This window comes from Panicum virgatum, chromosome 4K, assembly GCF_016808335.1.
Source record: "Panicum virgatum strain AP13 chromosome 4K, P.virgatum_v5, whole genome shotgun sequence".
Classification (NCBI taxonomy): Eukaryota; Viridiplantae; Streptophyta; class Magnoliopsida; order Poales; family Poaceae; genus Panicum; species Panicum virgatum.
Genome location: NC_053139.1, coordinates 45,312,887 through 45,383,902, shown reverse-complemented (window position 1 = coordinate 45,383,902; position 71,016 = coordinate 45,312,887). Strand labels below are relative to the sequence as shown.

The 71,016-nt window shown below is 48.3% G+C and overlaps 4 protein-coding genes, 1 long non-coding RNA gene and 1 pseudogene across 8 annotated transcripts in view; 2 read left to right on the top strand and 4 right to left on the bottom strand.

Moving 5' to 3' along the window:
• Positions 1-6,062: 6,062 nt before the first annotated feature.
• LOC120704346 lies at positions 6,063-7,599 on the bottom strand. The gene is made up of 3 exons (XR_005687533.1): positions 7,037-7,599; positions 6,891-6,953; positions 6,063-6,343 (listed from the first exon to the last, which is right to left on the bottom strand). It is a non-coding gene; the product is annotated as an uncharacterized LOC120704346 (long non-coding RNA).
• A 5,390-nt stretch (positions 7,600-12,989) lies between these two features.
• On the bottom strand, positions 12,990-15,010 carry LOC120704344 (RING-H2 finger protein ATL43-like). The gene has a single exon (XM_039988702.1). It carries the CDS (start codon positions 14,806-14,808, stop codon positions 13,612-13,614), a length of 1,197 nt encoding a protein of 398 aa, XP_039844636.1. The 5' UTR covers positions 14,809-15,010; the 3' UTR covers positions 12,990-13,611.
• Positions 15,011-26,849: 11,839 nt separating this feature from the next.
• Positions 26,850-29,368, top strand: LOC120704343 (protein STAR1-like). The gene is made up of 3 exons (XM_039988701.1): positions 26,850-27,431; positions 28,541-28,728; positions 28,815-29,368. Exons 1-3 carry the CDS (start codon positions 27,083-27,085, stop codon positions 29,067-29,069), a joined length of 792 nt encoding a protein of 263 aa, XP_039844635.1. The 5' UTR covers positions 26,850-27,082; the 3' UTR covers positions 29,070-29,368.
• An 8,069-nt stretch (positions 29,369-37,437) lies between these two features.
• LOC120705249 lies at positions 37,438-39,427 on the bottom strand (annotated as a pseudogene).
• An 18,196-nt stretch (positions 39,428-57,623) lies between these two features.
• On the bottom strand, positions 57,624-60,822 carry LOC120704342 (uncharacterized protein DDB_G0271670-like). Its single transcript, XM_039988700.1, has 2 exons — positions 60,471-60,822; positions 57,624-59,610 (listed from the first exon to the last, which is right to left on the bottom strand). The coding sequence occupies exon 2, from the start codon at positions 59,593-59,595 to the stop codon at positions 57,895-57,897; it is 1,701 nt and encodes a 566-aa protein (XP_039844634.1). The 5' UTR covers positions 59,596-59,610; positions 60,471-60,822; the 3' UTR covers positions 57,624-57,894.
• Positions 60,823-68,787: 7,965 nt separating this feature from the next.
• The window catches only part of LOC120704341 (E3 ubiquitin-protein ligase MBR1-like), a 4,597-nt gene continuing 2,368 nt past the window's right edge, over positions 68,788-71,016 (top strand). The window contains exons 1-3 of one of the 4 annotated variants that reach the window (XM_039988699.1): positions 68,930-68,998; positions 70,232-70,277; positions 70,417-71,016. The exon at positions 70,417-71,016 is cut by the window's right edge and continues 753 nt beyond it. In XM_039988699.1, the coding sequence (XP_039844633.1) occupies positions 70,477-71,016 (540 nt within the window). In that variant the 5' untranslated portion in view covers positions 68,930-68,998; positions 70,232-70,277; positions 70,417-70,476. Of the gene's footprint in view, positions 68,999-69,234; positions 70,157-70,231; positions 70,340-70,416 lie in introns of those variants that run through there. The other 3 variants (XM_039988697.1, XM_039988698.1, XM_039988696.1) reach the window with 3 other exon arrangements.

Sequence of the window (71,016 nt, the reverse complement as noted above, 5' to 3'; positions counted from 1 at the left end):
TCCCCTGCAATCAACCAAATTTTGTAATTAGTAGTCAATACTCATAGTCAGAAATATGTGCCTATTTATATGTCCAATGTATACCTATGAAACGAACACCACGAGCACCACTACCAGCAGCAGCAGCATGAGCACCACTACCACCACCACCAGCATCAGGATCAGCACCGTCACCATCATCACCATCATCGGCCGAGCTGCTATCCTCGGACTCCTGATACGGAGGGCTCACCTTCGCCATCATCAGTCTCGGTGTCGCTGCTTACTGGTTTTGCTGTTCCTTTGCCTTTTCGACGCTTCGGGTCACCCTTCTTAGGCCCCTTCTGCAACTTTCTCTTCCCTAGGTGAGTGTCACCTATATTTTGACGTGCCCAATCACTGATGGAATCATTCCCCGTAGCCTCACGTAGATCTGACACGTTTATTTGATCTCTGACAATATGGAACGGGAGAGGGATGTCGCCGTCGTCATCATCCTCGTCCAGAACTGGAGCCCGGTTAGATCTACCATATTACATCCATTCCCGCACCGGATTTTTCTCATCATAGAAAGAAAGATGGGCTAGCTGGTCAATGAAATCACCTTCTTCACGCATTAGTGGGCCGGAGACCTCCTCAAGTCGGAGACGAAGGTTGTAGTTGACATAAACAAGCTTATTAAGTTTCTTGTGCGACAACTGATTGCGAACCTTTGTATGCAGCAAGGCAAAAGTACTCCAGTTCCGCTCGCATCCACTGGACGAACAACATTGTGAAACAAGCCTCATGGCAAGGTACTGCAGTTTTGGAGTACTTGATCCGAACATCATCCACCAGGACGCTGCATGTGCAACCGAGTATGTAAGCAATATTTTCGAATAGAGAAAACATCAATTTCATACGAAATAACTCTTACATGAGGATGTCTTTGGGTCCATCGCCATCCGCATTGCCATATCACTGCTATACTCGCCAATTTTCTGCCGAAACACGTCAAACTCCTGCAATGCCTGGATGGCGCTCTGGAGATCCGTCATGCGCTGAAATGTATCCTTAAGTCCACGAAACATTTGTTGAGTTCGATCCATCGTATATGCGTACCTCGGATTTAGGACAGCAGCTGCAAAATATAAATCACTTCAAATAAGCATTATTTCAATAGAGTTTAAAAATAGACGACTGATGTGTGCTTACCTGGACCCACATACGTGCCTATGAACACGTCACCCAACCTCTCGTCCACCACCTCAACATACTCTTTCAGTGTGGAAACATTTGTTCCAAAGAAAGACTGCCGCTCCTGTTTCATAGTCTGGTAGGCCATCACGACTTCGCACATGTTCGGCTTCTTGTCCTGATCAGCGAAGCGGAGGAACTTGTATATTGGTTGAACCGTGTCGATGATATATTTCAATGCATCCCACCACTCCATACTTGCAAAACTTGCATGAGTAAATCTACCATCTTCGGTATTCGCCCATTTGCTGTGTTGGAACTCAGTAGATGCCATCCACTGCATGAAACGATCACGTTTCCGATAGATGCTCTCTAGGAACATGTAGTTGGTTCCAAATCGAGTGGCATTCCACTTGACCAACTCACCACCCATTGTGTTCCTCATCATTGTATTCAACTGACCATGATTGTGTAACCAATTTGAAATTCGCTTGCACTGCTTGATGATAACACCATGTTCAGGCCTTCGAGCTATATCCTTCAACATCAAATTGACGGTGCGTGCTAGACAAGGTGTCCAAGCTATGTGGTCATACACGTCACTTAGTAGTTCCTTGCATGCTTTTTTGTAATTCGAGCCGTTGTCGGTGACTACGTGCACGACATTCTCCGGTCCAATCTCTTCCACCACCTTTCGAATCTCCTGCAATGGAAGATGGATTGTTTAGTAACATGACAAAACATACACAATGTGAATGGAACATGTTCAAGGACTACCTTGAACAAATATGCAGCATCTTGAGTTCTTCCAGTCGCATCAATAGACTTATGGAACCACATGACCCCATTGCAATATATCAAAAAGTTGATGACACTCATCCTCGTCGGACCAGTCCATGAATCACACATCAACGTGATGCCAAATAAGGGCCAGTCTTTCTGAAACTTTACGTACCTCGTCTTCAAGTCTTGCTCATTCTGATCAAGGTACTTGCCATCAATATCCCGTCCAGTGGGTGATGCGATACCTTCACCTGCAACCATATGAAAATCATAAGATACAAAAATGTAAGCTTATAGGTATCATTGCAATGAAAGAAAACTTATCCCACTTCTGTGTCTCCCTGACCGCGCTGATAAAGTATGGACTGTCAGCCTGTCTTCCAAGTACTCCTGCAATATGGAAAAACTTTGACCAAGCTTTACCAATAGCTTCCTTTGCGTTCTTACCCTTCTGCGTCCAGGAGCCTGTATCAATCCTTGGTTGCGTCATTCCTCTTCTCCCACCAGTTGCCAAATTATAGTCCTCCACCACAGGACTCTCCCTCTGCGAAGTGGACTTTCGAAATATCCTATGCATAACATTCCCCCTCGTCGAACCACTACCCCCTCCACGTTCATATGCACCTCCTCTCTGTTCCACCCCCCGTCGTAACTCTGCTTCCGCTCTCGATAGATTCATGGCACGCTGCACCTGAGCCTCCTCATCTTCTTCATCACCGGGATAGTTTCCCTCTGCTGCAGCCTTCTCCCGTCTCAACCTCTCTCGGGCCCGGTCAGCAGTTGCCTTCTTTGCCCTATCCAACTCACGCTGAAAGAAGTCCCGCACATCAGGTGGCATATTCCTGCAATGGATCACCTCTGCCCCGCGCCCAACCAAATGTTGTTTCAATCTAGTCGCACCACCTCCTCCTTTCTGCGTACGACAATAGTTACATCGTCATCCGGGATAAAGATTTTCACCGTGTTCCCATACAACATCTCTGCTTGCCATTGTCTATCTGCATACATGCACAACAAAAATATATCATCTAATATTCTTACTCCTACCTAAGTTATAGTGTCAAAAATCATCTAATACACCTAAATTAAATCTAGCTAAAACCTACTACATAGTGCAAAAAATCATGTAATACAAATAAATCTTCCCTAAATTCTAAATATACCTAAGTCATACACCTAAATCCTAAAACAAAACATCTAAATACACCTAAATCCTAGGGGAAAAATACCTTACCTGACCGCGGCTTACCGCCGCTAATTGGCGGTTTACCGCCTCTCCAGGCCGGTAAACCGGCCTCCCCGGGCGGCTAACCGGACGGGACCGGTAGATCTGCTGCCGGTCCGGCTTACCGGTGGGGGAGACCGGTTAGCCGGGAGCTGAGGGCGGCTAGCCGGCGACGGGCGGCGGTCGGCGACTTCTGGCGGCGGACAGGACTCACTGAGGGGGGAGCGGATGAGGCAGACGCGAGTGAGCCTTCTGGTTCTCGGACGCCAGGTTAAATGAACGCTGCAACGCGATGGGCCCTTAATGGGCCGCGGCTTTTTTTCTTTTTCTTTTTTTTATTTAACTTATAAATTCCGCAAACCACACTAAATGAACGAATTTTGGAGAAAATTTGACACCATTGGATTCGTCGCACCTTAAAGTATTTTTAGAAATTTTTTGAAAAGTTTTCATTTTTTTAATTCAAATTTAAATTTTGAATTTGAATCGGTTTCATACCGGACCGAACCGGTTCCGGGCCGGACTGGTTTGACCGGTAACCGGTGGTTCTGTTAACCCTGGGCCTCGTCCTCGTCCAGGAGCAGCGCACGCACTGCACTGGTGCCAGCCCGAGCACAGCGCCAGGCCAAGGAAACCCCGGGCCCATACGGCGCGAAGCAGAACGCCCAGAACGGAACAGCAGGGGTCATGCATGCCGCGCCCGTGCGCGGTGACCACGGCGGAGCGGCCTCGTCCGCTGCCATGCCAGCCGCGCGCCGAGCCTCAGCCGAGCTGAGAGGCATTCATGCGCGGCCAGCTTCTTCCTGCTATCTGATGCCGCGCGCTTCACGCAGGCTGGCCTAGTTTCCTCGTACTCGTACAGGAAAGCTCACAGAGACGGCAGCACGGCTATGCCAGCGACGGCATGTACGGCTTGCTTTACGCGCCCCGTGGCCGCCGCCGGATCCAGAGGTACAATTTCCCCTCCCTCCCCTAGTCCGCGTGGCTGCCAGAGATGAGAAATCGATATACCGAGCGCGGGCAAACCACCGGGGACGGTGTGGAAAAACCTCCGTCAAGGCATAGGAGGCCCGGCTATTGGCGCCGTCGCTAGATGATGAGGGCTCGGTAGTGGAGCTCCCACATACGAGGAGGTCGCCTCATCTGTCACGTGCGGGATGAAAGACCCGTTGAAGGGAGCTTTGTTTTTGCATTGTAGCGGTAGGGGTCCAACAAAGAGTTTGATTGGAGTTGCTCTTAGTGATCGCTCGGGTTGTCACGTCACGGTATGTCACAAGACTCGAATGAAACAATATAATTAACCTACTCCAGAACATCATATTGACTCCCCCACAGTTTTCTATGGTTGGTTAACATTTTTTTACTGTTTTAATATTATTTTTCTCACTTTTTTCCTGTTGTACCAATTAGCATATTTCTCAACAATTTTATCAAATCATCAGTAGCGTAGCTTCCAACAAAAGAATCCAAAAGCGTGGTAAAAAGATCTATATTCAAATATACTAGAAACCATTGGCCACCTGTAAAAAAAAGAGTCAGAAAATGCTAGTAGCTAGTCTTCTAGAGTAGTGATTTATACCATATCGTGACAACTTGCAGTCACATAGCTGCACACGCGGTGCCCAGTTGCATCTCGAGTGTACGACTTGCGTGCGTGGCATGAACAAGAATAGTTCAGCTGTGACATTTGCTCGCTATTCTAGTTGACTCATGCATGGCAGCGTAGTGGCACACGGATATGGTCCTACTCCTACATGTGAGTAGATGGGGTTTGACGCTCCTGAGCACGAGGCTTTCGGGGAACCATATATGTGTGCTTCTTTATCCCATAAGATTTTTTATTTGGAAATAAAAAAGCGGATTTTTTTTTAAAAAAATTCCCAATTGACACCGGTTCCTACCTCTCCAAGGGGCGGCCGCGGCGGTCCAAGTACACCCAGAAGTGGCACGAGCAGCTTCTAGGCGGCCTCATATACATGGAATAGTATGCTGCTCTGCATGCAGGTATATTTTACAATAAGCAGACCACCACGGTGGTGGCAGTTTTCAACCTGCTTAGTTAACTCATAACTAAAAGAGATCATGTTCAGAAACAGGTGCTTGAGACATGCTATTGCTGCATTGTTTGACATTCGAAAAAATGCACAATGTGCCTGCAGGGCATCACACAAATGTGTTGGGAATCAATTTATTGGTGATCAACACTAGTAACCGCCGGTGACGGTTACTTGCTCAAAGGGCTTCACACCCTTTCACCATGCCCCTTTATCATGTATATATATGTACAAACAGATCAATGGAATACACAGAGATTTCACCCTTGTCATTTGTCTCTCATTTGTGTCTCTCTCATTTTCATTTGTCTACTCGCGAATCTAATTACTCTAAACACGTTATCAGCATTCAGGGAGTACTGGACAGCTTACTGATACTTTGCTAAGATCATTATTTTTTATTGATGGTATGAACAAATACAATGCAAGATAACTTAGGAACAAACTTTTGCAGACCGTGTCTTATTTATATGTTGAAATAAAGCAGTTTCCGTTTTTGAAGGTTTCATATCATCCATTCATCACTGTAGTTTGGATTAAGAAACATTCAACGTTTTATAAAACATACACACACATTTCCATAGACGAAACGGCGTGGGGCGAAGTGGGGCTTGGGTGGTGGACAACAGTCAAGGAACCGAACAAATACACCATCTTTACAGTCAGATGAATCGAGGCGGTTAACCAGCTAGGCACTAATCCTAATGACTATTCCTGAAACTGCTGTACTCAGATGAATTTGTCATAGCGGTTAATCGTTCAAAATATGGAAATTCAATTTGCCTACGTAACGTAAGCTACTGCCATAATGCCATCTAGCTTTACTAACATACTTGCTCCTCTAATTTCTTCAATTTTAATTATCGAGCTCATGCAGTCATGCTACTTTTTAAACAATAATAAAATCATTGATTCTTCTACCGTGTAAATGGTGCGCCATTAGACACTAGTATGAAAACTAACCTTTACAAAATTAGATTTACAGTGTCAACGAACACTAAAACTAGATGTGATTTACAATCGCCAGGAAGAATTTTCAGGGTATCTCTTTGCTGCTGCAGCAACTTCAGCCCCATGCTGCTGATAAAGCATAATTTACCACCAGTTTCCCATCAATTCCAAAGTTCTGCAGTGTCAAAAATAAGAAGTTAGCCACCCCTTTTTTCTGGTTTGTATGTCACATGGGCAAAAGAAATCTAAAAAATAGTAAGTACAATCAAGGCCAGGCACTTATATGGTGGACAGTGGTCATTGTTTGCAGAAGTAACCTATCCGAAATCATGAAATCATTCAGTAATTGTGATAGGCATCAATCTAGTAGGCACGAATGCATAATCTCTATGGTCATCAATGTTTCTAGATGAAACCTTATTTGATTAAGTAGTTCTGATAGACATCGACGGGCAGGAATGCATAATACCAGGACTCTATAGTCGCCAATGTTTCTAGATGAAAACTCATGTGATTAAGTTGTTCTGACTGATATAAATCAATGATTGAACATATATGGAAACAAACTACTAAAGGAAACTCAAGAACTATTTGATGTTGTAACAAAGTGATACAAAAACATATGGAGCCAGCCTCTCAAACAGAACATGTGCAGAGACATCAATTTTCGAGTAAAGATTCAAGAAAAATTGGTGTAAGTACATTTTAGGTAAGAATCTTACGTTATACAAGTCAACTACCAGTTCGTCTGGGTTTGGCGAAAATGCACTGTTGATATAGACAAACTGTTGGCAACACAGACAACAGTTAGTAAAATTCCAGCATGCCACAGACTAAATTCTCAAATAACTGACAATCTTGTTCCTACCAGTGTATCCTGATGAAGTTGTCGGCGACGAAACTCAATGACCTTCAAAAATTTATCTCATCCCGAAATCTGGTAGGGATACACAAAAAACAGCCTAATCAAGTTCATTGTAAGAAAAATAAGGAGAACCCCTGAAGCCAATTTCAGGGACAGTCTGCAGCACAGCAATAGCAAACGATGGCAGGACTTAATAAATCAACCACTTGAACTATCATTGTGCCAAAAGTTTCCTAAGCTACATGAGGAAAAAAATTGTCTATAGAACTACGACCCAGAAATACTGATTTAACTGTTTCAGAAAACAGAAAAAAATGATATCAATATGCAGCATGTAAGCAATTGTGTCGCAAGTACTTCACAAGCATCACAAGCATTGCACGAAATATATCGATCTAGTATTGTACCCTTCTCACAGTATGAAATGGGTTCGGATTTAGACAGAAAAGTCCCCAATTCTGAAGTCGCGATCTAGAGACTAAAGCACGAAACCCTAACTTCCCGCTATACTCGGAGCAGAACAGATCTTGAATTGCAAGTGGAAACAAGGAGAGGGGATGACGAGGAGACGGAAATCGCACTTGGATTGCTTCAGTATCGGGGCATCACCCGTCGACCGCACGTGCACCACCACTGCAATCCCGTAGCAGTAGAGAGGTCAGGAAAGACGCGAAGGGGACGAAGAAGATAGCAACTCGCAAGGCATAGAACGGTGGCCGCAGTTGCATGAACCTTTCCGATCCACCTCCGCGGCCATCGGGACTACGACGACAACAGGGTCCGGTGACGGCAACGGCGACATAGCTCGGAAGTCGGAAATCGCAAGCAACCACCCTCTGATTCCTCTCGAGTCTATCAGGACTCGGTTTGGAGTTTTGAGCCTAGGCTACCCGCAGTGTCTGGCCCGTCCGCAAGCGTAGCGCGGAAGAAACCGCCCCACCGCTTCCGCCGCAGCAGCTCCGCGCCACGCCGCTTCCGCCGCCGCAGATCCACGAGCTCGAGGCGCGCCGGCGAGGGAGGAGGACGGCCTCGCCGCGCGTCGCGAGCTCCCTTCCCCCATCCCGCACCTCCGCACCGGCCTTTCCCCACCGCCCCGGTTCGGTCCCCTCGCTCCGGTCCAGCTCCAGCCAAACAGAGAGATGGTTGAAAACGGACGGGACCGTCCAGTACCGCGTACCGTTTATGTGTTTTCGGATTTCCAGAAAAAATTCGGTAACGGGACGGGATTGTGCGGGATCACTGAAAACGTGTGAGACAACATAGAGGTAATCCTTGATGAGACTCGAAAGAAACAATTAGCCTAATCATATTCACTACAAAAAAATGTAACACTCCCCCACAGTTTTATTTGGTTGGTTAACATTTTTACTGTTTTCATATTATTTTCCTCTCTTTTTCTTGTTGTTATAATCAGCATATTTTTCTCAACAATTATTTCAAAATCATCAGTAGTGTAGCTCCCAGCAAAAGAATCCAGCAAGAAAAAAGCCAGCTACCTCGGAAAAAAGAGAGGAAATTCTCAGTCCGGCTTCTCGCAGCAGTTCAACTACGGGCCGGGCCTGGGCGATTCCCCGCGTGTGGGCTATACATACACATTGTCCACGTGGGCAAAAAAGGGGCCGATTTAACACATTCCTGCTTCGAGTTGGTCCGGCCTAGGGGACTTCAAGAACATTCCCAGCCCAGTGACCGGCCCACGTTCTAATTTGGACCGAAAACTTGAGTCCTAGCGCAATCCAGTTCCAAATTTCATAGACCTGGTACGGTAGGCCCGGCACCAATCAATGCGTCCTCCATGGACCATATTACTTCCTGCCTCCGTGTTTATCAACAGTTCAGCGCTCATGTTCCTGTTACTATTATTTAGCAGCTGCACATCAATGCAGTGTCCAATTCATATGTCGAATTCGTTTTTTTTTTTGTCTACTTTTACCGGATCATTATTTTCAAAAGCTTTTACGGATCCGATTAATGCAGTTCACCATTTTTCAGCTTCCAACGATGGGGTACTGACGTATCAGAAGCTTTGAGAAAGGAGAAATGAGAGACAGATAAGTATGTCCTGTTGTCGCGTCGGTGCTGCAGTCCACAGCTTATCTCGTCAATTCCATGTAGTCGTTGCCAACCAAGCAGAACGATGCATGACTTGATTGCAGATCATTCAATGAGAAGACGCACGGCGCCTAAACTACTCGTGCAAGTGCGTGACGCATCAAAGCTGGGACCCCGGAGTAGTGCGGCGGATCCATGTTGGTTCCGTCACCGGAATTGCATCAGAGGCATTGTTTAGTTGTAAAATTCAAAATTTTATATCTATCCTATTGAACGAGAATCTTACATGCATAAAGTATTAAATCTAGACGAAATAAAAAATTAACCATGCATTAATAATGGAATAATTATGCTCGTTAGATTCGTCTCGTAGTTTACAGACGGGTTCTGTAATTAGTTTGATGATTAGTTTATGTTTAATACTTCAAATGTCAAAAGATTTTATTTCAAAAAAATTATACGAGTTCTGTAATTAGTTTTGTGATTAGTTTATGTTTAATACTTCAAATGTGGAAATATATTCTATTTTAAAAAATTTACACCCTGCATCTAAATGAGGTCAGAGTCTGGAGCAGCTTTCACTTTCCAGCGCCGCGATGTTACTCCCATCTCTTTCACTGTGAGGTCTGAACTCTGAAGAAACGAGGAGATCAATTTCTGCACTCCGTTACTCCCCAGTGCTTTCGTGTCGGAAACTACGGGCCCTCCAGCACGGCCGAGAATTATTGGGCAGGCGCGGGCTCGAGCCACCTATTGGGCGGTCAATGCCGTAACGCCCTGCCGGGTTTAGCTGGCGTCATTCTAAGCACTGCAGGGGGTTTGCTATTACGCGAGCGCGCGCGAGGAGAATTTTCAACAATCGATTTCAGACATCACATTTGTTTTCTTTTCTGGAAACAAAGTCTGCGCCCGCTAGCCCCCCTATTTCCATTAAAGGGTCTTCTCGACAATCTGGCGCGATGCCGCGCATGCGTGATCGAAGGCATGCGCCCCGCCCCCGCGAGAGTCCGCATGAGTTCAAGTGGTGGTTCCTGCCTCCCCATTCCCGTTTGTGCTTTCCCTCAATCCCACCGTTATATATAATTATATACATAAATTGTATGCGTAAAATTATACACAAAAATTTAAAACAAATTTATTTTAAAAAGAATCAAAATATTTATACAACAAACTTATGTAGCAAAAAAATATGAAAACATGTTTATTATGCTAAATTTATACATATAACTTATATGGGAAAATTTATATAATAAACATTTCCACAAAACTTTGTCATAAACAAATTCGAAGGAGAAAAAAGATTTGCAAAATGATAATTCTGAGATTGAAGTAATATTTATATAACTTATGCAAAAGAAGCAAAAAAAATATAAAAGCTATGTATCTAACTTGTGCAAAAAAAGCCAAAACTTATATAGAAAAAAGTTTATGCATAACTTATCCAATAATAAAGTTATGTATGTTTTGTAGTAACTTTTTTGGAAGAAAAAAGAAAAAGAAAGGAAAGAAAATGAACACTCCACCTCCACGAGCTCGCCGGGCTCTTGCCTTCTCACCTGGTTCGCCACTCCGACGAGCTGCTGCGCGCAGGAGCTCCTGGCCGCAATGCACGGTCACCGTGGAGCTCGGCACCGCCCAAAACCTGCAGCTTGCAGGCCTTCGTGCCCCAGGTCATGTGTCGCGGCGGTGTGAATCCTTGACGTCGCCCAGCACCTATCACCACGCCACGCGGAGAAGGGGAATGAAACTGGTTCTTAGTAGGAACCACGCACGTGGGTGCTGCCAGCCTGATCGGGAAATCGAGCGCTAGAACGCTCGCTGCCGGTCGCGTGTAAAATTGGATTCGCCGCACTGCAGCTCGCAGCCCTGGCCCCGGTGGCACAACAGTGGAGCTAATCAGCTAATCAACTCGAGCGTCTCCCCCTGATCCTGCCTGCTCATCACGCGGCGCCACCCGTTGCTGGAGGAGGGAACAGTGGCGCTGCATGATTTCCATCACAAGTGAACAGGGAGTAGGTAGGCGATGGGCCAGGCAGAGCCTGGGAGAAATGGCGTTTACAGCAATACGGCGCACCCACCCCAGAACTGATGAACGTCGCCGTCGGTGGTCCTCGGCGTCACCATCCATCGGTCAGAGAGACCCTCCAGTCCTCAACCATCGTGTCACGTCGTCGCCAGATTGACGACGAAAACGACGCGCCAGTTAGACGCTGGTCGTTGCCAGGAACATGCATCCACGGGACGTGATCCATGCTACGAGCAGGCGTCCATGTCATTATCTTTTTTTTCTTCTTTTTCTTAAAAAAAAGAACATGCTACGGGTAGGTGAATCGTGGAAATCACCGTGCTGGGTGAAACTGTAAAGAGTGTGGCTTGTCCGGTGTGGCATGGGCGAACCTCAAAAAGGTCCGTTCTGCACTGTAACGCGGTACACGCTGCGAGCACAGGAAACCAAGTGGATTAATAATAATAATAATAATAATAATAATAATAATAATAATAATAATAATAATAATAAAGAAGAGGAGGGAATTTGGGTGCGCGCACGAACGGACACATCGTACGGTGATCCAGTAGTAAGCAATTGATTGCTTGTCACGAGGATCATGTCGGCAGCGCAATGCTGCGACGAGGCCCTGGGCCGCGGTCTCCCTGTCCCGGAAAAGCTACTACGAGGGCCGGCCGTGTGCGGCCGCATGCAGCCGTGCACACAGAAAGGGACACGCCGCGGTTGAAAAGCTCGCGGCGGCCTCTGGCTCCGCGAGGAGAGGAGAGGGATACCGTATCGGAGCAGCGATCATGAGGGCGTGTCACGAGGGGAGCAAGCACCCGTGTCGGAGCCATGTCCGAGCTCGTACAGTACTTGTAGTGCGTCGGAACGAAACTGCTGGGATTCCGTGACGCGTCGCTGCCTGTTCCGATCCGCCCGTCACGCTACGACGGCGATCGCAACAGTTCCCAGTCAGCCCCATGCTGGCTGTGCCGACGTGTTGCGAATCGCCACGGCATGGTGCTGACGCCATGGCCAGGGCGTGCCCGCCGCGTACGAGCGAGCTCGTGGTCCGCGAAGAGAGGCAGAGAGCTCCTCCGGCGAGTGAGGCCAAAAAGGGAAGGCGGCTGCCATGCGCTGCGGCAAGCTGTAAAAGCCACAGCTGGCTGTACTGTACGCTACGCAGATTTTAAAAATCGCCAGCGAGACATACGCGATCAGTGACAGTGCGTACGACGGGATCAGCGAGTCCCCCACCTGCAGAGGCAGAACCCCTCCCTGGTCACCGCCGTGTCAGCCGGGCCACACCCTCCACGACCACGACGCAGGCAGGGGCAGCCGAGCAGGCAGGCCCTGAAAAAGTGAAAAAATTTCTTCAATGCAGCATCAGCAGCTGGAGGCAGCAGCAGGGCAGCAGGAGCGCAATTTAACGCGAGAACGTGCGCGCGCCGAGCACCGGACGCACGACGGCAGCAATATCGGCCTCCGCCTGGGCCGGCAGCGGGCGGCGAGCGTAGCCGTTGGGGCTTCCCGGCTCCGGTTTTTCCACCGGCCGGGCACGGGAACAGCCAGCAGACACGCGGTGATGCGCCGCACGGGAGGGCTCGACGGGTGCCGCCGCCGCGATCGGTGGCGGCCGCGCGGGAGGCAGGCGTGCGGACGCCCAACGCCCCCGCCCATGCGGCGCAGGCCCGCTAGATGGCGAGAGGCGAGCTAACCTACCTACGCCAAACAACGCGGGAAGAAACAAAACAAAAACGAGATGCCTGCCTGCCTGCCTGCCACGGCGAGGGGTGCGTGCGCTCATGTGCTAGGGCCACGCACGCCGGCACGCAGCTCCTGAGCAGCGAGCTCCGTGAATCCAAGCCCCCCGGCCAGGTCAGCCACCTGCGGCTTTGCTTTGCCTCGCCTTACACCAAAAAAAGCCGCGGCACTTTGCTTTGCTCATTACAGACAAAAGAATTTTCAGCAGCGCTAGTACAACTACACACCAACGCACACGCCCAGCCTTGAGCTCTCGTATGGTTCCCAAACCCCCGACCCGGCCGACGCAAGCCGCCAAAACCTCACCTGCGCGCCGCTCCGGCCACCACCGGCCACAGGCATTCACCGCCGCACCGCCGTGCTTCCCCGGTCCGGCCGCCGCAGGGGATCCGCGGCCACCGCGCCACCCGGCCATGCATCCAGCCTCGATCTCCGCGGCGCCATCAGCGGAATCCGCGCCGCACGTACCGGCTGGAGTACCGGGCAGCACCCGCCTCGAGATGCCCGCGAAAGCAACATCCCCCGTCTCCTCCTCGCGCTCCGGGCGCGGCTCCCGAGGCCGCGGCCGGCGTGGCCCCGGAAAGACGGGGAGGGGCCGCCATTATTACCGCGCTGCCCATCACGTGACCCAGCAGGCGCGAAGGGAACGGGACCGGGGCGTCGGCAATTCCGGCCAATCCTCAGGGGTAAAGTATAGCAGCGTCGACGCCTCGACGGGGAGGCGCTTTCCTCCCGGCAGCAACGTGGGCCCCGCCCGAGCGCGAACAGTGGCCTAGCAGGCGCTAGGGCCGTTACGCCCGGGCGCGGGCGGGCCCCGCGGCGCCCACCAGCTCGACGCGGGCCGCCACCGCCGCGGCTCCCCCTCGCGCGCGCCGGCGCGGATGGGCGGGAGGCGGCAGACGCCCGCCAGCTCCGACAGGCTCCGCACGCCGATGGCGCTCCGGGCGCCGCCCGAGCTGGCGACGGCCGCGGAGCAGGAGTAGCGGCCGGCGGCGTCCGTGACCAGGAACTCGGAGCGCACGAACATGAGGTCCGACGGCCGCAGGTCGCTCCACCGCTGCTGCGCCGCGGGGGCCGTCTCGCCCTCGCACCCGCCCGCCGTGCTCACCAGGATGCGGTGCCCGAACCGCCGGTCGAACGCCTCCGGATCCGGCTCCGCCACCACGGCCGCGGGCTCCACCAGGAGCACGCGGTCCTTGCGCACCTTGGCGCCGTCGAAGCAGCCGACGGCCACGCCGCCGTCGGCCGACCGGCGCGAGCTGGGGCCGACCCGCCCGGGCGCGCGCACCGACCCCGTGGAGTGCCGGCCGGAGATCCTCCGCCCGCCCGGCGCGGGCGACGGGGCGGGAGCGGCGGGAGGCGCCCCCGGGGACGCCTCCTTTGCCGACGCCTTGGTGTCCGGCGGGTCGGGCGGCCCCGTGGTGGACGGCTTGGGCGGCTCCGGGAGCAGCAGCACGTCCTCCGGGTCGACGCGGGAGCGGCAGAGCGGGCAGGTGGAGTGCGCGTCGAGCCAGGTGTCCACGCACTCGACGTGGAACCCGTGGCGGCACTTGGGCAGCAGGCGGAGCGCCTCCGTGGGCTCGAAGCGGCCGAGGCAGACGGCGCACTCGAGCCCCTCCTTCTGCCCGCGCAGCGCGCCGTAGCGGAACACGGGCAGCGACTCCACGACGGCGCGGTCGACGCCCGAGTTCCTCCGGTCGCCCGCCGCGCCGGCGCCTGACGACCCGAACCCGCCGCCGGCGCCGGCGCCGCCGGAGCCGTAGGGCCCCGACGACTCCGCGGCGCTGCGCTTGCAGTGCTTGGCGTAGAGCAGGAGGAGGAACGTGATGGAGAAGACGCTGGTGAGGATGCCCACGACGACGGCCACCCCGGGCCGGAACGGCGTGGCCGAGGAGTGCGGCGGCGACGGCAGCGGCGACTCCGCCGCGCCGTCATAGTCCGACAGCAGGAGCCGCCGCGACGGCTCCATCCGCGGCGAAGCTTCCCTGTTCCCTCCCGGTCCCAGGCCGATCGATCCGGGTGCCTGGGGGTGGCCGTGGCGCTGCCGCTGCCGGTGCCACCACGAAGCGCTTGCGATTTGTAATCAAGCGGTAGGGGTAATAATAGCGGTGGCGACTAGAGTCTAGTACTAGAGCCTAGCGGCGTGCCGGCCGCCACCACAGGCCACAGCGGGAGCAGTAGGCGGCTAGCAGTGGGGGCGGTGAGCGGATCTCCTGGCGACGGGGCCTCGTGGGCTCGTGGCGATGGAGAGAGGCCGCGCGGTGGGGGCCCGGGCGTGTGGGTCCCTGGGTCGCTGCGCTGCTCCGCCGGTGAGGCCACCCCCGTGCGGCTTGTCGCGGAGTGATGGGATGCGAGCTGAGACTGTGCGCCAGGGCACTGACAGTTTCCTTGTGGCCCGGTGGGGCCGTGTGTCAGGAGGGTAGCAATTTTTTTTCCCCGTGAAAGGAGCATGGGCCGGGGAGCAGCGACCCCTGTTTGGAGCGAGTAATGTACTCAATGCGCATTTAAGAACGGCGGGAGGGAGATTACTGTTCTGGGCACGGTGCGGGAGCCCGTTAATCCTTGCAGCCAGGGGCAGTATGGGGAACCCGCCCGCTTTTTAAAATCGCCTCGCGAGCGGGCGGGCGATCAGGAGGAGGGAAGGGAACGGAATGAATGCCCGTGGACGGAACGGAACCCCAGCAGAAGAGATGAGAAAAAAAATAGAAAAGGATCGGAGCAGACGCTGTGGGGGGTCGAGTGCACGAGGCGATTAGCGCACGACATGCAGCGGTGGTCCCCACATGGCAGGCAGCCGTGACATGGCAGACGTGGATGGCGTGCGTTCGACTCCAGGGAGGGAGAGGCATCACGATGGAGAGGGGACTTGAGTAGTTGAGTAGGAGTGGGCTGCTGCTGCGTCCGCGTAATCCATGCTCGGGGGGCACGTGAGCAGCGCAGGCCCAGGACTGCTCTCGCTCTGCGAGACTTGAATGTTTGCTGCCGAGAGGAAAAAAAAAAGATTTATTTTCCGAAGCCGCCGGCCTCCGCCCCGTGCGGCGGCGGCGGCAGCCCAGCCCGGGATCGGGGCGGCAGGACCAGCAGCGCCGCACTTTCCGTTTCAGGGATCGCCGAGCCCGTTTCAAGGGGCCGGCTTTATTAATCCGGCTCCCCGAGAGCTCGCTCGGTACGGCTGGTACCACTGTACTGTACTGTACCAGCACCACTCCGTCGCGTCAGAGCTGTGCTAGGCTGCTTGTACTACTAGCAAGCATCAAGTGGATGATCAGTGTGGTGTGGTTACCGTGGGTTGGGATTGGGACACGACAACGATCTTCCATTAATTGTTAAGATTGCCGCATGCCTTGATTTGTTTACCTTTGATGAGGGGGTGATGGTGGGATGCTCTCCGTCTCCGACTCTCCCTCCCAGCCCAGCTCGACCTCCACTGCACACTCCAGTAGATCTGGATGCGCCGGCACTGTGCAAGTACACACGCCAATGATAGCCCACCGCCACGGCCACTTGCTCCGCCTTCCGGGGGGAGGAGGGACCGGGTCCGTGTCCGTGGCCCCCCTGCACGACTCGTGTCCGTGTCCGTGCCTGTAGTCGTCGTTCCTCCGTTCCACTCTTGCATCCGATCAGATGGTCGATCGGCGGCAGCTAGCGATTGCTGGAATGCTGGGGCTACAGATCGATCGAGGTGTTCCACAACAGTTGGGTTGCACCCCACTGTATGTATGTAGCGCAATGATTTTTGCTCACTCGCGCCCGCACACTGCCACGGCGCCGGCGCCGGCGCCGGCTCGGCTTCTAAGTTCTAACGGGGTACGTCGGGACTCGGGAGGGTTTGGTAGTTCACTGCCGGCGAGCGTGGACGGGCGGATGAACAAAAGCTCTGGCCTCTGGCTGCTAGCCTGCGCTGCTGCAACAACCGGACGGACACGCGCGTTTGCGGATCGAGCTGTGGTGGGGAGGGGGAAGACCATGCAGCTAGCGTGGTTCGGTGCATCGGCGGGCGAGGACGGCGGCGACGGCGGTGACGGCCGCGGCCGGAACGCGACAGCCGCGGGCGCGCGGCGTGTCGTCGTCTGGCGCAGCGATGGAACGCACGTTGTATGCATGGGGACGGGATTGGGGATAACGAAGGATACGTCGCGGTCCTACTAGCCGCGAGACTAGGGCACTGTTATCTCCGACGGGGCGGGGTTCGTTGGACGTCACTGGATTGGATTGGATTGGATTGGTAGAGGAGGCAGTAGAGGACACATGAAGGAAGCGGACGACGAATGAAAGGGCGCGCTAGTTTTTACTGCTGTCATTTCCTTTGCTGTGCGTGCTTCAGCGGTTGCAGCATGCTTCAGGCGGGGAAAGCTCCATGTACATCTGTCAGCTTTTGTTCATTTTTTTTTTGGAATTTTGTCCATGAGACACTGTGAAAGAGTGATTTTGTGTGAAACACACTCCCAAAGTTGATTTTGTATTCAACACACTGTGAATGCACCGCTTGGTATGTAACACACCGCACCAAGCAACATGATAACTTTATGCTTAGATGTGGTGTAAAAAGTCCATTTTACCCTCAAGCCCACGTGTCCCTCCCTCTCTCAGCATCCTTTCTTCTGCGCTGCTGTCCAGTCTCCATTCTCTCTCCATGGACGAGCTCTCGTATGTTTGGGTGTCCGTGTGTGTGCAGTGTGCTGTAGCCTTTTCTTTTGAAATAGAATGTGTGTTGCATTGTTGGTTCCATGACGAATTGACGAGAAGAAAAAATCAACCTTCATGTGGATAAGTTGCCTTTCTCCTGTGACCAAGGAATCCAATTCCTGTACGAATTCTTCAGATGCATGCGTTTCGTAGCAAAAAAAATCTTCTTAGTTGGATTGATGCAGCATCGCCGCCGGTGCTGACACCGGCTGCACCTGCAAGTCCGACTGATACTCGTAGGGTGCTCGTCATCGAGGAGGCGCTAGCTCATTGAGATCCCATCGAGTTGGAACCAAAGCCTAGGTCTGCGCAGCCTTAGAGCTCCTCGAGGTCGTCGTCTGTGAGGCTCCTACACCGCTCCACATCGTCGTCCACCCCAACGCCGCCGCAAACAGGATGGGCCTCAGGCTCAGGCTGGCAGTTGAGAGAAAAGGGAACGAAGGGAGGAAGAAGATGGGACTAAGGGCAAAATAGTCTATTTACACTTTCGTTTAGCTGAAAATAATGATTATAGTTGATGTGGTGTGTTGCAGATCAAGTTAGGCATTCACAGTGTGTTAGAGACAATATCTGATTTTGTGGTGTGTTGTACACAAAGCCGTACTTTCACAATGTCCTGCGTACAAATTTCCCTTTTTTTTAAGCATCCAGAATTACTTGGGAGTTATATAAGATTTTGGATGCCCACGCTGACCGGACTCAACGCAGACGAGCTGCCCGAGTAGTCTCGGAACGCACCATACTGCAGCACTCACCCCATCCCACACACGCACACCCCACACACGCACGCTACAATACCAGTGGAAATCGTGGGTTGAGCGATGCTCGAACCCACGATCGTCAGCCTCCATACCCGGAGCGCTAGCCGCCCGAGCTAACGCTCGGTTCCCTTTGTTCATCTTTTTGCTGAGCCGTGTTTGGTTGATACACTGAATTTTTTTTCAAAAAAGATGAATGCATGCGTGAAGTACTAAACGAAGTTTATTTGCGAAACTTTTTTACAGATGGGTGTAACTTTTCGAGACGAATCTAATAAGCCAAGTTCCATCATAATTGGCTACAGTGATGCTACAGTAACCATGCCTAATCATCCTCGGATCGTATGGTCAAAGACCTTGTCGTGGTGCTGCAAACCACAGCCGAGTGGCGGAAGGCATCCGCCCTAGCCCAGAGGGTGTATACCCAGGGGTAGCTAGTCTTAGATCGGTCTCACTCAAGAACACGAGGAACACAGCAGGATTTAGAGTGGTTCGGGCCGCCGGAGCGTAATACCCTACGTCCACTGTGTGTTGTATTGCCTTCCCACGAGAGTGAGAAGGTTGCGTGAGCTTGAGTCAGTCTGGCTTGTGGAGATTGTGTGGAGATTGTGTGGAGATTGTGTGGAGATTGTGTGTTCTAGCGGGCGTGCTCTCCCTTTTATATGTCCAAGGGGAGCACGTACACTGAGCGGGCCCCGACATGTGGACCCGGCGATGTATTATAAACTACATTTTGGCCTTCAATGCCTCAGATCCGGAGATTTTGTCGTCGGCTTCCGTGCGTAGCTTCTGACCAGGGATGGTCTTGAGCTGTCCTGTCAGAGTAGAGTCCAGCCTCTGCAGCCGCGCGTCGAGGTCATGATGAAGCGCCGAACTACTGACTCAGTCCACTGTAGCAGCGTGCACTTGGTAACTGACGAGCCGCCTCGGTAACTGGCGATCCACAGTGTGGACTGACAAAAGCTGCCCCGTGCCCAGCGGCAGCAGAGCCTGCCTCAACCACTCGCACTTAATGCGGGTGGGTGAGGGAGCTTCCAGCGGAAGGCTTGCGCCCGCGCCCGCGTCTGCGTGACACGTGGCGGCTCCGGACCCCTCCCGAGCAGCTGGCTAAGCCGAGAGCTCACGGGGGGTCCGGATAGGCACGTGGAGGACCCGGACCCACCTGCGGGGACACGTGGTGACACCGGACCCGTCCCCGAACGGGAAGCGGGTCCGGGACCGTTGGTCCGGTGAGATGGAGTCGGAACCCAGGAGTCCGGCTGCTCAGCTCCTTAGGGCGTAGTTACGGATAACTACGCGAGTCTTGGTACAGTAGGAGTGGGTACCCCAGTTGTAGGGTACCGACAGACCTCATTAGCTACAACAACCGCTACAGTCCCATAGTTGTAAAGGTAGTTTCGAAATTAAATTTTATTTAATATCTCTAATTAGTGGTTAAAGGGCCGAAAAGTTTTCATGAAAATTTTTTCAGGGCCATCCAAACATGGCCGGGAGGATGCGGATCCGCGAGCTTGGTCCCAAACTTGCGAGCAGATAATCATAAAAAAAATGAAAAAAACTTGCGAGCAGAGCAGTCAGCAGAGCTCTGGATATGTTGGTGTTAGGTTAGTACTTCCTCCGTCCCAAAAAAGAAATGTGAATCTCGTTTCTCAATAAGTCAAACAATTTCGAGTTTGACCAAATTTATATAAAACAATATTAATATTTGTGTTACAATATAAGTATCTTTAGGTTAATCGTGTAATATATTTATATACTACATCTATTCGGGAATACAAATGTTAGTAGTTTTTTTATAAATTTGATTAAAATTGGAGTTGTTTGACTACTCAGCAAACAAGATTTACAACGGAGGGACTAGGTCTGCCTCCTACACTGCGCACCCCCCCCGGCCCGTGTGGTCCGTCTGTGTGCTACAGATTTTTTTTCTTGGGCCGATGCCCGAACCGCCGCATGAAGCCTGCTACAAACAAGGCCCGCACACAGTTGACGGGCAGCAGCGTACGCGGAGTTGGTCCTTAACTGCTTTCTTCAACGGCCCAGAGAACTTGCTGAGGCTTTCGATGGATGGATAGACCGGAACAACTATATGTCGTGCGTGCTATATTTGCTGAAACCATCGCGTGAAGGATTTCTGCTGCTGCCTCAGACTATGACCCCATCCTCCTCCCCTGGGATAGGGAGGTGGAGCGGTGAGGAAGGAAACACAGGAAGAAGATGTTCATATATGAGGTGATGTGGGAATTTCACGATGAGTTTGAGGCCATGTTGGCTTGAACTTGGCAGGGCACTGGGATGGCGCATACTCTTAGAGAATTGCATGACAAGTTGACATCTTTAGTTGGGAGTCTCAGTTTGTGGGATACACAGACGTTTGGCCATATCCGCCAGGAGTTGAAGGCGCTAAATGAGGAACTCGACCGTATGAGATCAGTTCCTTCGCGCATGGGGCCGTCGCATGCAGAGATCAAGGTGGTGGAGAGAATTATGGAGCTGAACTACAGGGCGGAAATTATGTGGAAACAGCGATCCAGAATAATGTGGCTGTCAGCGGGCGACAAGAACACACAATTCTTCCATCTTAGGGCCAGCCAAAGGAGGAAAAATAAAATCTCAAAGCTCAAGAAATCAAATGGTCAGTTCACTGAGAATGAGGATGAGATGGGAGCTATGGCGATAGATTTCTATAAGACACTGTACCGATCAGAAGGCACGACTGATATGGACCGTGTTTTGAACACAGTCCCTGTTAAGGTGACAGCGGCTATGAATGAGGGACTGTTGGCGCCCTTCGAGAAGGAGGAAGTAAAAATAGCTCTTTTCCAAATGTTTCCGACCAAGACGCCTGGGCCAGATGGCATGCCAGCATATTTTTTCCAGCGGCGATGAGGTAACTGTGGTTGTCCTCAGAGTACTGAGGGGGGGGGATGATCCATCAATATTTAATAACACCTGTATTGTGCTCATTCCAAAAGTCGATAGTCCGGAGGAGCTAGGCCAGTTTCGGCCAATAAGTCTTTGCAACGTGGTGTATAAAATTGCCTCCAAGGTGATGGCCAATAGGCTGAAGAAGGTGCTCCCTGATCTTATTTCAGATGAGCAGTCAGCCTTTGTGCCAGGGCGCTCGATTACTGACAATATAATTACAGCTTATGAGTGTATGCATTTCATGAAGAAGAAGAGAGCCCACGACAGTAGGTTCGCTGCCCTCAAGCTGGATATGAGAAAAGCCTATGACCGGGTAGAGTGGAGCTATTTACAGGATATTATGTTACGGCTTGGCTTTCATCGTTTGTGGGTCGACACCATTATGAGATTGGTAACATCGGTTTCTTTCTCTGTTCTTTTTAATGGGGAGCGACAGGAGAGGTTTGTACCTTCTAGAGGGATCCGTCAGGGGGATCCAGTCTCATCCTATTTGTTCTTGCTAGCAGCAGATGGCCTTTCGTGCCTCTTGAAGTCCAGAATCCAGTCATCGAACCTCAGCGGAATCACAGTGGCAGCCTCGGCTCCGATGGTTAGTCACTTACTGTTCGCAGATGACAGCCTGCTATTTTTTAAGGCAAATAGGGAGAGTGCGGATCAGGTGAAGGATGTGCTACATATCTACTGCCAAGCCTCTGGGCAGCGGATTAATATGGATAAATCTTTGATACATTTTGCAAAAGGTGTCAGCGGGAGCATTCGTGAGGCTGTCATGGACTCCTTACAGGTCCATAATGTTGCATTGAGTGAGAAGTATCTGGGCATGCCCTCGAATGTTGGTGTCTCAACAAATGGGGCGTTCAAGTACCTAAAAGATAGGGTGTGGAAGCGAGTTCAAGGCTGGCTCGAACAGACTCTTTCATCTGGAGGAAAAGAAGTCCTGATCAAGTCTGTAGCGCAAGCGATCCCAACTTTTTCTATGTCATGCTTCAGACTACCACGGGGGCTATGCCAGCACATTGACAATCTACTCCGGAGTTTCTGGTAGGGAAGCAAGGAGGATAAAAGGAAGACATGCTAGGTCGCATGGGAGGAGATGGTCAAACCAAAATACATGGGAGGCATGGGTTTCCGAGACATAGAGATTTTCAACTTTGCACTGTTGGCACGACAGGCGTGGCGGATCCTGCAAGATCCTGACTCGCTTAGCGCAAGGGTTCTCAAAGCAGTGTACTTCCCGAGCAACTTATTTCTGGAGGCAGACCTGGGACCCTCTCCATCTAGAGTTTGGCGGGCTATTGTCGATGGCAAAGAAGTGCTCAAACAAGGCTTAATTCGTAGGATTGGAACCGGGGAAGATACGGAGGTGTGGCACTCAAATTGGCTTCCGAGGGATGGGCAGCTATGGCCAATATGCTGCATTAGTGACACACCACCGGGAAAGGTCGGTGAACTGATTAAACCACTGATGTTTACATGGGACTTACAGGCGGTGGACACACACTTCCTGCCGATGGATGGCGAGCTGATCAGAAGCATTCCGCTGCCTAGGCGGAGGCAGGAGGATTTCTTGGCCTGGCATTACGAGAAGTCCGTAGTTTTCTCTGTTAGATCGACTTACTGGATGCTGGTCACGACACGGGTACGGCGGTCGAACTGGATTGAACACAACCCGGGGAGATCAGATGTCGAGGCGGACCAGAAAGACTGGACGGATCTGTGGTCAGTCAAGGTCCCGTCGAAGCTCCGGGTGTTCCTATGGAGGCTCGCTAAGCACTCCATTCCGACAGGCGATGTGCGGCATCGCAGAAACATGGCACAGACAAGCAATTGCTCTATCTGTGGCGGTCAGGATTCGTGGAAGCACTCACTGCTGGAATGCAATATGGCCAGGTGCGTTTGGGCTTTACAATGTGATGAACTTGTTGATTTCATCAGTCAGGCACAAGATGACAATGCACGCGGGTGGATCCACGAAGCAATAGCAGGTCTCGCTCATGATAAGTTGGTGAGACTTGTTGTAACTTCGTGGGCAATTTGGCATGCGAGGAGCAAGGCAATTCATGAAAATATTTTTCAGAGCCCGTTGTCCACTCACAACTTCATAGAGAGGTTTATTGCAGACTTGGAGACGGCTATGCCGACAGTGGAGAGGAAGGGGGACACGGGTGCGGGCTGTGCACCTGCTGCACCTCCTAAATGGATTCCGCCCCCACAAGACCTGATGAAGGTAAATGTCGACGCCGCACTTTCGAAGAATTCTGATATTGTGGCGATGGCGGCGGTGGCGAGGGATTGGGCGGGCGCTTTCATGGGAGCGTCGGCCCTAGTGATGAAGGGCATATCCGACTCGGAGACGGTGGAAGTGCTGGCGTGCCGTGAAGGCCTAGCCCTTGCAGCGGACCTCATGATCAGGAGGGTGCGGATTGCCACAGACTACGCCTGTGCTGTTCGAAGCATGGCAGGGCTTGAAATGGGTCGATACGACCATGTAATCAGAGAGGTGAAGGTTGGTATGGCGAATTTCGAAAGAGCAGAAGTTGTCCATGAAGGGAGAGCGTCGAACACTGATGCCCATGCTTTAGCCAGAAGTTCGATTTATGAATCATTTGGAAGACATGTTTGGTTTTTTGATCCTCCTGATGGAGTTTGTACTAGCTACGCTATTTGAATAAAATTGGCACACCCCCTCAAAAAAAAAAGACATGTACGCGGCCTAATATCAAATCAGCCCAATAAATACTTTAGTTGCATCTTTGACGTGTCTTATATTGGGCTGGTGCACTATTCTATACACTAGGCAGTAGCTTTTTAATCTTAATTTGTTCTACGTGCAGATTTTTAATTTATTTTTCCTTGCCAGTAACAGAATTTTATTTTCTACGCATATGCATACAAATAAGTTGACCAGCCGCATGCAGCAAGCATATTCATGCAAGTGCCTTATCTTTTCTTTATTTTATTATTTATTTTCTTTCTATTTCCTTTTTCTTCTTATTTCTAATGATCAAGTAAATATTTCTTCCCTAGTATATAATATATTTTCTTTTCTTCTCATTTTTTATTATTTTATTCTCTATTTTCTTTCTGTTTGAGTGTTTTAAATGTATTAATAATTGATGTATTTTATAATCTTATTTTCCTCCTATTGCTTATCTAATGTTTTTCCTTTATTCTATAATTTCTTATTCCATTTCTATCTATTCTTTCTGTACCTATCCTCTTTTTCTATGTTTTCCATATTCTTCTCTTACTCATATAGTTCAATTTATCAATTATAGATAGTAATATTTTGTTCTGTATTTATAATATAATTATTCAAGGTGTATGATTTATTTGTTCGTTTTGTAGATTAAATTGTTCGGCCATATTGAATCATTTGTTCGCGACTTTTATTTTCTATTATTTAGCCTATACAATTAAATGTTCGCGATGTTTAACATTTTGTTCGTTGTGTTTAATCGTTTTGTTCGTACAAAACATTATTTGTTCATGTTGTTAAAATATTTGTTTCCAGTTGCTGAAATTTATTATTTAATGTGAAAAAACTATGTTTAAAAAATATCATGCAAACATAGCCAAATGTGGTCTTGTTTTGAAGATCTTCTCATAAGAAAAATAATGCTACAGTTCAAATTTAATTTGGATGCTCGGTTTAATAGTTATAACTTTTTTAGTTTTGAATTTGTATGTATGTGGATGATGTCATCATAATTGTCTTATTTCGCGTGCATGCACAAATACTCTCTTGACAACCGCCATGACACGCGAAAACAGTTGAGAGTGCTGAATTATTTCGGTAAAGCCTCGAAAAATTTGAGGCCCAGATTTAACATGCAGGTGATACTTAGGCCCCGTTTGGCACGGCTCTTCCCGCGGCTCTGCCAGCAGCTCCACTAGGAGCCGTGTCAAACGGACAAATGGGAACCGCCTTCACATGTGAAGCCCCTGTTGGAGCTACCGACGGCTTCCACAGGCGACGTGAAGCCAGTGAAACGAGGCTCCGCGCGGCTCCGGGAGCTGACATCGCCCTTCATTCCAGACTACCCCTCCCCCAACCCTCCAAGGCCCGACGGGAGAAAAAAAAGAGCGCTCCCTCCAAGGCCTGACGGCCGCCGCGGAGGCACGGTCCGCGGGGACCGGGGAGGAGGACGGTGGCGTCGCGGCTCGAGCAAGAGGAGGAGGGCGGAGCAGCCAGCGCCGCCATGGCCGAGCGGGACTGCGGGAGGAGGGGGCCGAGCTGCCGGCGCCGCCGTGGCCGAGCGGGAGGAGGGGGACGGAGCTGGTGCCGTCACGGCCGAGCGGGAGTAGGGGGCGGAGCTGTCGATGCCGCCGCGGCCGAGCCGAAGGAAGGAGGCGGAGCTGCCGGCGCCGCCATGGCCGAGCGAGAGGAGGGGGCCGAGCTCCCGGCGCCGCCGTGGCCGAGCGGGAGGAGGGGGACGGAGCGGGCGCCGCCGTGGCCGAGCAGGCTCGTGGGAAGAGGAGGCGCGAGGCCGCCGCCGCGGAGGATGAGGCGCGGGCGAACGCTGGTGGCGGCGGCGCAGGCGGAGCTCGCGGTCGGTGGGAGGCGCGGGCGGAGGCCGATGGGGCCGCGGGTGAGGTGGGGTGAATGGATAAGGAGGTGGACGGAAAAAAGGAGAGAAAAAGAAAATAAGAGGAGAAAAAGGAAAAAAGAAAAAAATTAAAGAAAAAATATAAGAAAGGGCAATTTAGATATTTTACAGTCTCAATCCACCGGGTGAAGCCGTTTTGCCAAACATTTTTCAAAACGGCTCCAACTCTATTAGAAAAGCCGCTCCACCAAAGAAGTCAGAGCCGGAGCTGTTTTTGGAGGAGCCGGAGCCCTGCCAAACAGGCCCCCGTGGACAGCTTCCCTTCCCAAGGCGGCTCTTTCCTAACCCACATAAAAGCCCAGATCCCATAAAAGCCAACGGGGCGGCTAGGCCTCTCCCAGGACAAGAGCCCAAAGCTAGTATTTGGGCCTTTCAGCCTCCGGGCCGAAACGCACTGGCATTCCCATCGGTGCCCCATCTGCGGCAGACGTGCTCTGCTCCTGCTGCCGCGGGACGACGCCGACGTGCCCGCCCGCTCTAGGCTCCAGCCTCGGCCGTCCGGAATCGTGCCGTACGGACGGGACGCCTGGCTGGCGTGGCCGCCTGGGCGAGAGAGAGAGAGAGAGAGAGAGAGAGAGAGAGAGAGAGAGAGAGAGAACCGCTCCCGGCTGTAGCCTGTAGCTTCTCCGTTTATCATATCAGCAAGTGGCCGCGCCTAGCTCTTATCTGGGCTTGGTGCCTTCTGGTGCGGGGGGGGGGGGGGGGGGGGGGGGGGGCGGCCGGTGCTGCGTGCAGGCGCCTTTGTCTTCTCCGTCCCCGACCAAGTCCGGCGCCACCGCCACGTCAGAGTAGCGGAGAAGATCCAATAATCCCATGGAGAAAGAGGAGGAAATGCAGCTAGCGATCGCGCACGGGTTCTAGAAAACGACGCGCCGATACGCTATGCGCTGCGCCGACGACTCGCCCACCAATTATTTGCCGCGCCACGACCCCACGACACGAGTCCTCCGCCGGACGTCGGCATCCCCGGCGCGGCGGCCACCGAATAAAAACCAACGCCACCCTTGTTCGTTCCGCGCCGAGTCATCACCCACCCACACCCACGCACCACAAGCCGCCCACCTCAGTTGGAGCCCTGCCCAGCAAGAAGGAAAAGCAAGCCACGGGAGGAGGAGCAGGCGCCATCTGACCCGACGTTCCACTGCAAAAGCGGAACCACCACCATCCCCACCGCCTCCTCTCCATCACTTTCCACTTCCCTCCACCCAGAGCAGAGCACACACTCGTAGCATCCACTCTCAGGCTGCCATCCGATCCAACAATGGGCTCCGCCTCAGGTGACGATGGTGCTCTCCGGGAGCACCTGCTGCTGGACGTGGACGGCGCGGCGGCGCCCAAGATACGGGTGCGCGGGCTGCGCCGCCTGGCGGACGGGGCGGCGGGCGACGAGATCCTGCGGGGCGTCGACCTGGACGTCCCGCGCGGCGTCGTCATGGGCGTCATCGGGCCCAGCGGCAGCGGCAAGTCCACGCTCCTCCGCGCGCTCAACCGCCTCTGGGAGCCCGCCCCCGGCGCCGTGCTCCTCGACGGCGCCGACATCCGCGGCGTCGACGTCCTCGCGCTCCGACGCAAGGTCGGCATGCTCTTCCAGCTCCCCGCCATGTTCGAAGGTACGCCGAAACCTCTCACGAGCTAACTCGAGTTGATTAATTTCGTCGGAGAATCAGTTTTATTTGCTTTTGCCCCGATTACTCATGCTCGATCTCTGATTGATGCCACCAATAAGAACGTATGATTCGATTAGCTTGCCCGAATAAATCTAGCATAAAGCAGGTTGGCGATTGCAGTTTGTCATTTGTGTACTGCATAGCTCGTTCATGTTGGCAGTGATGAGTAGGCAGCTGGTGGCCAACTTTGATAAGATATCCAGCTGACGTTTCTAGGTTGATGAATAGGTCAAGGCCTTAGTGATAAGCAGGTTTTCCCCTCGGATAATAGGGAAATTGCGGGCAATCTGACTCTGAGCACACCATGATTTTTTTTTTACTCTGACGCAGTAGTGGTGTAGTGCTCCACCTCAACGTCCTCACATGCACAGACCATGATCCTGAGCACATCACGCATGATGATAGCACCGCACAACATGTACAACTGTCAAGGAAGGAAGGCAACTGCTAAGCATAAAGAATGCTCGAGCCATTGGCAAATTTAAGTGGGATCTTGCGTCCAAGATGCCATTCAGATTTCTTTATTTTGAGACAGAACTAATTTATCTACCAGTTGGCAGATTTGACAGAGTAAAGACATTTCTAGGATCTGGCTTAGTGTATTACTTGTCGGTTTGTTTGTCTGCTTCAAATACACAATGCCAATTTTTAAGGAATTCAATAGCTGAATTAGCATTTTTGCTCTTGCGTAATGGCATCGCTTGCTAATTTAATCCTGGCACGGGGAGTACCTACAAGATGACAGCGTTTGATCTCTGTTTTACGAATTGTACTGCTTAATCCTGAATGAGATTTTAAATCTTCAATGGTTCCTTTACTGAACATCCCCCATTAATCTTGAGAAATGAAGCAAAGGAAAAGTTGCAGTATGATCACTAGTAGGAACTAGGAAGTAGGATGAAGACATATCACAAGCTACCCAAGATAGTAAACTAGTAGAAACTAGGAATTAGGATGAAGACAGATCACAAGCTACCCAAGATAGTAAATACGAAGCAAAGCCTCCAACGACTACTATGATCTGTCATCTGTGTTTGTGCCTTTGATTTCAGGAACCGTGGCCGACAACGTGCGCTACGGGCCGCAGCTGCGCGGGAAGAAGCTCACAGAAGCTGAAGTGAAGAGTCTGCTGAGCATGGCGGACCTGGACCCTGCTCTGTCCTCCAAGCCGGCCTCCGAGCTGTCCGTCGGCCAGGCGCAGCGCGTCGCCTTGGCACGCATCCTCGCCAACGACCCCGAGGCACGTGCACCCTCAGATGCTTCGTCTTCCTCCCGTTGTCCCTCCATTGCCTCACTGAAATCGTCGCGACCCTTCCGGTGCTGCAGGTGCTCCTGCTGGACGAGCCGACGAGCGCACTGGACCCCATCTCCACGCAGAACATCGAGGAGGCCATCGTGCGGCTGAAGAAGGCGAGGGGGCTCACCACGGTGATCGTCTCCCACAGCGTGAAGCAGATCCAGCGCATCGCGGACCTGGTGTGCCTCGTCGTCGCCGGCGAGATCGTGGAGGTGTTAGCGCCTTCCCAGCTGTCCGATGCCAAGCACCCCACGGCCAGGCGCTTCTTGGAGCTCAGCGGCTAAAGGCCCTCGAATCCATTTCCTCCTAGAAAAAAGAGGATCTGATTTTAAAGTAGGAGTATGTCTTAAGTCGGATTTGTAACTGTAGTCTTGATACGATGGATGCCTTTGCTAGGCGTTGGGGCGGGAAAGGATTGGAGCTGATGGTCGGTCATCTTTCTGATCTCATATGATGTTCTACCATGCTTTTTTGGACATGTACAAACCGTAAAGTATCTTCGAGTGCCAAGAGTGTGTAAGTCCTAGATATTCTCGGAGGATTATCTTCGTCTCTGAATCTCCCAACTCATGGGTGTTGGTCATCTTTTTTTTTTTACCTTCAATTTATCGTTGTTTTGTCTGGTACTCCCTCCTTATCGGAAAAAAACGACGTTCTGACCCCTCCCCTTGTTTGCGATAAAAACGTTCAGGAGTGCCCCGTGCTCATGTGGACGTTATTGTCCTTGCCTCTACGATCGCCGCACCCTGCAGTTACTCCACGCCACGCCCGCTCGCACCTCGATTCCCAACAGCGCCGCACCTCCTCTCGTCCGCGCTAGCTTTCTTATGCCGCTTGCCGCGCTGGCCGCTCACTCCTGGCGTCGTGCTCGCCGCTCCGCACTATAGATATCTATGCAGCCCGAAAGCCTGTGCAGAAGCCCGTTTTTTTTGCCCGGCACAAGTCCGGCCCGATACGATGGCCTCCATGCCCGTGCCGGCCCGGCCCGGTGGGGCATGCTGGGCGTGGGCCGCCACTCCTGCCCGCCGGGAAGCACGGCACGGCCCGATAAAAAATAATAGGCCCGTTAAAAGGCCCACTTAACTCTTCCCTCCTGACTTTTTTTACTGGCCCACTTAACTTTTAACCCTAGCCACATGCCCACCTCCGCCTCCGGCCTCCCTGGCTCCCTCACGGCCTCACAGTCAGCCCCGATGCCGCCTCCCTCCGACCTCCGACTCCTCTCTTGCAGCGCCTGCATCTGTCGCTCCCCCCGCTAGTCCCCGTGGACCGGTGCTCGCCCCTCCCCTCCCCGGTGCTAGCGCCGTCGCTCGCCCCGCGCCCTCGCCCCTCGTCGTCGGCCGGTGGCTCAGTTCTTTCCCGGCCTCTCCCCTGCGCCGGCGTTGGCGCTCACCCGGGCCCCCCACTGCCGGCCACGGCTCGCAGCTTGGAGGCGCGGGCGGCGGCCACCAGGCGCTGCCGCGGGAGGCGAGCGCGGCGGCCAGCGGCGCGGTGGCGGGGGCAGGTGCGGGCGAACAGGGGCCCGGGGCACGGCAGGCAAGCCGTGCCAGCCCGGCCCGCTCGGCACGAAAATGGGCCCGTGCCTGGGCCGTAGGTGCAGCCCGTGGGCTAACCCGGCACGGCACGCTGGGACATTGGGCCGGGCCAGGCACGGCACGGTGAAGGCCAGCCAGGGTGGGCCCGAGCTCGGGTTGGGCCGGGCGGCCCGAATGGACATCTATACTCAGCACTCGTGTCGCACTCCTCGGAGGAGATGACGACGGGCTCCATAGATGTGTCGCCGGCAGACTTTTTGGATGCGGCCACCAGCCTCCGCGTCGGATAGCACAGGGAGCACGTCCTGAATGCCGACGGCGCGGCGGACTCCATGGATGCGGCCACGGCTCCTACCAGCAAGCAAGCAAGCAACATGAAAGAGGAAAGCAAGCAAGTGGTGCCTAGATGCACAAGCAAGCAACGAAGCGTTTAAATAGACCCAAGCAGCGACACGAGCACGCACGCAAAAAAAACAACAAAAAAGAGGCAAAAAATTAGGAGTCTCCGCAGAAACGATCCAGCGCAGAAGAGCGGCACCACCCCATCGCAGAACGCTAACCAATCAATCCCCAATTTCTTTCTTGTACGAGACGTAGTCCCAGCAATATTTAATAGGAGTATACAAGGAAAATTCACCCCTAATTAACCACTCCTTCGTATGCTAAATGCCGTCCTAAACATCATTTTTTACCAGTATGGAGGGAATATGATACAACTTGTGACAGACCCGCCGAGTTAAAACGCTTAATTAAGCATAACTACCATCGTCTGGCGCATTAGCTTAATTAAATGTAACTTGACAGGCTGTTTCCAACCCACAGGCCGATCGAAACACACCAGAAGTCTCGCACGAAGGCGAGCGCAGAAGGTACCAGCGTGATAAAAGATTATAAAATAGAAAAATAACATTAAAGCTTTTACAAAATAGCCTTAGATTTAGAATTTGCAAAAAAGAAATGACAGCACGGAAGAGAATCTAAATTACAGAGCATTTTTACTAGAGAATAAATAAAACAAACTAAATAAATCGAGATGCAAGATGCTCAAGTCCATTCTCGCTCAAGTTGTTTATTATTTTTAAGTTGCATGATGCAAGATGCTATACAAGTTAGCGGACTTTATAAACTCCCATGTAAAACACCCCATTCGCATTTTTACTCCTCCAAGGGCCTACCCCCTTAAAGAACAAAGGTAGAGGAAAAACAATTCCAACATTGCACAAGGAAGTGTCGATGTAGTTTCATCCACACGCACTTAAGCACCAGCGCGCACCCAGTGGCACAATCACGTGGCGGCTGCACACGCGAGGCCCTACATCCCGTCGCGGCACTATAGGGCGTGGGACAAATCTCCACCATGTAAGAACCAATAATAAAAATCCGAATAACACGATTGGATACAAAGAGATTAGAGAGCAGCCAGAAAATACATTCAAATGCATATAATCCACATGGTCAGCCCAACTACCACTAATTTTTTTCCTAACCTTGCATGTCCCAACAATGAAATCTGATGTGATGCAATAGTGTACTTTCCTGACAACCAACGGGTGACCTGATTCATGCAGGATGACTATAATGTCTGTGATCAAGTTTCTAATTTATTTATATTTATTTGAGCAAGAATGCAAGCGGAACCATTTCAGGTACAGGAATCAAGGCGATTAGAAATAACGAATACTCATACTAGAAGAACAACAGGGTGGTTTTAGTTATCAAGAATAACTGGGACACTTCGAGCATTTGAACGAATGACCTAGGGACAAGGATGTACGATCTCAATTTAACATTGACCAATAATAGTGAAAAACATCAATGTTTGGATAAAAATAGAAGGATCATGGAACGACAGATAGGACATGATTAGCTGATTATGGTGGAGAAAGGTATATCAAGAAAAACGACCAATAGTTTTATTTAAGACTAACATCCTTATTTTGATTCTCAAGACAACAAGATTTAATAATCCATACATCCTAAATGGTGAACACAAAACCTCTCATATTTAGGGTGTGTATCGAAACGGCTCAAACTTTGGTATTCAAAGTTTAGTCAAACTCAACGGTTTATTTTGTTTAACTTTGTTTTACTTGAGTAACACCTATGTTCAAATTCCAAATTTCTCGATGGTTTTATAAGAGACATAGGTCAAGTCATATACTGTTAACAATTTTAAAATATCGTCTGTAAATAGATGGAGATGGTTCTATATACATATATATATATTTCATCAAGAACTAGATTCACTTTCCCTGAGTCAACTACCTTCAAGATGAAAATTTGCATAAATTAGAATACCATAAGTAATACACAAATTTGAGCCAACTTTCCTAAACTGCGATTCCAAGCTAACGTAGAAAAGCTTTAAGTTTTCTTAACAGCTGTACAAGAATAGAGTTCAACCATATTACCCATAAACCAAATTTCATTTCTAAACTTGACTGGCACAGCCTATGAACCGACTCCTCCTAGTATTGAGAATTTGATGAAAAGCGATGCAGTAATATGTGAGGAAATTTATATGGACATGACACACAAAACAAAAATAAATGTATGATATGATACATGCATGGCCTACACGTCCTCACAAAAGAAAAATATTTTTGCCAATCCAACTATGGCAATATACGAATATCCTTCGGTGGCACAATACGTACTCTCCCTATATACTATCCGTTTACTATTAATATTTCCTACGTTAACAGGGTTAGTGTACCTGCAGAAGAATCACAATATATATATTCACACCAACTTAACGCCTGGGAATTAGTTGATACTATATTTACAGCCACCTGACATAACCTACACTATATAGGGCTTACGATCTAATCTCTCCTAATCCCTTAAGTGCAAGAAAAGTAGATTTCGGAAATTTATTTTTAGTCTTGAAAACACCAAAATAATATTGCCGGTACCCCCTGGTGCATTTCAGCTCTGATACCAGCTGTGACAGACCCGCCGAGTTAAAACGCTTAATTAAGCATAACCACCATCGTCTGGCGCATTAGCTTAATTAAGTGTAACTTGACAGGCTGTTTCTAACCCACAGGCCGATCGAAACACACCAGAAGTCTCGCACGAAGGCGAGCGCAGAAGGTACCAGCGTGATAAAAGATTATAAAATAGAAAAATAACATTAAGACTTTTACAAAATAGCCTTAGATTTAGAATTTGCAAAAAAGAAATGACAGCACGGAAGAGAATCTAAATTATAGAGCATTTTTACTAGAGAATAAATAAAACAAACTAAATAAATCGAGAACCACCGAGACGTGAAGACAAGGCGCTACATTGAGCCCACCGATATGACACCTAGTTAGCTCCTATACCTGAAACAGGGTAAACAACAAACCCTGAGCAACTAGTACTCAGCAAGACTTACCCGACCAGTGGGTATAACTTAGCCCACATATCTAGACATGCAAAGCTTTCTGGCTGGTGGTTATTTTTGCATAAAAAGCTTCTAAAAGTGAGTCCTTATTTTCCCACTTTTAGCCCAAATTCTATATATAACAATCATTAACTAATATTTGCACCTGCTAAGCAATCATAACAACATGAGGTATTAATTCATGATAGATATCTCCAACATTACTTTAATTCCATATAACATTACTACGATGCGGTGTTGTGATCAAGGTGCTCATATCCGAGATGCGACTGACGGCGAATCGATTCGATTTAACCTTGCAAGGTGGACCTAACGAACACGTCACGTATTTGCCCCGTCGGACTATACATGCCAACCATTCCCCTCCCCGCCTCGAACTACAGGAACCAGCCCAACGACATATGGTCAGCCGAGCTCAACGTGAGACCACCAAAAGTAAACATGTGCAACCCAATTCTCTGCGACTACTCGACTCGCCCCAGGAGTTGGGTGCGGGTTCCTGTACTTTCGAAGCAAAGTAGTACTCGGCTTACCGGTTTCGACTACCTCCTACTCCCGGCATGCGGTTAGTACAATTCAAACTCGATCACAGGGCCAGACAACGAACGGTCCTTAACCGACACAGACGGGGCTAACTTTCCCCCGCCCGGGTCTCCAACTTTCCATATCAAAATTCAACAACTCATGTACTGGAATGTAAATATATCCTAATTCTCGCGAGTAACCGGAAATTACTCGACTTCTAAATGTCCTATATCTCGCGGGTGACAAAAGTCACTCGACTTCTATCGAGACTATTAAGCATAGCACTTCTATCGTCCTATACATACTAGTATAACTCAGGGGATCCTAGGGATCATGCAACTAGGGTTCCAGATAATTCCGACAGCTAATGCACAAGTAATCGAAACATATATATAGGTGTCATAATTTAAAAATAGAAGGATGTGCACCGGGGCTTGCCTGAGGGTAACACTAAATTAGTGTTAATACTATCAAGGCCTTGGGCCCTTCCGACCATTGGGCCGGGTCTTCACATGTTTCTTCCAAATCCTCCTTCCGATCCTGGGCTTCACGATCCATTCGTAGACGATGTTCTCACCACGGTTCTATATGAATGCATATGACGTGACAATTAAATGCACATGAAATAAGTAATGCAATTATAATTTGACAATCACAAAATAACTATCGACCGAGTATAAATACTACGATTTGCATACAACTACGCCTGCCAGCACTACTACTACCGGTCAGACCGGTCTACAAAACCGGTTAGACCGGCCGGCTGAAAATAAACCCTAGCTAAGTCATATAACACTGGCTTAGCTCTCTAATTTAATTTAACCCGATTCTTCTTAATTGTAAACTATTCTTAAATTTCCAAATATACCAACACATGAAGAATTCACTAACACCTCACTATGTTTTCTAGGCCGGAAACTTGTAGAGTGAACTACACATGCCAAAACTAAACCACTACCTCGGTTTCATAATTTTTGGACTAATAGATTTTGCTGAAACTAATTAAATGAGTCTAAACACCACTTAAACTCTACTATGGGCAAAAAGGACATTTCGCAAGAACAAACATTTTTCCCTTGTAGATACAAACGTAACCAATCTAACCAAACTAACTTTGTATTTTTACCATTTTTCCTTGATTTATTAGGCAACCTGCAAGTTTTCGCTGAAATAATAAAAATAAAAAATAAAACAACTACCGGAGACTCCGGGTTTTACCCCAGATTCTCCGGACACAATGTCCGGAATTTCCGGACGCTCATCCGGAGTTTCCGGAACCCCTAATCCGGAGATTCCGGATTTATATCCAGAGTTTCCGGGCAAACCTAGATAAAAGGCCAACGACTGTGCACGCCATGGTGGCCGGCGACGTGAGCGACACACGGCAGGGAAAAAGGGCCGGGGAAAGGGTGGGGAAGATGGAGGAACTCACCACGAACCCATTTGTGCGGTCGATTTGGGTGGAGGAGGATCGAGGAAGCGGATCGACGAAAAAGGGTGGAGCTCGGACGGTGCTCCCATGGAGGTCGGCGGTGGAGGGCCGATTCCAGCCGAGAAAAGCTCAGGCGAGGCTCATGGAGGTGTGGAGAAGGTGCGAGGAGTGGTTGGGAGGGCTCTCATTGAAGGGATCGATGAACGGCAGCCGGAGATGGCCGGGGCGCTGACGTGAGCGAGCTCGGCTCAGCTTGAGTCAAGGAGGAGGAGGAAACGAGAGGGAGAGAGTGAGAGAGAGTTTATAACGTTTGGAGACAATAAAATGACCAAAACAAGAGATATAAAGTTCCAAGTCCGGAGTATCCGGAAGAATATCCGGAGTATCCGGGTGCAAACCCGGAGTATCCGGTTTTTCCCAGGCTCTAGAAAATTGGACTGAACTTGAGTCGATTTTTGGTGACTCGATTTGCACCCAAAAGATTAGGTCTCTAATTAACTAGTTAAGGCCGTGATTAATCTTGATTATAGGTGATTAACACCTGAGGTGTTACACAACTTGCTACATATGTACTTTTCCATGATACAACTTCTTAAATATGTAGTTTTGCGATTGTTAGTTTTAAAGTAAGCCGTTGAATATGACCGACTAGTTTGAATCGAAGTGGATAGGGAAAAGATAGGCAGTCCATTTATACTTCAGCTCCAGTTAAGCATAAAGACTTCGTCTTTAAGTTGGAATGACTTTAAGTTGGAATGACTGGGTGAAGAAAGCTGGCCAAGAGCCGAGGTGTTGATGGTGGAGGCAGCCACGAGCATGTTCTTGAGAGTGATTTCTACTTGAATAGCCTCGAGCAGTGACACGCCTATCATGATGAGGCCCGTCATAGCGCCTGGAGAGATTAGCTCCCAGTCTTGGAGTTGTCGATGGCGGGTGATAACGCGATCCCTAGCGACCACTTTAACGGTTGGTGTGTAGCATGACGTGGTGTTGCACCTAGAGCTAGTGCAGTCCCTACCCTAAAAAAAGAAAATAAGTGTAAATATTTGCAACCATAAAATGTTACATTTATTTTTAGATGAAAAGATTATGATGGTCATAACTCAAGTTAACCCTACTAGGACCTTGATGTAATTTCTGTGTTTCTCAAGGACCTTTCTGCAAGAAAGGAATGTACTGTGCCTTTGCTTTAATATAAGTTGCAATCCTCCCCGAAAAAAAAAAAGAAGGGCCGCGACTTCAGCGAGCAGAACTGTGGCGCGATGGCCGTAGGGAGAAACAGATGTGGCGGTGATGGGCCCGCACGCGCACAGCCCAAAGATAGGCACGACCGCACGAGCCGCAAATGGGAGGCTGAGGAAGTGATCCAAGATGGGAAAAAATAGACCTCGGGAGGATTAGATTAGTTTAACCATAACCTTAATCTTTGATCTGAGTTCATGCTACTAACCTTAGAGATTTGGGAAGATAAAATATTAATTATTGGAGATAGCAGTACGTAGGTGATCTCATGGGCTATATAGGTCTATAGTATTATGGGCTTTAACAAATTCTTCCTTTTGATTGAGCCCATTGAGCGTAAGACTTTGCCCACTTTAAGATTTATCTTTTCCCATTTTTCTTCCATTGTTATCATTTTTTTGTTTGTCTGTTTCTGGTTTATGGATAAACTAAATGTTATAGTAATCTATAATTTATTCTTAAATATGTAGTTTTGCGATTGTTAATGACAAAGTAAGCTAATATATACTGACTTGTCAACCCGTTGAATCAAAGCGTACAGGGAATAGACAGATAGTCCACTTATACTTCAGCACTAGTTAAGCGCATACTAGTCAAGAAGGACTTCGTCATTAAGCTGCTACAGGGAATAGACAGATAGTTCACTTACACTTCAACACTAGTTAAGCATATTAGTCATCAAAGACTTCGTCTTTAAGCTGGAATGACTAGGTGAAGAAAGCTGGCCAACAGAGGTAAGATGAGAGGATACTGCTGATGGTGGTGGCAGCCATGAGCATGTTCGTGAGAGTAATTTGTACTTGAATTGCCTCGAGCGGTGACGCGCCTGCCATGATGAGGCCCGACATAGAGCCTGGGATAGAGATGAGACCCAGGGTCTTGGCGCCGTCAATGGTGGGCGACAGCGGTATCCCCAACGACCTCTTAACTTGGTGGTGCGTAGTCTGACGTGGTGTTGCACCTAAAGCTAGTGCAGTCTCTACCTGCAAAGTAGTGAAAATAAGTGTAAATATTTGCAGTCATAAGATTGTGATGATCATTTTCAGGTGAAAGATTATGATGATCATTACTGAAGTTAACCATTTCTGACTACCAGGAGCAGGAGAATTTCTTAACCATTTCTGACTACTAGGAGAATTTCTTTCATGCCTTTGTGGACGGTGGGTGCCAGTGCCAAAACTGGTTAAGAAATAGATTTTCACGAGCAGCAAACATGCGGCTGCAGAGGAGGCGATTCCAGGTGGGAAAAACAGATCTTGAATAGATTTAATTAGTCTAATCCTAACCATGCATAATCCTTGATCTAACCTTGGATATTTGGAAAGATAAGATCTCCATTAGTGGAGATCTGATGGGTTATATGGGCCTATAGTATGGGCTTTGACATCGTCTTTCTTTTGATTGAGCCCATTGAGCATGAGACTTGGCCCACTTTGAGAGTTTCTTTTCTTTTTTTTCTTTCATTGTTTTTATTTAATTTTTGTTTGCCTATTTCTGGTCTCTATGGTTAAACTAGATGTTACAGAAATCTATGATTTGTTCTTTTTATTTTCTATTTTTTGCAAATCCTTTAAATTTCTTCTTTTAGGAGCAATATTTCCCATTTGAGTTTTTTTATTTATCTTTTCTTTTATCATTTATCTGTTTCCCTTGAAATGCTAATGGTCGAGCCAAACATCGTTTATGAAATAAGCTTGAAAACAATGGACTTGTCGAACATGACAAATTAAGTACTAGAAAAATATATATGCAGGTTGCCAAAGTTGTGAGCGGGCTTAGAGCTGACCAGGTTCTTCTGGATCTTGACCTGAACTTCTTCATGGCGACACCGGTGACGGTCATGGCGTTGCCGACCATCATACCGGCGGCGGGGATGATGTACCGCGGGGTGAAGGGGATGATTCTGAGCGCGACGAGCAGGCCCACCGTGATCATCGTGCCGACCAGAATGGACACGAAGGCGATGTACTTCCCGCGGGGGACCTGCTTCGTGCGCTCGCCGGCCGTGTAGCCTGCGACCGTCACCTGCACGCGTGCCGATTAAAAATGCATCGAGATCAAATCAAATCAACCGTCTTGGAGATGAAACTTCTCTAATTCAGGGACCGAATTCTCTGACACGTACCATAAACAGGTAGGCGAGGAGGATCCAGGGTGCGGTGTTCTTCTTCTGGGAGAAGATGAACTGGAGCACGAAGCCGACGATGGAGAACTGGGCGAAGGAGCGCGCGATGGCGTAGAGCATCTCGCGCCCGATCCCCAGGCGCTGCGTGAAGCTGAGCGCGACGGCCAGGGCGACCACGCCGGCGGCGGCGAGCGGCTTGAGCATGCCCACCAGGAAGTCCCGCCAGAAGCCCGGCTCCCCCAGGTTCGGCTGCGGCGGCGGCGCGAGCTGCTCCAGCAACACCGCCGACGCGTGCTCCATCTTAATCTAATTACCTCACTGGCGAGCTGGGTTCCGACGGATGGATGTAGCAGCCGCTGATGCGTCGCTCAACGGCGTAGGCTCGTTTGTGGAGGTAGGTCGCCTTGCTTTTGAATCGTTGCCTGGTTGGCATCGGCGTCAGTCCAACATTTACTTGGACTAGTGGAATTACGTACCACGTGCACTTGTTTAAAATTGAATTGTTTAAAAGCAATTGGATTGTATCAAATTTACTACTAATAGAATCTCATTTGTTGCATGATGGAATAATCAATTATATTTACTATCTAAAAAAGTTCAAAAGGGAAGCAACATTTATTTAGTATCTATATAAGACAATCATCGATTAAATATGGAAGATATTGTTTCTCACATGAATATTTATAAAATTTTTAGTCAACCAGTTGGCGAGGGACAGGGCCTGTGGGTTGCGAGACCTCACGAAGATGCGCGTGGTTGATGCTTGGCGCGATTGAGGACCACGAGACCAGATGAGTGCGGAGGTGTGGAGAAGAGGTAGACCTCGGCACCGGCCAAACCGCGATCGTCGTCCTTCAAATAGATTAATAGAAGGCACTGTAATAGTGTGGATCTAGATTTGCGCAGGTGTCAACCGTGATTGACAATCAAAACTAATGGAAAGAGGCATATTGGGAATCCAAACAAATGGAAAGAGTTGTCAACCGTGATTGACGATCAAAAACTAACGGAACGATGGAGTCATCGGTGACTGCCAAAATGAAAGAATTGCCGTCCCAAATAAATGGAAAGTAAGGTGCGGTTATGGTGTGTGGGTGTAGAAAGCTTTTGATAAAAAAAGTTTTAGCTTTTGAGTGGAAATATTTCTCTTCTATAAAAAAATCAAGTGGGATCTCAGTGAAGCGTATGGTGGGTCTAATTAATTTTTTAATATATATAAGAATAGATATAGACTAGCGCTAAAGCAGGTAAAATCATAAACTTCCATCCTACACAGGCTGTTCATTTAGAAAATTTCAAGCAAAATTGCTAGTAATGGAAAATGATCACGTTACTCCTAGTTAACTATATCTATTGCGATTGAACACCATATTGTTTATTTGTTCCATAGATGCTCAATAAATGCAAATGTATTGGAACCAGAAAAGTAACATCTATTTAAGCATTCGATTGGCTCCGTGCTCCTCTCTATGCAATTATTTCTTGCTATTTGATATTGTTTTAATTTGATGAACTTTACTACAATCTAAAGGAACCATCTTTATGAGACAAAATTTGAAGGCACGAACCTTTGTGGGACAGAGGGAGAATGCGTGATTTAAAAGACTACTCCCTAGTGATCCTAAAGCGTCTCTTAAGCATATCTATCTTGCCATCTCTGTTTCTGAGTGCATTTAGCTTTACGGTATGGCTTTATATTGATGCCATCACCGATCTTTGTTTCGCTGTCATTCCTTTCGCCTTTCACCAAGGAAAAACAAGGGAAGAGAGTAGGTAAGCACAAAAAGATGCATGCTGCGCATCTACAGGGTGCTCTCTTTCCTTTAAAATTACAAGGCATAATTCATATGATTGCGGCAAGGCTTTGACCAAGTAACACACAATATTTTTGACACAAATATGATGCTATTAGATTTGTACTACAAATTGCTCTAAGCGTTGTCATATTGAAATAAAAAATATGCATTATTATAAATTTAAACAGGGGGAGTAGTAATCTGTTGCAAGCTTGCCAAGTTAGAATCATGCTTAACTTGAAGATTATGATATTAATGATTTGTAGTGGTATTTAATATTCCATCCGTTGTAAATTATACGTTATTTTGATTTTGTCAAAAAATATGATATTTCATATGTATTTAAATATAGCGTATATCTAGGTGCATAATAGTGCAATGTATTTAGAAAGTCAAAATGATCTATAATTTGAAATAGAGAGAGCATTGAACGAAGAAGTAATCTGGAGTCTTTATTTTTGTTTTGTATTTTTTCCAAAAGCTAATTTTGTATTCTAGATTTGGAGAGAAGTTTATTATGCAAAAATATCATTAAGAAAAAGTTGTGGCTACTTGATTTCCTATACTTTTGGTTGGAATTTGATTCATGCTTCAAGGCCTGTTGCAGCTAACACTGATCTACTTCCTCCGTTTCAAATTATAGGTCATTTGACTTTTGTATCCTAAGTTTGATCACTCGTCTATTCAAAAAATTATGCAAAATATCACTTCTTTTGTTGTGGATTGCTTTATCAGTACAAGATCTTCAAGAATAACTCAAATTTGGCAATATCTGCACAAAATTTTTGAATAAAATGAATGGTCAAATTTAGGATAAAAAAGTCAAACGAACTACAATTTGAAATGGAGGTAGTAAATCTTAATTTGCCAATTAAACAAGGGCACCGATGGAGACCGCCACCGCCCCCAAGGGATCCAAGCAGATCAGAAAAGAATCGGCAAGAAAAAACCTAATAAAAAGAGCACGAGAGGGTCATAGTTTTTTTTGGAGCAACCAACATCTCGCGAGTCGCGACGGAGTCAGGATTGTTGGGGATCGCCCCTCGCGAAGGTGGCGAGATCCGAAGGTGTTCCGAAAGTGGCAATACCTGCTAACAAGTTGAGCCTTTCTTTTCTGTCTCTTGCAAAAAACACAGGAACCCTCAAGAACTCAAGATACCGAAGGTTCAGGTGATTGTTTGAGGCCGTGCTCCCGAAGGTGGCAGTGCGAACCTCCAGATGCGGCATAAGGTCTGGAAGCAAAAAGCAATAAGACGAAGCTTCACGCGGGACACCGAAGGTCCCTGCCGAAGGTCGCCGGGCATCATGTAGCATGTAACTTGAGTAAGAGTGTACAAACCGAACTGTCCTACCTGGAGAAATTATCAAACACCCCTATTGTAATCTCTTGACCTCAGGGAAAACCGGAGGGGCATTTCCGAAAATGTTGTAATAAGGTTGGGGATATAAATAGCCCCCTACCTGGACATTGTACAAGGGTTGAACATTTGAAAATTATAGTACAATTACAATTGTGCAATTAGTTCCCTTGTGTTTTTCATTGTTCTTAACCTTCGTTACTGTTTCTCTATCTGGTGATCAAGATTAAGATCCCAACAAGGATCATGCTAGGCTGTCAGCCTACACGTGCTCGACAAAAAAGCTACACATGTCGTGGAGATAAAATCCTCTCTCATCACAAGAAACGCACCCTCCTCTCTCTCCTTATAATAACACTACCATATAGCAACTTTTTTTTTGATATGGCACAAGTTTAATGTCCATAAAACTCCCGCCGAGATTAGCCTAAGTAAATGGAAAGAATCTCTCTATACTATTCATGCATCAAACCTGAGCATCTGATAGGACCACATCGCCTACTTTTCCTAGCCGTCGGATCGGCCAAGCGGATGACTCAGATCATGCGATCCCCGGTCATTTTGCAAAAAAAAAGAACCAAGCTTCAGCGAAATTAACCCGTAGTTCATCCTCCTCTCTCAGGTATTTTTTCAAAAAAAAAACCCTCACCCTTTAGCGAAATCAACCCAATCCGGCCTCCTCTCTCTCAGTTAGTTTTGCTACAAAACCCCACAACTTTTACCAAAATCAATTCATACTCCAACCTTCCCGGTTTAGAAAAATTTGCATAAAAAACCTTAAGTTTTCATAAAATAAACCCATCGTCCTAGTCATTTCTTAGGAATTTTAGAAAAACCCTCGAATTCTCAATAAGTCAAACTACAATACGTTCCATTCGTTACATCTTCACAAGCAACATTATAAATACAATTTGAACACGAAAACACATTAGAATCAAAAGTTGTTCAATATACAATTTGATCAAAATTTTGGAAACTATAACTTTATTGTAGAGCAAATTTTAAAATTTAAAATGCTTTCGCAATTAGTTTGCATAAATGTTTACATGCAATCCATTCTATACTCAATTTGGACACCAAGATATCTAAAACATAAAAAAAGTTCAATACAAAAGTTGCTTACATACCGACACGACCCAAGTCCCGCGCCCGCCCGATCGACCTCACCCTTCACCGTGCACCCACGCACACGCTAACCCTCTCTCGCCCGAAAATACTGACAAGCAGGGCCTGCTTGTAAGCTTTCTATCTACCTCCAACACCCTCAGCTTTCTCATCTACAACTTGCTCCACCCTGTGCTGCCTCCGCCCACCGCCGCTGCGCCACCTGCCCCCTTGCTCTGCGATAAGTCGATGCAACCACCCGCGCCCCGCGTTGCGCCCCAAACCCTAGCGCCACAGCGTGCGATTGCCGCCACGTATCCCTGCGCGTGTGCCGAGCCTGCCCGATCAATCCTCGATGTCCACCTATAAAGCCTCCTCTAGCCACGCCACAACCCTAGAGTCCCTCTAGGGTTTCCCCCTTTCCGCCGCCACCTACCTAGACAGGAGGGCCAAGAAGGAGAAGTGGAGGAGGAGGAGCACTGCTGCCGTTCAGTGCCCCAATCGACTCCATCAATGAAGCTGCGCGACACTACATAGCCCCGACCCTTTCTCTGCTCCGAAACCCCGTCTGACCTCACAGAACAAACCAGCCACTGAGTGCAAGTTTATTCTGCTGTCCTTCTGAACTCCATTTCAAAACCAACTTGTTCCTGCAGAGGTGGAGGGTATTGTTAAAAGGCTGATGACCAAGCAAAACTGGGGTTGCTGTCTGTACAAGTGCGGGGGGTGGATGAAGTGATTTCAGGAGGAGCAGAAGACCAAAGTGGTTGGATAAGACTTCATGTGATGCTGCTTTAGTGTCTTTTCTTTTGGGTTTGTTCTTTTGGTGTCGTTTTCGAGCTTTCTGTGTCAAGTTGGTATCCCCAGGCCGATGATGTAAAAACCAAACTCTATATGCTTTCAACAAAAGTAGGGTGAAACCTTTTCCTTTTTTTATACGATGGATGCCTTTGATAGGTGTTTGGGCGCGCGGAGAGGTGGTGGTCCATCATCTTTCTGATCTCATAGATGTTCTACCATGTTTTTTTGGACGTGTAAATTGTAAAAGTATCTTCGAGTGCAAAGAGTGTGTGTGTATGTCATACATATTCTCAGAGGATTATCTTTGTCTCTGAATCTCCAAACTCATGGTGTTGGTCATCGTTTTTTACCTTCAATTTATCATTGTATCTTGTTGTGGTATGATACAACTTCTTACATATGTAGTTTTCTATGGTACTTCTTAAATATGTACAGACTAGTTAACCTGTTGAATCAAAGCGGATAGATAAAAGACATATAGTCCACTTATACTTCAACATCAATTAAGCATACTAGTATCTCCCTAGCGTGCAGGGATCACTGCCGGCGTCGTCGTCGGGCAGAGGACCGGGAGTTGACTCCCAGACGAGAAGCGCTACATGGTTTCCCACTAGGGTACATGGGGGCGGACGGATTTGTAAGGAGGCGCTTCCTTTGGTCCCACGAAGGTGAGAAGATTTTCTTTGTTGGGATCCCTTGGGAAACCAAGCAAAGTCAGGACTCCGAATTGACGATGACTGGTGTGTTGACGGCATTTGGATTTAGTCAGACGCCGAGTCTAGGGTTTCCTCCTACGTCTTTCTCGCATCTAAGCACGAACACGTGTTGGGCCTGATCAATCTGTTCCTACGCTCATGGTGGGGGTGACAAGGGATTTCCGGTGAGGAAATTGCCCACCTGAAACCAACGACGTCTGAACTTGATCTAGGGTTGACACCGGCCGGCTATGGCAGGGTTGGATCAGGGAGGAAACTTGGATGGGGAGGAATGCAAGGTTCCGACGCTGCGTGATGTCTCCAACGTCGCATTTGGCGGCAATGATGATCGGAAGTTGACCACAGATAAAGGTAAGGGTGTTGTTTCGCAGGAGAAGGAAATCTCTGATAGGCGAATGGTAATGGTGGGCGAGACTGGGGCGCTGGAAGATGCCGAGGATGACAAATACGCCTTCGAGGAGGACGAGGAAGCGAAGCAAATGCCCCCACACTGGTTATCCATTGCCAGATACTACTTGGGTAAAGCCTATTCTACCTGGGGCATGTTCAATGAGTTGAGCACAATTTGGGGGAAGAAGGAACAGATCCCTATGAGAGAACTTGGGAACAACAGGTTCTTGGTAGAATTTGACTCAGAAAAGCTCTAGAAAAAGGCTATTGGAGGTGGCCCTAGAAACACAAGCGAGATGCAGTAATCTTTGTTCCGTATGATGGTTTTCGGCGTTTCTCTGAAGTTGTGATTAATTCCATCGCCCTCTGGGTACGCATCTACGATATACCAGAGATGATGATGACAGAGGGCTTTGCTAGGGCCCTAGGAGCCAAGTTGGGTAAAGTTCTGGAAGTTGGGCAGGTAATTCAGAACTACAAACGTGTTAAGGTGGATTTCCCACTAGAGAAGGCGATTAGCCATACTATAGAGCAGAAGGTGAGAGGGTATGGTTTGATGGTGTTCACAATAAAGTATGAGAACATTCCAGACTTCTGCTTCAGCTGCGGAAGAATCGGACATGATAAGGAGGAGTGCCCAGATGAGGGAAGTGGTGGTGATGGGAATCGCTTTGGAAAGGCTCTACGTTGCTCACCCCAGAAGAATTTCGTGGGCAGGATGATGACCATCCCTGCTGATGGGTCAGGTGTTAAAAGGGGCCTAAATTTCAGTGGCGAGCAGCAGTGGAGGGTGCTTTCTGGTGTTGGTTCATCCACTGGATACCGTGGCAGTGGCCATATGGCTGCCAACAGAAGGGCGAGGGAGGATGAAGTTCAGTCAAATAGCGTGCCTGGTGCGGGCGGCAAGGGGATTCCGATGGAGGTTTCGGAAGATCTTGTGGAAGGAGTGAAGATGATGGCAGTTGATACGCAGGTGCCTGACCTGAATATGCACCTGCCTTGGGTTGGACAAGGTAAAGTATCTAGACTTGACTCGTATGCAGGGTCTAGCGGAACGTCAGATAGCCATCTTCCTGAGAAGGAGATTGGTGAACGCATTAGCATACACCAGAGATTCAGTTCGGTCAGGAGTGGGAAAGCTGGAGGGGGAGGCGAGAGGAAAGGTCAACTCGGCATTGGTGGTTCAGCTAGGGAGATAGAAAAGAGAAGAAAGCTAAGTTTGCTGTGCATGCAAATATTGTTGAGTCAATCCAGGAGCTAGAAAAGAACGGACTGAACTCTGCACCATTGCATAATGGGAATGTGTTACCAGCTGATGAACTGAAAATAGAAGATAAGCAAGTGTTGGATGGCGAGTCACCTGCAAAGCAAAGTCGACTCTCATCTGCCCAGGCTACACCCCTGACGGGAGCTCATGATGAGCCCCATCAGGAGCAATGAATGTGTTAGTATGGAACTGCCGGGGGGTGGGGAACTCCCGGACAGTTCGTGATCTCACTGCCCTAGTGCAGTCGTATAACCCCAAACTGGTGTTTCTTTTAGAAACCAGGCAAAGCGAGGAACGTATGCAGAATCTACGTTGGCGCCTAGGATTGAAAGGCTGCCTTGCCAGGAGTTGCGTGGGCCGAAGTGACGGTATAGCTCTATTCTGGGATGAATCCTTAGTGGTGAACCTGATTACTATCGCTGATAAGGTTATCAATGTTACTGTCCATGAGGATCCGGCGTCGGCGCCGTGGAGAATTTCCTTCTTCTATGGGGAACTGAGAGTTGAGGACAGACATTTAACTTGGGAGTTTATGAAGTGAATTAAGTTCCGGTCTGATAAACCATGGATTATGGTGGGTGATTTCAATGAAACCATGTGGCAATTTGAGCACTTCTCAAATACTAAAAGGGGGGGGGGGAGAGGCAGATGGAGGCGTTCAGGGAGGCACTTGAGTTTTGTGGGATGCACGACCTGGGTTTTGTTGGCCTACCATGGACATATGACAACAAACAATTTGGCTAGAGGAATGTATGGGTACGCCTTGATAGAGCCGTGGCCAACGATGAGTGGTGTAACCTGTTTGATCAAGCATCTGTTGAACATCTTGTGTCACCGTGCTCCGACCACTGTCCGATCCTGCGATATGAGATTATGTGGGAGAGGGAGCAGTCCCTCGGTGATGTCATCATGGAGGCATGGGACAGTGGGCCAGCGAAAATATCCTTGGCGTCCTTTGCTTCGGCCCTTAAAGGAGTCATGCAATCGCTCCACAGTTGGAGCCGGGAGAAATTTGGGTCAGTCCGCCGGAAAATTGAAGAACTCAGGACTCGCCTCGCCGAACTAAATGGTATGATGGATGATGATAGCAGAGCCGAGGCGAGGAGGACGGCTGCGGCGATGTATGAAATGTTGTATAGGGAAGAAATGATGTGGCTACAACGGTCCCGTATTTTATGGCTGCGTGAGGGTTACAGAAACACCAAATTTTTTCACCAAAAATCTATTTGGCACTCAAGGAAAAATAGAATCAAAAGGCTGAAAGCTGAAAATGGATAGTGGTGCGATGATCCTTCTGCGATGGCCTCCATGGCAAAGGATTTTTTTCCAGGCCCTCTACTCACGAGATGAGGAGGTGAACCCAGATAGCCTTACTTCATTAATTGATGAGCGGATCTCTGAGGACATGAATTTGCAGCTGTGCAAAGAGTTTACTGATGAGGAGATTAGCGATGCGCTCTTCCAAATTGGCCCACTAAAGGTGCCGGTGCCAGATGGATTTCCGGCAAGATTCTTCCAGCGCAATTGGCTATTGATGAAAGGGGACGTAATCAAGGCAGTTAAAGCTTTCTTCGCTGATGGAATTATGCCCCAAGAGGTAAACGATACGACTATTGTGCTGATTCCTAAGGTTGCTCACCCTGAGCAGCTAAGCAAATTCAGACCAATTAGTCTGTGCAATGTCATTTATAAAGTTGTCTCCAAATGTTTGGTAAATCGATTAAGGCCCATTTTATAGGATATTATTTCTCCTAACCAGAGTGCCTTTATGTAGCAGCACTGCCCAAATTAAACTGGCTTAAGTGCTCTAACCATCATCTTAATACTTAATCAAGTTACTGTGCACTTAAAACGGTGTAATCTGACAGGCTGTCGGGTAATTCCCGATTAAACTACTGTACTCCAGGATCACAATTGCACTAGTAAACCCGTACGAAGACGAGCACAGATGATACTAGCATACAGAAGTCTTCAAATTAATTTACAACATAGGTTTTACATAACAGTCTTAAGTACAAGCGATAGAGTTCAAAAGCACAGCAGAAGTTTAAAAACCGAGTTCAAAATACAAAACGATAACCACGACGACGATACAAGGCGAGCTCCACATCCTGCCCACCGATGTGATGCCAACCTGTCCAATCTTCACGGGGAAGACGGGCCCACTCGACGGTCCAACCCGGAGGAAGCGGCTGTCCAATCCAGGATGCACAGACCTCCTCAAAATCAGCGGGAACACAACCTGCTCAAGAGGGTTACAACAACCCTGAGTATACTAATACTCAGCAAGGCTTACCTGACTTTGGGTATACTTAGCCCATTACCTAGACATGCAAAGCTTTCTGGCTCTGGAGTTCTTTTGCTGAAAGGCTACTAGCAGTGAATCCTTACTTTCCATATTTTAGCTCCATTTAGTACAGCGAGTATTAACTATATTTGCCTAACATCTAGAGCACACATGGTAGATCAGATTAATTCTTCAAAACAATAGGTACAACATTCCATAGTTACCTTTCAATACTTATTCCACTTCTTACTACGATGTGACGCAGTGACCAAGGCTCTCTTAACCGAGAGAGACGGCGAATTGATCCGATTTAACCTTGCAAGGTGGACCTAACTCACACGACACGTGAAAACCCCGTCGGGCCACACACGTCAACTGTTCCCATCATTACCCCGACGTCTGAATCACGCCTGCCAAAACCCGACGTCTGAATCACGCATGCCAAAACCCGGGTGAAGGGTCCCTCACGGCGAACTCCCAGAGAACCCGGAGGCGACATACAATCCAACACCCGCCATCATCCCACTCCCAGAATAGCAGGTTGCGATTCAAAGTATCGTTGCAATTCAGGTAATTAGCTTACCGGTTTCGACTACCTCCTACTTCCGGCATGTGGTTAGTACTGTTCAAACTCGGTCATCAGGGCCAACAACAGTACGGTCCTCAATCGACATAGGCGAGAGTTCATTTTCTAATCTATTCCATAGCAATACTCCAACTCATTCCCGCCCGGTCTCCAATTCTTTTTACTCATCAGCGCATTTCAAAGCCATAGCTAAGGAATCAAGATCCTAAAACTCGCGAGTGACAATAATCACTCGACTTCTACCGAAATCCTACTTAGCAGAGCATTTCTATCGACACCTGTATACTAGTATAGACCCACGGTACCTAGGGAAAACATGCATACTATGGTTCCATACAACTCCTAGAACATGAATGCACAAATACTTAAATAATAACGTTGAATACTGAAAATAGAGGTTATGCTCCGGGGCTTGCCTTGCAGGTCAGCGGGGTTAACGAGATCTTCTGGAGCGGGCTCAACGGCGACCTCCTGCTGCTCTTCTGCTTGTGGCTCCTGGACCGGCTCAGCGATCAACTCGTAGGCGACTTCGTTCGCAGCGTCTACACGAATAAAAATATGCCATGCAACCGTTAGGACACAGTGCGATGCATGAGTGCTTATGCTGCGATGCATTTCAAACGATGAAACGCTATGTGGTTCAGAAGTTCAACTCATTTTAGCCTGAAGTGTTTCCTTCAAAACTTGCTTAGAGCAGCATGGAGTGAAACAAAAACTAGCTTTGCTGAAGTTACACATGCATGAAACAATTAACTAACAATATTAAAAAGGAAAAGAGCATAGCTAGGGCAATATAAAAGTAAAAACCTAACTTGCATACATGATCTATCAACAAAATTAATCAGCTTAACGTGAAAGCAATAAAGCATGCCACCCAAAATTTTCCAACATTTAACGACGATCGAGAGTATTCATTTTAATCCTAGAAAAGAAATTAAACAACAATAGATCCACACACTTGCACATAGACCATGCACCAGAAACTTTTTCAGTGAACTACACATGCAAGAATTAAGCCACTGCAAATTTTTCATAATTTTCAGAGCAACAAAACAACTGGTAATAATTAAACTAGATCAAGCACAAAACAAAATACTAACAGGGGTAACAGTGACATAAATCATGCTTGAGTATTTTTCCCCTGAAGATCTCGATTTTAGAAACCTAACAAAATTTACTTGGCATTTTTCACATTTTTCTGTGAATTTCTATGCAATTATGAACTTTTCAGCTGAAATAAAGAAATAACAATTGAAAACATTAAAAGGGGGGAGGCTGACAGCCGGGCCCCACATGGCAGTGGGCGCCGGCCCAGCTCCCCTCCTCCTCCTCTGTTTCGCCCGTGTGCACGGCGCGCGCTGGCCGGCGCAGCGGCGCAACGCCCGCCGGCCCGCGGCTCGCCGGCGGCGGGTCTTGCCCGGCCGCAGCCAGGGCTGCCCGGCGGCGCCGGTGCAGGGCGGTCGGGGGGGTCAGGGGTGCGCACGGGGCGGGGAATAGGGGCATGCATGGGTAGGACGGCGGCGGCGTTCCGGCTGGCGCGGTGCAAGGCAGGCGGTGGAATGGGGCGGCGCGAGCTCCAGGGAGGCCAAGCGGCGGTGGGGCGCGCGGCAATGGCGCACAGCACCGCTCAGGGAGGGCCGGCGGCGGGTCTTGCCCGGCCGCAGCCAGGGCTGCCTGGCGGCGCCGGTGCAGGGCGGTCGGGGGGGGGGGGGTCAGGGGCACGCACGGGGCGGGGAATAGGGGCGCGCACGGGTAGGGCGGCGGCAGCTTGTGGCGGCGGCGTTCCGGCGGGCGCGGTGCAAGGCGGCGGCGGAATGGGGCGGTGCGAGCTCCAGGGAGGCCAAGCGGCGGTGGGGCGCGCGGCAATGGCGCACGGCACCGCGCAGATCCATATGAGTCAAGTTGGTGTAGCACGCAGCTGGAAATTTTTATTCCTTCATCTAATCTAAAAGAAAGAAAGAGAGAAATAATTTTATTAAGAAAGAATACGTGCATGTAGCCTGCTTCATTATAAACGAGAAGTCAAATGTTTATCGATTCATTTCTCAATTAACTAAGGTCTTCATTTGATTTTCTTAAGTAACAGTCACATCAAATAAAATAGATGTAAAAATGGGCTGACATGACGCGGCCCAGTGATTTTTGACCATTGGATGTCTTTTGGATGAATAATAGTTGTTAGATCAAAACCCTATCTATAAAAAAACACCTTTCTCCCTCACACGCTTCCCTCCCTCCTCCCCTCAACTCCTCACGCGCCGCTCTCCCAACTCACGCACGCTCGCTCCATTATCCTGTTCCTCCTTCTGCAGCTCAGCAGCTCCGGCGGTTCTCGCGGCATTAGCATCTCCGGCGGTCTCAGCAATTCCGGAGGTTCTCGCGGCCTCAGCAGCTCCTGTGGCGACGGCGTGGTACATCAGCGACCTCGCTTGGGCGTTGAACGTTATTCTGGGAAGGTAGAAGATCTAAAAATACGTTGTTGGCTGAAAACATTGTATCGATGAAATCTTAAATCTTGATAGGACACATGCTCTGAATTTTGGAGGTAAAAGGGCCGGTGAGCTCATCTCAGCTAATGTCCTGAAACTGCTTGAAGCAAAGGAAGCATGTATACTATGGATCTTATGTGAACTAAAACTGTATGTAAAATAATAAGATTATCCATGGATTTGCTACATCCTTTTCTCCACAAACAATTCAACTGATCAAGTTCCCTACAAATTAGAGCAATTTGGCAATGCTCGCTTTCAGCTATTACCCTTGTCACTGCTGACAAAAGGGTATGCCTCTACCTGAAACTTGTAGGGCACTATTAATATGAACCAAATACAACAAAGTTATTGGGTAAAGACTAGTTTTAAGCCAGCCGTACGCGTCCGCATGGCGGCCTTCGTCTGACTACAACACCAATAATTACTCTTCTCATTCACACTCTCTTCCCTATCCCCTGTCTCTCTCTCCCTCTCTCTCTCTCTCCCTCTCTCTCTCCCCCCCATCCCTCCTCCTCCCCCTGCCGATGCTCCCGCGCCGCCACGCCACCTCCTGCGCCACCCCACCCCAACCCCATCGCGCCTCCCCTCCCGCGCACCCCCCTCCTTGTCACGAGCTCCCTCCCCTCTCTCTGGCAGCGGCGCGGGCGCGCGGAGCCGCAGTGGCGGCGTGAGGCGCGAGCGGCCGTGACGGCGCTGCCCTGCGTTTGTTCTATGGATGAAGGACCAATAGGTTGTGGTGAGATTAACCTCCCGCAGATCCGCCTGATGCTCTCCTCCCCCCTGCCCCCTCCCCCTAGCTATGTTTTCTGCTCGCCCGCCAGGTGTTTGATGAGTTGCCTTGACCATGGCTTTTCCAGATCAAGATAGAGAACCCGGAGGCCGACTTCAAGGAGGTGTCCAACATGCTGGGAGCCAAGTGGAAGGTGTTGGGCGCCGAGGAGAAGCAGCCCTACGAGGAGCGGTTACCAGCAGGAGAAGGAGGCCTACTTGTAGGTGGTCGGCCGGGAGAAGCGCGAGGTCGAGGCCATGAAGCTGCTCGAGGAGCAGCAGATGCAGTGGACCGCCAAGGAGCTCCCGGCTGTAGTACCTCAAGTTCAGGTAGGAGGCTGAGGGCGTGCCGCGGCGACACCCAGATCCCGTCCGGTGCGATGCGGCCCGATGCTCTCTGTGCGGGGCGGCGATCCTCTGGCCCTCGGGAGTGGTAGTGGGGTGCAGGGAGAAGCTCTGTTCTCCTTTCCTTTCTTCCCCAGATCTGTCCCACATCGTGATATTTCCCTTCATTTTTTTCAGCATGCAGATCCATAGAACATACTGGCTCATCGATGTGTCAGGCACTGTCGCAGGGAGCCTTCCACGAGAGGGTAATGGGTTTTGGACTAATTAGGCAATTATATTGTACTACATTTGCAATTTTACTTGTCCATTTAGGCAATAACACTGTACTTTCCCTAACATTTTTGCCTAACACTCCCTAGATGATACATGCAAGCTATCAGATATGCATTTCTGTTCGGTGCTATGGTTTCATGAGCCATGAACAATATGTAATGGGGGGGTGCTCTAGTGCAGAATCTAGGCAATTTATTGTATATCTAGAAAGCATTTATGTCAAATTTAGAAGCAGTTTATGTGACATCCCGGTCCAGGACTTAATAGGATTGATAGAATACTCATGTCAACAAGTTGCAACTTCTTTTCCGGAAGCCGATCTCCAAAGAACTCCGAAGTTAAGCGTGCTTGGCCTGTAGCAATTTGGGGATGGGTGACCGACCGGGAAGTCTTCCCGGGTGCGCACGAGTGAGGACAAAGTGCGCAGAATAGACTTGTGTTAGTCTGTGAGGGTAGTCTATGTCCTAGATAAGCTACCAGATGTAAGCGGGCCTGGCCTCGGGGAGGCGAGATGTTACAGAATGGTATCAGAGCCGACTCTCGCGATTTCACGGGCGCCTGTGTCGCAGTTGCGCAGGCATGTGGTGCGCATGGCTGGTGTGGATCCGGAGTGGTCACACAGCATGGCACATGTGCTGGCATTAGGCACACGGACGTGGCCAAGAGAGGACGTTCCTGGCTTGGGATTGACCGACGAGAACGTCGGTCTCCTAAGGGGGTGAGGATGTGACATCTCGGTCCAGGGCTTAATAGGATTGATAGAATACTCATGTCAACAAGTTGCAACTTCTTTTCCGGAAGCCGATCTCCCGGGTGCGCACGAGTGAGGACAAAGTGCGCAGAAAAGACTTGTGTTGGTATGTGAGGGTAGTCTATGTCCTAGATAAGCTACCAGATGTAAGCGGGCCTGGCCTCGGGGAGGCGGGACGTTACAGTTTACTACATTATATTTGTAGGTCATGTGCAGCAAAGCTAAAGCCAAGTATAAGCAGGGTGTATCTAGTGGCTATTTGTATATTTATTCTAATTTTCTATTGGAGCCATCCCGGGACACATTGGTGGATGTGGGAGGGAGTTTGTATTGCTTGGCACCACCATATTCGTGCTGCCGCCGCTTGTATCCGAGCAGCCACACTTAAGTTCAAAACTCAGTTGCTGCATACAGTTTGGTACTTTTTTTGGAGCAATAGTTCAATTGAGATAAATGGGTGGAAAAGTTGGTGGTTTAGATTGTGTGACAGCCATATTTGATGAACAACTTGGTTCTGAACAACTTTTTATCATGAAATTCTTGATATTGATCTTAATTAAACTAACCATCTAAAAGCAGTAGACATGGGGTGTTTGGTATAACATTTGATAGGTGCTAACTTGAGTATGTGCATGTCTTGGGTGGTTGATGTAGTCTTTATGCTAAACTTGGAGAATTATAACATGAGAAATTATTTATACTAACACGAGAATTTCTCATGTTTCTGATTGCTTTTAGGTCCACATCAATATCTAAAACTAACTGCCTGCAGGTGAATGGGGACTTTTAGTCCATCATGCCAAGCATTTTACATCGAATTCATAAGCAATTTTATATGAATCGTTACCACTATGAAGTTATGGTTCTACAACGAGGGTAGTCAATTTTAGAAAAAAATCATGTTCTACCATAGTTTGTAGAACCAGATTTTTTTAATACAAAATCCACTGAATTCTTTGTTTCTATTCATTATGTTTCTCACCTAGGCAATTCTACTATTTTGAACTAGACAATTTTACTATTTCAATCAGGTGATTCTACTATTTCTTTTGCTAATAAGTTTGCTGCTGCAGAAGTTTCATTCGGAGTGGTATGAGGGTGCTTCAAAGGACCAGGTGAGAGGTGAGGTCATGCACTCCTGATGTTTTTTTAGTAGCCCCCGGCACAAATTTATTGCCAGCATGTGCCTTGATTCTTTTGATGTTTTAGATGCAGTGTGAAGTGAAATCGGAACCCTAGGGAGGTGGTGCACAGGTAAGGTGCAACCAATATAGAGATTTGGGTCCCCCCCCCCCCAATCTTGATCGAGGTCTTCCTGGTGGTTGGCACTACACAGGTGCCATACCAGGCAGCTCCCATGGTGAGATGTCTTATGCACCTCTGCAGCAGTTTGACTCCAACCTTGTTGTTTCTATTGTCTAGGCATTTTATCCCATCCTTGTATTCTCTTTGGTAATCCATGATTCACCCATGTCAACTTTTGCCAAATCAAGTAATTCATTAATTTTAGTTTAGCATTTTTTGTATTCTGATTCTAGCATTTTCCAATGTCCCTACTCATCATGTTTTGTATTTTATATAGGCAGCTTATGCTTAAATGATCAGGCAAATTAGTCAATTTAGTTTAAGATTTATTGTGTTCTGATTTAAGCAATTTCATGTGAATATTGCTACAAGTGAAATGAATATCTCACTCTGATTCTTGGACTGTCATTTTGCTGATTAATATTATTAACTAGCTTTGTACCCCAATCCATCGTGCATTACTATTGATATGTACTGATCGATTGGGTTCTAGTCAATTTGATTGCATGAGATTAATTTGTTTTCCATCCCAAATAGATGCATGCCATGTGATTCCAGTTCTTATGAATTGAGGTTGTCGTCTGTTTTGTCACATTGCTTATTTCTTACTTATTATGTGGTAGGCAAATGCATGACAAATAAACCATCACCTAGTAAGAAATCTGAAGTTTTGAAATATGATTGAAAGATCATGACCATCCTGTGAGTGTGGATGTTTCATTTTTGTGATATGGACAAGCTATGTGATCTGTTCAAGGCATGAATGGACATCCTTATTTACTTTTATTTTTTAGCTCCTCTTTTAGATTAAATTTGCATTGGTCCATCTCCTTTTTATTGAATTTATTTTCTGCATAGCTGTTAGCATTTTTCAGCATGGATGACAATTTTTTTGTCTAGCAGTTCTGAAACTAGTTGCACACATGTTTATCATTAGCATTTTAATAAATTTCAATAGGCATTTAAATACTATCCAACTAGCATTTCAAATGTTCAAGTGAAGCAATTTAGAAAATTTTATGCTTTTGTCAGGGTAATATATAAGCGTTGCATGCAATCTTTTCCCTTAATAGACAATAATATGATTCTGGATTATGTAAAACAATACATTTCAGTAGGCAACACTTTGTGTTCTGTATTATGGAATAATATGGTTCTTGATAGGCAAAACAATGTATTTCATTAGGTAATCTTTTGTCGAACATTTTATAATTCCTTTCTTGATTGGTTGCCTTAAGTACACATACCATGCAGTGGACAGCGACTATTGGTTTGGTGTGGCTTGAAACTTTTTTTGATCCTTGCCTGCATTGCCTATTGCACGAGGTTCAGTGTTATTGACAGTTTTTTTATTTATTTCTGTCTAGGTTTGTTGGTCTTCTTTACAGTTGGTCCTACCTCTTGTCAGAAGTGGAGTGAGAAAGAACTTGCCTAACTGCATTCTACCAGTGTGTTTTATTGGTGCAACACCCTTCTCCAAATCAGTGCCCTGATTCTTCCCAAATTTTGTTGTGACGTTTGTCACTTATGCTTGGCAATAATCTGAATCTAGAATGTTTCAGTTTCACTGTAAAGAGACAAAGATTGGTATAGTGTGGGCTCTGCATGCCCTCCCTCATCAGCTTGTGTGATTCACTAGTAATTTAACATCAGCACTACACTATCAAGAGAAATGTTGGCATATCAATATATTATATCCGTGTAATTTTGTTGCTTCCTTCATTATTCAGTATGTGTGGTAGCAGTGTCCATGAGCAGGTAATTTTACCTTTTTCAGTGAAGAAGAGGTGGCGTGGCATGTTAGATCATGAGAGCTGGCATATTGTTCTATAAGAAAATTTATGTAAGCCATGTGCAAGCACGTGCTCCATCCAGTGCAACTCTATGCTGGGGAAAAAGTAATAGCGGCAACACCTTTTTTTGCCAAAATAGGAATGTTGGCTGTCGGCATGCTGTAGCTTTCCAAAATCAGGCCGGCCGTACTGTTGGACTAACTTACGGCCAGCCGTAAGTTAGCCAAGCCCAAGTTATTGACCAAAAATGTACGAGGCACATGGGCCTCCGTAGAAAATGAATTACATGGGCTCCAAGGTGGGCCATGATATCACTGTAGTGGGCCTTTGTAGTATAAGACATCTCCGTGCTATAGATAGTAGAACAGAATTCCCTAAAAAAAGATAGTAGAGTGGACAATAGAAACAAATTGTTCCTAAAAATACATTCTTTTTTCGAGCAAATATTAGCAATACAAATTGTCACATTTAATTGTTAGATTCTGTAACGAATACAACTGTATTGTCAAATGTACCGGGTGATATTACATCATGTACATGATACACGGCAATCTAAATTGAAAGAAATCTTACCTTACATTACATCAAACAAAACTCATACAAACTGCTATTTTTTCTCATAAATAACAGGTTCATCAAGAAATATACAAAACCATCAATAACACATCGCCATTTGTTTCAGTTATCACAAGAAGCAATGATCAACAAACAAGAAAGCAAACTATCGTAACACCCCAGCAAGAGATTCAAGCACCACAAAATTCAAACCACGCATCTGGCATCACCATTCAACCTTTCCCTCCAAATTTTGATGAGCTCAACACTCAACTTGCCCGGGGGCTGTCCATGACGACCTCGAACGCCCCCACCAGCGCCTTCACCTTGCTCTTCCTCTTCTCCATCAGCTTGCTCTTGGCCTCCTCCAGCACGTCGTTGCTCCGCGCCACCTCCTTCTTCTTGGGCTGCTCCTCGTCCGACCGCTTCTCCATGGCCGTCTTCACCTTGCGCCCCTTGAACGTCAGCGCCGACGACGACTCCTCGGGGATCGTTGCCGGCAGCTTCGATGGGCCGTTCTTCTTGGCGGCGTTCACCGGCGTCGCTGGCGCCGATGCGCTCTGCTGCGTCTCCACCACCGCCTTGCCCTTGCCGATGGCTTCTGCAACCGGCGTTACGGGCTCCGAAGCGCTCACCTGTTTGGACACTGCCTCCTCGTCGTCCTCCTCCTCAGCTACTTCTTTCAGTGGCGTTGCCGGAGCTGACGCGCTCGACCCAGCAGCCACTTCAGGGTCCTCGGCCACATCCTCCTGCTTCTGGATCGGCGCAGGATCTGCTTCCTTTTGTTCTTCAGAGATCAAGCTGGTTTCCTCGTTGGGTTCTTCAGAGATTACGCCGCTTCCTTCCTCTATTTGTTCTTCAGAGATCACGCTGCTGCTTCCTTCGTTTGTCTGTTCTTGTTGCCTCTCCTCGGCTTTTGTCTCTTCGACGACCTTCTCTTCCACCGCGCTGGTCGCCGGCTCCTCCGGTGTCGCTGCCTCCTTCAGCGCGGCTTCTTCTACGGCGACGGCCGGCGACGCATCCTCGGCCCTCTTCGTGTCCTCCATCTCTGTCTCCGCAACCGCACTACTTCGCGGCTTCTCTTCTTGCTCCGGCGGCGCCACCTTCACTGCTCCAGGCTCCTCCACTATGATCTTCTCCACCTCCACGGCCTCCTCGCTAGTATCCGCTGCTCCCTTAGCCTCCTCTGCGCCGGCATGCTCCTCTTGATACCTCTCCTCCACGGTGGTGATGTCGGTGCTGGCAGCCTCCCGCGACGTCGCGACGTGCCCTTCGTTTTGCTCGGCAGCAGCTTCGGTATCCAACAACAGAACAGGCTCCTCTGCGTCCACGGGGGTCACTGCAGGCGACGGGTCGCCAGGCGTCTCAGGATGCTGGGTCTGGGATCTCGCCGTCTCGCCGCCTTTGGCCCTGGCGGAGGCACCGGCGGCGGCCCCCTTGCCGGACGCGGAGGCGGAGGAGCTCGCCGCCTCCTTGCCCTTCTTGCCGCGGGACTTGCTGGTGGCTTTGAGGGCATTGGACGCCTTCTGCATCAGCTGCCTCGGCGACACCGCGGACCATCGCGTCGTGGAGGACGCCGCCGACGCTAACGCCGCCGCCGCGGGCGCCTTGGCCTTGTCCTTGGGCGTGATGGGGCGCAGCCCGCCCAGCGCCTGCGCCGCCGGGGCCTTGTCCGCGGACTGCCTCGCGGTGGCGGCTGTGCCCTTGGTACTGCTGGAGGAGGAGGAGGAGGGGGAGGGCGACGCCAACGAGGAGGAGGAGGAGGAGCTGTGCAGCGACGAGCTCACGGTGGGGCGGAGGAACGACGGCACCGGCTTGTCGGACGCCGGGGCCGCCGCCGCCGCGGACGAGCGGCCTGTGGACGCGCGCGACGGGTCGGAGCTGCGCGGGCTCGACGGCGGCCTGCCGGTCCCGCTCTTGCTTCTTGGGCGCGTGCCGTCGCTCGACCGCAGCGACGGCCGTGTGGCCATGGGCGCCTGCTTCCTCTGCATAGCAAAACGAAGCGGGAGGATTTGTCAATTGTACCTGCAGGAGTTTACACGCTAACACGTATTCTTAGCCTGCTAATAATGAAGGCAGAATGAACAGTGATTTGGGAGATTTCTAATTTCTCTGCGCCTATTTGTATAGGGTTGACCTTAAGATGTTCAAAGACAACATGTACGCCATGTTTCCCTTTTGTTTGTGTTTATTTCTCTCTTTTCTGTTGTCTCGGGGACAAACACTCCTGCCACGTTTGCTTGATTAAAAAAAAGGATCTGTTTGAACTTTGATCAACTACAAGTCTGCAATAAGTCCGTGCTGATTTAAACATTCACATATTATTGGGAGAGATGCTTTCACAGTTTTTCAATAATCTCATCCAAACGCAACTAATATATTGGGAGAGTATAAATTCTCCTTTTATTTTTATTTGAAGAAAGTTAGGGTGAAATATCAGGATATCCCAATAATTATGGGGAAATGAAAGATTTTGGAAAACTGCTGCACTATATTTATTTTTCAATATTGACAGTTTATTGGGGAAAGGGAGATTGTTGAAGATGCTCTATTATTAAAGTAGAAATAGGCAGCAAATTCATCCTTGATGATAATTTTCTTCTGCATGACAGTTTTTTTTCGTCTTTCAATTCTGTAGGGGCGTAAATGACCGAAACGGTTACAGTAAAATCAGGAGGAAATAAAAAGAAAGAAATTGATCGCTCCATTGCTTTGTGTAATCTAAAATCCACACATCCACATGACAGCACGGGTAACGCATGATAGATTAGCCAAAGGCTTGCCATGAAACTAGACGTCTAGACGACCGAATTCCTTTTGAAGAAGAACAAGGGAATCAGCATACCTTTACCTTGGAACGAACCCAAGGAGATGCAATCAATTCATGGCTGCTTTCTCAACCACAGGAACAACGAATAGCATATCATGTTGTCGTTTGCATCGCGTGTCTCAAAACGAAGGGGAGCGGAGAAGGCGCCGTAACTTTGTAACCTTGAAACGGCCAAGAATGGTGTGGGCGCAGGGGGGAGGGAAGGGGGAGGGGTGGAGAGAGGAGGACGAAGGCAACAGGACGAGAAAAAGCCGGGCAATAGAGGAGCCCCGTGTTTGCGAAACAGAACTTGTCAAATAGTTGGGATAGTGGGGCCGGCTGCTAGTTGACACCTGGTGAAGCATCCGTCGCTCCTGCGGTTGCTCTCCTCCGTTTGGCTATTTTTACACGCGCCCTGGTCCTCCTCCGTATAAAAAATGGTTTGATCATGCCGCTCAAACCTTTTTCTTTCTTATGTAACTTTGCTCAAGAACACGAACGTCCTTTCTGGACCGTAGCAAAGAAATGGCATTCGAGTTTAGACCAAATTCGATGATCCGAGGATCAATTTAAGAGCAAAGTTTGAGGGTCCTATTAGCAGCCACGCGCGTTACTGGTAGAGGAATCATCGTAGAAGGTATGCTAGCGATTCCACGTTAGTTAAGTGGGCCAAATTAGGAAAAATCAAGGTTGGGTTGAATATGATCACGGGAAAAATATCTAGAAATCAGAGAGTCTAAATAAATATTATTACTCTAGAAAAAATGTAAGTAGAATTGAAACTTTTTGTTGCATCGCAGTCGAGAACAAAAGTTTTTCCGTTGGAACAAATGTAAAAATTTGTTACAATAGAACAAATTTAAAATTTGTTGCATCCAACAAGACCATTGGAACAAATTGTTCCATTGGAACAAATATTAAAATATGTTCAATTTGAATCTAATCGTACTATTGGAATAAATTGTTCCATGAGAACAAATGGAACAAATTGTTTCATCGGAACAAATATTAGAATTTATTAAATTGGAACCAATTTTACTGTTGGGACCAAAAATTAAAAAGAGATCAGGCAATTTCACGTCACTGAAGTCTGAAGTTGTAGGAGAAGAAGAGGGGGAGCACCGTGCAGCGCTAAAAAAGGGAGAGAAAGCGGCGTTGCTGTCCCGTCATGTCGGGGTTCAAGGGAAATCGCACGAGGCCGCGCAAGGGGAAGAACAAATTAACAAAGCTGGGCCATTAACTAATGGGACGTTGAAAAATAAAATAGCGAGTGGGCCGACGCTTCTGCGACACAGTAGATCGCAGTAGAGCGCGCGACTTGTAATATTAGCGAAGTTTGACGTGAATGACAAATTTTGGTTGGACAAAATTTTGGCTTCCATCCCATGTGGCCATGTATGTAGGTGGACGAGTCCCGAGTCCCGACCCGTCGTATCTCCGTATACAATTCTTGCATCAAAAGCAGGCAAACCATCATGCCACGTCACCCGTTAACCGTCGGATGGATCGGTCATGCAATTTGGTCCGTCTATTGTGGTTTGGTGCGGATCTCTCACACGCTTTGTCTTCTATCCGAACTATCGCGAATCCTCGCCAACCCGACCGCAGCCACTCCCACACCTCCCTAATCCTTCCGGCGCGCGCTGGCCCCAGTGCGGGCGGGGCGCCCCCCCTCGGCCCTCCCACCTCCCTCTCGCCGTCCTCGCCGCCGTTGCCCGGCCATGCTACTGTCGCGGCCGTGCTGCGCCGCTGCAGTTGGGGAAGGAAGCTCGCGTGACCAGCGGACTAGGGCCTGCCTCCCACTGAGCCGTGGCCGGGGACAGCGCGGGCCCGGCGCAGCTCAACGACCGGCCAGCCGCCGCTGTCGTGGCCTTCCCCGGTCGGATTGACGACATCGCAGCCTGCTCGCCACTGAGCGGCACGGCTCCAGGCCACCATTGCTCGCGGATGTGGGGCTACGGGCCCTCGCCGCCCTCGATTCGCCTCTCCACGGGAGCATGCTATCCCGGCCTAAGCCCAGCTTTGCCCCTCGCCGCCAGTGCGGCTGCCAGCTGCTCGAAATCGGCTCTGCCGAGCCCGTTCCCTTGCTCGGTTGTAAGGGAGAAGAGAGGGAAGGAAGAAAAATGATTAGGGAAGTTCTTCAGGGTTCCCAATGCAAAGATCTAGAGTCAGATAAATAGTGCTGCATAGTGCTAATGTGATGCGGGTTAATTCCTTAGATGTTTAGGGTTCCAGGTGCAAAGTCTTTGTCTTAAGTGGTGATTTTTTAAAAATTCTCTAAATCGGCTGAAAATTGATAAATGAGTAGAAATTCGTAGATAAATCCAAAAATAACAAATTCAGTTTTGTTGAGCTTCACATATGTAGATCTATGCAATAATCACGTACTATGACATGTTTTAATAGAAAGTTTTTGATGTAAATGCTTGGCTATGCTTTTTAGTGTGAAATTCATATCTTTACTCCACATATGTGCAGTTATCTTGCTTCAATTACCATGAAAATTTTATGATAGGCTATTCATGTGATGCTTGATCTGTGGTCAAAAAAATTATCTTCATTGGTGCATCTATGACTAATTTTTTTTTTAGGATATGAAGCGTCTCCGCTACTTGCTTCCCGTGAATGGCGCCATGGTCTACTCCTCTCCTAGCACGAGTTCCGCAGGATGAGATCACCACATAAGGGTACACTTCACCAAGCCGCACTTAGGGATATGCAGATTGAACTAATGGTACCCTTGAGGAAGAGTGCGTTGATTTGGCCAGCGCCTCAAACGGATGGCGATGGCCGAGACCAGCCAGGCTGCTGCGACGGTGGTTTTGGGCAGGCACCATTGCCTCTAGGATGAGATGGTTGGTGGCAAAGAGGAGAATCCACGGCCAGGCTACAATACAGTCAGTAGTCCCACCAAGGTGAGTGCTGATGGATCTGCTGGTGGCTTCTTGGTTGTGAATTTTGTGGCTCAATTTGTTGGATAGGAGCTTGCACCTCCATAGCTTAGTAGTTAGTTCTGACCATAGGTAATCAATGGTGATGAGGTAAATCTGAAGCTCATAGTGCATTGATTTTGTGAACCGTAGCTACTGTCAAAGTTTCTAAAAAATTGCTTGTGTGGAATTGAGATAGCTCTTTGAATTATTGCTGGGTTTTTGCAGTTATATATCTTTTCATTTTTTGTTAGCAGCTGATTACCATTATCAAATAGAATGGGTCATCTTTCCTGGTTTGGCAGGAAAACAGCGCTCCTGATTTTATCAATAGACTTATGTTTTACTTTATTTCCTTTCGATAACCTTTGAAATTGAAAGGATTTTGCTCTCATTGGAGAGCATTTGTGACATAGATCTATGACATTGAAGGTAATGTTTATGTTCCTGAAATGAGCACGCCAACCCATGAATTATTTTTCCTAAACTGTTTTACTACATTGCATCGCAAACAAGACACCTCATTGTCATATCTGATAGTAAATTTGTTAACAAACTTTCAACATAGAGAGCTGCACTGAATTTCTCCAAGCTCTCCGCAACAATCAAACCTTCATTGTGTTATCCTTATCGAGTAGTGTAAAATGTAAAGATCATTCAGCATATTTGTATCAACTATTGAGTTAATACACATATTCAGTAATTCAATTATCTAGCTGCTTTGACCCTTTCCTCACTTGACCCTCTGTGTTTGTTTTTAGATTTGTAGTTCGGTTGATATTCAATAGGCTATTCATGTGACGCTCATGTAACTCCATTTATAATAGGCTATTCATTGGTGTATTTATGATAGTATATTCATGTGATGCTTGATCTGTGGTAAAAAAAATTTCAGCTTCATTGGTGCATCTATGACTAAATTGTTGATTTACCTAGGTTTGCGCTTGTTTTACAATTAATTTGAGTATGTGAAAAGGAAAATATGCTTCCAGTTCAGATTTCAGTTCTTCTCTGACAAGTGGAGTGAGTGCCACTGAGTTGTTATACTTCAGTTACCTAAATTCAAAGATGATTTCAGTCAACAATCTAATGCAAACACAGTTAAAGGGACAACTGACGCACAAGAGACAATTTATTTTTTCCCCTATAGGCCCCACTGGATCCAATAGGCAGTCATCTTGCCTTTTTAATTGCGTATTATGATAGGTGGTTCACATATATCAAGCGCCCCCGGTATGAATAGCAAAGAACGAGCAATACAAAAAATATCTTTACCCATAAAATTTCCTGGCTAGAGTTCATTTGCTATGTAGTGCAATCGAGTCTAAGCATAGTGGCATTTGTGTGCTAAGCACATCAGCATTCTCAACATGGATAGTATCGTGCTAATATCCAAAATTTATATATCGAAAGCTATTAGTTCTTCTCATTTTGCAATTACATCAAACTTCTGTCTACCTATACTCCTCCCTCCAAAATAAATAGTTTTACCCCCTTCTTTTTCCATAATAAATATAGCCAAAAAATACTATTTTGACACCAAAAATAATATCTTACTTAAATAATACATTCATAACAATGGGATATAAATTATGACACCCATGCAAAAATAACAGTCTCGAAATTGTCTTATCTAGACTGCTTTAAAAAAATGTGCATACGATAAAGTCTATGCTAACTACTGGTACTATGATAAAAGGCATTGCGCGGCGAGGCCGCGCGCCTTTCTAGTCCTCCCGCGATTGATGAACTCAAATGGGCCGTTTGGGCCGCCGCGATGGAACCGAACGCCAGCGTCCGGTCGTGGGAAGCGGGCCATTATATATTTCTCTCAGGCAATCCATCACCATCAACTGAGGGCCCAAGGCCCGCGTAGGCCTCTGCCCGTAGGCCCGTTTGCGGCCTAGTCGATTCGGTGCCCGTCCGTCCGCCGCCCTCGTGTCCGCGGCGTTTCCGTCCTTGTTGGCACGGCACGGCGTGTCCGTCTCTCCGGAAGCGACGACGAAACCGGAAAGATCGCTGGCGCTCGTTGACTCCATCCAATCCAACAATCGCGCCGTCGAGGCGAATGGGTGGTGTGGTGGTCTCCGTCCCCGCTACCGCGCAAGCTGTGCACGCCTACTTTTGATCTGGCAGAGGCAGACGCACTCCATCCATGCAAGCATCGGGTGGCCGTCGCTCCTGCGTACCCACCGGCAAGTACGACGGCTCCATCAGCGCACCGCCCCTGGGGCTGGGGCCCCGGCCAGCGGCGGCCCTGGCCCGCCGGCACGGCACGATACGCCGCGTGCTCCGTTGCCGCGTGGCCGCGCGCACCACCACCATCTCGCTCGGCGCCCGGCACCGGCGCATGCCCTGACGAACCCATTGAGTGTTCAAAGCCAGCAGCAGCAGCCGGGGGCGCTGCTTCGATTCCGGTCCTGTTTAAACAAGAGGAAAAGGCTCTCTCGCATAACGCGCATGATTTCAGGAGACCGTTAACCCAATCGGACATTCAGACTAGTTGTTTATTGCCACCACCGGGGGGATGCAATCATTCCCTCGAACCGGACGCGTTCTGCTGTCAGGCAGAAGCTGCTGCATCATTGAGCTCCTCTCTCCTCCAAGCCAAGAAAGCTAAGCCCCCCGTCTCCACTGAAGAATTCGGCGACAGCTAATGGCCTGTTGATTAGTTCAGGGCAACCTAATCGACAAGGGTTAGTGGACGGGGATTATGTCGCCGCATGATTGGCCTCGGACCAACGGACGCCAGGTACTAACGACACGCTCCTCGGTCCATCATGCATGCTCGTCTAGTGGTCTGGATCGCCAAACCGCCGCCCAAGTGTCCAGCGACCTTTTACTCTCTGCATCATCAGATTCAGAGCTTTGTTACGCAGCTCAACACCCAAGAACCCAACGCTGCACTCCACTTGATTTTGGAAATGGCGATGGCATGTAAAGGCTGCCTGAAATTTCTTCAGACCTTTTCTTCAAAAAAAAATTTCTTCAGACCTGAACAATCGATCGAGGTTGAAACTGAAACGAAGAGGAAGATGCAGAACTGTAGCATAACTTTGGTGGCAGGGAAGGAGGGGGGTCCAGTCCAATTCCCTGCGAAAGCTGGTTGTTCCGTTTGAGAAGAGAAGCAATCATAGTGGCCCAAGGCAAAGGAGTACGCACTAGATGCTCGCTTTCACCAAAGGTAGGCACAACCAAAAGGCGCAGGATATGACAAAGATGGAGGCAAAGGCAAGGACACAAACACACATAGCAGGACTGCAGAATTCCGAACAGAAGCTTCAGTCACACTAGATTTAGGGCATATCAGAAGAGAACCTTTGTTTACATTCATCAGAGCATGACACGTTCCTAGAAAGAAGATGGCGTTAGCACACAAGATGATGGCACTGTTGAAAGGATTAATACATCAAAGATTAATAGAAAACAGAGAGACAGACAGCGTGAAGAACAAAGATACCTTTGAGGGTATTAAGATCAGAGTTCTTGCAGCCACTATGAGTAACATAGTGCACGCCGTCATCCGACACTCGGCTTATTCGGCCGGCCATTAGTCCTCCACCTTTCTCTATCTCCTATTTAATCAGTGGAGTATTTGTTTGACTCGTATGGCCACATACACGCTGCAAAAAAGCACAAACAAGTGCACACGCTTGGAGCTTCCCCTTTGGAGCCGTTTTATTATGTGGATGCACTTTGTCAGGCTGTATGCCTCAATGGCTCTATGTTTCTTCGATGATTTTTTACAAAAAAAAACATTTTAAAACATTGAACTTATAAGAACACGGATGCTGCTGCTGCTGATTTGGTCTAACACTTGTCCCGTTGTTGTGCATGGCTACCTACTCCATGTTTCTTTTTTTTTTCATTTTATTTCGTCCGATTTGCAACTGCCATAGCAACTCATGTTCACAAGGTCTGTTCCAACCCAACCTTTCTCTCTCTTTTTTTAATAAAAAATAACCTCTTTCTTTTCAATACCGACTTAACTCTGTTGATATGCTTTGATTAAGGAGCTTATTTGTATGTCTTGGCCTGTCATTCGAACAGCTGGAATGTTTTAGTCGAAATGATCCCGATATTTAAGCACCCCTTTGCAGTTGGTAGTTGGTACTTGCTGCTGGTCCCAGTTCATGGTCAAAAAATGGCAAAGAAAAGGAGTTAACTCCTCACATCACCAGACCATTAATCACCAAATAAGCACCCTTGAAGCAGGCATAATCATAAAACCATACGAATGTTTTTTTTTTTGAAAACTAAAAACCATACGAATGTTTTCATTGCTAGCAGGCTTGTACCAGAAAACTGCTCGTCTTTTATTCTGACAGGCACTGTGTACTCACTGTCCACTAGATTCTTAGGGAAAGATTAAGGTGAGATTAGGACTTGAACAGGCCATGTATCCGTTTCATTTGAGAAAGGAAGAGCATCCTACCTACTCATCTTTCTAACCAAGATTAACAGGAAATATATCCCATCTACATTGAACAATGAGATGGATTAGGCACCTTATTAAGCAGACAATGCCGAGTAATATTTAAACAAGGAAAAAGACCATGTGTTCAACCTTGAACTATAGCCTTGATGCGTTTTTCCACCCTAAACTTGAAAAAGGTGGTCATTTTGTACCCTTAACTACCCAAAAAAAAATTGTTCAGTTTTCAACCATAGGATGCTTTGTGAGTAGTTTTCAGTATTCTCCTCCACGATACCTAGTTTTGGATTACAATTTAGGTGTTGCATGCTAATAGGGAAATTAAGTGTAAAAAAATTCCAACTAATTGCTAAACTATGAATTTAAAAAAATGCTTGTACCTTATTTTCCAAAGAAAAAATTGCAGCATCTCTCTGAGTTTGGAACAAGGTTTTGGTTAATGCAGAGCAAGCTCCAAATGGCCGACATCCTTTCCCTGCTCTTGCTTTCGAATCTTTCTGGAGCGTTGTATCATCCCTTTAAAATTTGATCCATGGATGATGATGGATGAAAGGCCCCTTTAAAAGGACAGAAAATGATGGATGGGCCAGGACAGCAACTCCAACCATCTTTCGAAATACAAATTTGAACTCAATCTTTTTTCTAAACAATTGCAATTGGCTTACTTTAGAACTGCACTAAGTATTAAAAAGAAATTTCAAACGGATAAGTCACGGGGAAACCCTTTGCTCAGAGCGCCGGCTATCTATTCTTTTCTTCAGAGATACCAGCGCCGCTGAAATTTCCGACCGGCGGCGGCCGGCGGTGTTGAACCCGTGCTCGCGCCGACGCGGACAGCACAGCCGGGTCCTCCCGCACGAATCTACACGTGCTCCCGGAGCTCCAACGGCGGCTGATCTGCCTGCACCTGTGCGCGAGCCGCCGCGCCGCCGCAGTCACGGGCACCCACCGGCGAGTCCACGACGACGACGCGTGCGCCGGCGCGCCCAGTCAGCGCGGCCACGTGGGGGGCGAGGCCGAGGCGGGGGCTCCGTTAACCCGCGTCTCCGTCCAGACCCGACCCGCTAACGCCGCTAAATAAATCCGCCTCGGATCTGACCAAATCGGCCCCTCCGTTTGCTCGCCGTCTTGTCCGGCTTCCATTTCCGCGAGGAGACGGAAGGAAAAGGGGGAGACGCCGCCGCTTCCGCTACCACGAGGTACGGCCATGGCTGCTGCCTTTGATTTGAGGGACGGGGGGGGGGGGGGGGGGGGAGGAAGGAGTTCTAGAAGTCGGAACCCTCTGATCGTTTCCTTGTCTCTGAATTTGGGATTTGGGGATGAGAGGCTGTACATACAGACCTGTTCTGTCTCTTTTTCTTCTTCTTTTTTTCTTTTATTATCCCAGATATTATTCCCAGATGAGTTGTGAATATATGCCGATTTTGATTCGAAGGTTGGGCCTGGATTGGCTGCCGCTGCTCTGCTCTTGGCTTCGTTGTTTGGACCTTGGATTGGTGTGCTCGGTTGTTCGCTTTCTCTCCATTTCCTCCAGTTGGGTGCCCCTGTTTTGTTTGTTTATGAATGTAATAGGAGCTAGGAAGGTTTTCTCTCCAGAAATCAGAGTTGTGGAATGAAATTTTTCGGGCAAAAATTATTCAGAAGCCACCACAGTCATTATGCGATGGAAGAATTTCAGTAGTGCCATAAATAAATTTCTTTGAACTGGAAATATGCAGTGCCATGTAGAGTCGCAGACCTTTTTTTAAGAACTTGAAAGGTGTTGCTTAAGCATGGGATGGTAGATAGGTGAATGATGTTTCCACGTGCCACCATGATCGATGGCCCAAGTGTTTTAGTCAGTATCTGGTCCCAAGAATTGGCTCTTGTTCTGCTTATACTGAATCACACTTCAACTGTAACTTCTACGAGTCTTGATCCTCGTGTGATATTGATGTGGTAATTTCTTTCCGCTGCCCGCTGGAGGGAAGAGGCCAGACAATATCACAAGAATACTATAGCTGTATAGCACGCAGATGATGTTTCCTTGTCCGTTCTGCTGTGGACAAAACTTTATGACGCCCTTTAACTTTTTGCTCTTAAAGGTGAAGAACAAATGTGGTAATGATCGAAGATACTGAACTTGCTATATTGCTACAAATGCAATAAATTTGTAGGATCACATGATAGTAGTAAAAATGTATTATAAGGCGCTGAAGCACTCAAAATTTGTACCCAAATATAAGGCATCCTAGGATATTTTAGAAACTAATTATTTCCTGTTGTCTGGGGGAGAATAAATGGCATGCAAATCTGCTTCATTTTTGGTAAGTGTCCAACAGTCCGACGTGAAATCAGCAAAATGACAATCGATAAAGGTATTAAATAGGGGCACACGCGTCATTTCCTCATCTCCTTAATCTGTCAGTGAAAATGGTATCCCTATATTTCAGGACGGACGGAGTAGGTCCAAAGTTTGTTTGTTGCTATTGGAGATTGGTAACATTGTCTTCCCTACTGTTACATTTGTGACCTGCAACCATGCTCTCTTTCTTTTTTAAGTATGTCTTGCACGTGTGTATTCATGTTATTTTCTCCCTTTTGTCCATTGCTGACCATTGCCAAACTTGTCCTGCAGAATTCTTGCAGAAGTCTTCTGGAGAATAATACACCTCTGCGCATTGTGCTGCATTTTGGTATGGACGAATCTTCTGGTAGATCTGCTACCCCAGTTGGGTTTCTTAGAAGGGGCTCTGGCATTTCCTTGAGAAATCAAAGTAATGAGAATAGGCCAAGCCAATACAACAATAAGCCAGGGAAGAACACAAATCTCAATCCTGTGAAAGCCCGATTCACTGAAAATAAAGAGAAGCCAAAGTATTTACATGGGCCATTTCATTCATCAGGATCTAAGGCCTCATCTGTAAGCTCTTCAAAGGCCCCTGTTAGGAAATATCAGGGTGAAAGGCCAAAAAGGCCCTTTTTGGCAGAGGCAGACGTTGCTGAAAGCAGTAACAGAAGAACTGAGGTCAGACGTCTACAAAGTGGCAAGGAAGCTGTTGTTTATGAAGATGGGCATCCATACACGCAGAGGAGTACATCAGAAGGTTCATCATCCTCTACATTTACTGATGGAGGCTTGCCAGAAGAACATGATCTTGGAGTTTTAGAGTTTTCTGTTTCTTCAGGGAGTTGTGCACATACTGTTGATTCTAGAAATACTGCATTGAGTGCTATG

Excerpts from the sequence above, each read along its gene's own strand:
- LOC120704344 (XM_039988702.1), bottom strand. The coding sequence starts at position 14,808 with ATGGAGCCGTCGCGGCGGCTCCTGCTGTCGGACTATGACGGCGCGGCG.
- LOC120704343 (XM_039988701.1), top strand. The coding sequence starts at position 27,083 with ATGGGCTCCGCCTCAGGTGACGATGGTGCTCTCCGGGAGCACCTGCTG. Across the intron at positions 27,432-28,540 it reads GCTCCCCGCCATGTTCGAAG|GAACCGTGGCCGACAACGTG; the intron begins GTACGCCGAAAC and ends CTTTGATTTCAG. Across the intron at positions 28,729-28,814 it reads TCCTCGCCAACGACCCCGAG|GTGCTCCTGCTGGACGAGCC; the intron begins GCACGTGCACCC and ends CCGGTGCTGCAG.
- LOC120704342 (XM_039988700.1), bottom strand. The coding sequence starts at position 59,595 with ATGGCCACACGGCCGTCGCTGCGGTCGAGCGACGGCACGCGCCCAAGA.